At 45.6% G+C, this 71,361-nt stretch overlaps 1 protein-coding gene and 1 pseudogene across 2 annotated transcripts; both read right to left on the bottom strand.

The window, feature by feature from the left end:
- Window positions 1-20,147: 20,147 nt before the first annotated feature.
- On the bottom strand, window positions 20,148-24,278 carry LOC140531782 (nondiscriminating glutamyl-tRNA synthetase EARS2, mitochondrial pseudogene; annotated as a pseudogene).
- A 9,832-nt stretch (window positions 24,279-34,110) lies between these two features.
- Window positions 34,111-67,741, bottom strand: GHRHR (growth hormone releasing hormone receptor). 2 transcript variants are annotated; one of them, XM_072599197.1, is made up of 15 exons: window positions 66,663-67,741; window positions 53,143-53,578; window positions 51,753-51,908; window positions 45,824-45,926; window positions 45,114-45,221; window positions 44,521-44,618; window positions 43,408-43,505; window positions 42,569-42,704; window positions 41,108-41,261; window positions 40,649-40,709; window positions 40,128-40,197; window positions 39,691-39,776; window positions 37,905-38,034; window positions 36,398-36,439; window positions 34,111-35,206 (listed from the first exon to the last, which is right to left on the bottom strand). In XM_072599197.1, the coding sequence occupies exons 3-15, from the start codon at window positions 51,807-51,809 to the stop codon at window positions 35,093-35,095; spliced, it is 1,257 nt and encodes a 418-aa protein (XP_072455298.1). In that variant the 5' UTR covers window positions 51,810-51,908; window positions 53,143-53,578; window positions 66,663-67,741; the 3' UTR covers window positions 34,111-35,092. The 2 variants fall into 2 exon arrangements, with proteins under 2 accessions (XP_072455298.1, XP_072455297.1); XM_072599196.1 differs by having other exon boundaries at window positions 39,685-39,776; window positions 66,663-67,739.
- Window positions 67,742-71,361: the final 3,620 nt, after the last annotated feature.

The following is a 71,361-nucleotide window of genomic DNA, read 5'->3' as shown; positions in this document are numbered from 1 at the left end:
TAATTTAGATAGAATTATCATTTTTATTGTAACATAGTGGGATCTTAATGTTTACACGATTCACTTGACTAGGTCCTTACAAAAACACAAAGTATCCCATTTTTTACTGGGATTTCTGAAGCAAATATAGACTCCAACTGGACATCTGGGTAAAACACTTTGCTGTCCCTTACCCTAAAGTCATATCCAAATCTTCTGGGTCCCTGAAATAACATGGGGCTCCCCAAATTTCTGACACTTTCAGGATATTTCTCCAAAATTCCAGTTTGGAATTTCAAACTCACCCCTCACTAAAACCAAGTAGGTTACCTTAAAAAGGCCTATTCAACAAAGTCCCCTAGGCCACTGGGTAAACTTATCCTGTGTGCCTTTAGTCTTTTAGGACCTCATAAGACAAGCAGTCTAGGATTGCTCAAAAGCAAAAGATGAAAATTTATCAAAAGACCACCATTTTAGGAATGCAAATTCCATCCTTTTCTATTAGCTGAAGATTCATGCTGGGGACAGAAATATAATAATTGTTAACATATAAGCATTCAACAGATTAAGCTCATCTCAAAAGAACTGATCTGACTTTTAAAGAAACTCACCAGAAAAACCATGCAATTATGTCTAGAAGAGGAGAGGAAAGACAATTGCAGTTCTTCTATGGATCTTGAAACTAGGGAATCCAATAATCTTTTTGGCTGAGGAATCTACCAAGGGGTCCCCACAAATATGAAAGACCCAATATTTATTCCAGATGGAGTCCCACGTGTAGCAATGCTCTGGAGCTACTCTATCAATCCCCACTTTCACTGATGAATTGGTTCCCTAGAGTGTGGCTAAGTCACTCCCCAGGGCTCCAGGGATAACCCTGAGGAAGTGGATCTATCTTTGTCATGCTATTTAGTTCAGAAGTTCCTATTAGTATTCTTCCTCCCTTGATTATGGGTTGATTATCCCTTATTCAACTAAACTTAATTAACTTTAGAAAGGGCTGTTTGCTAAGATAATATAATTGGTACAAAAGTCCACCCCATCCCCTCAACAAAAACCCTCCATTCCACACTCTCTCACCAGTTCATATAGAGTCCAAGGGAAGGTAGGCTCAATGAGCATGTATGGCAAAACCCTAGAAGTCTCTTTTGCTTTTCCAGACCTCCAAGGTTCACTCGCTTCTCCTCTGACTGAGGGGTGGTAGTGAAAGACACTGAGACTGAGATCTGGGACTGGGCTTCAATACCCCTATTGATTCCTTCTCAGGGACTTAGCTGGAATTTGCTCTCCTCTCCATTTACTTGAATCTCTCTGGCCCTGAACTGGCTCCTACCAGCTTCCTGGCTTTATATAGATCCCACCAAATTTTACCAGGCTTCTGCAGCTAATCCTAAAACTTCTTGTGCAGCATCACCCCGGATAATGAAAGACTTTTAGGCACCTAGTCTAATGGCTACCATTGACTGAGGTGTATTCTGACCTGGGTAAGGCACTGGGTATGACATTCTATTACTTACATTAAGCGGGATAGGGTAACTCTTTGCTCACCTCTTGAAAAAACCCTTACATAAATAAATATTGAGTTCCTCATCACTGGAAATAGTCAAGCAGAGGCTGGGTGAATGCAATATCACAGAATTTGAGAGTTGGAAGCGACCTGAGTGGCATAGAGTCTGGCCCATGTACAAGCCAGAATCCCCTCTGCAATGTACTTATTGAATGACTGACCAACCTGGACTTGAAGACCTTCGGGGAGGTGCTCCCCCAGGATGTCCACTCTCTTCCTCATTTGTCTTCCTAGCCTCTTGGCTCCTTTCTCCCCCATCGCTCCTGGTTCTTTCCTTGCAGTACAACCAAACAAACCCCGACTCAGGCGAGTCCTCCAGAGGCTTGGAGATGGTTGTCATGCCCTCCTATATCATCGTATGAGAGTCTCTTATCCAGCACAAACATCTCCATTCCTTCCATGGACACTGATGCTCGTGGGGGGAACCATAGAGAGGATTCTGGGTTATTCTGGGGGTAGGCAAGGTGGTGTCTGAGGGCCCCATTGGCTCCTAGAAGCTGTAATGCTTGACTCCAAGGCTCACTTGAAGGACCCCATTCCCCTTGACTTTGTTTTTTTCTATCTCCCTCTGTCCTTAGTAATGCCCTTCCTTCCTCCCTAGCAGCCTCTGGCATCTAAATCCCCAGCTCTGTCTAGAAGACTCTCTGAAGGTTTCATGGGAGGGTGGTCTCATCTCCCCATTAGACTGAAGGTAAGGGATATGTCATCATTGTTTTATACCCCACCCCCACAAAGGGCTAAATCCAGGGTCCTATAAACAGGTTCACTCTTATGTGTAACTTTGTTAGTTCCTGGGCAATGTTAAAAATTGGTGGAATGTGTAACATGTATGAGACTTTGATTTACAGGGAAGGTCCCAGGAAGAGCAGTGGAGGGAGTGCCAGGTCTGTAATCAGGAAGATCCAAGTTCCAATCCAGCCTCAGAGACTTACTAGTCATGTGATTCTGGGCAAGTCACTGAATCTCTGCCTCCCTCAGCTTCTTCAACTGTAAAACGGGTACTATAACAGCACCTACTTTGCAGGGATGTGGTGAAAATCAAATGGGATGTTGACAAAGTGTTGAACACACTGCCTGGCACATATAAATGGTAATCCCCTTTCCCCTTATTTAAAGGAACTATCCTTCTGGAAAGTAATGGAACCTTCAGCAAAGAAAACATTGTACATTCTCCTGTTCAGCTGCTGAACTTACTTAATTCAGGTTATCCTTGTCCTAGGGATCAAAAAACCCTCCCACTGTTTGCAGATGGTCCTGGGGATGAGCGAGTGGGAGGTTCAGGTCAAAATGGGAGAGGCCCAACAAGGCTCATTCTACTAGACGGGGCTATTGCATCCTCCTCTCCTTCCCTCTCCACGTCCCACCCTCAGACCAGCCATACTGGGAGGAAAAGGGACTGGAGGGGGTCCAACATATGGCTTATGTGTTCACAGATTCAAGGAAGGGTCAAGGTTGTCTGTTCTTGGCAGGAGCCAAGCATTGCCAAGAACTACAAAGGGACTTGTCTGTCCAACCTCCCCCACCCAGGACCTCAAAGAGGACTGGGGCTGTGGAAAGCTCTGCTTGTCTCTGACCTCACTGTCTGGCTCACCTCTTCCTGGCTGCACTTCTATGGCAGCTGCTATTATTGTGGCTAGTATCTCTTCTTGTCTTTCAACTATCAATTCAACCACCATTTATTAAATGCCAATTACGTGCAACAAGTGGCTCAGTGGGTAGAGTTCTAGGCCTAGAATCAGGAAGACCTGAGATCAAATCCAGACTCAGACACTTAACTGGCTGTGTGACCCTGGACAAGTCACTTCACCCTGTCTGCCTCAGTTTCTTCATCTGTAAAATGAACTGGAGAAGGAAATTTTAAACCACTCTAGTATCTTTGCCAAAAAAACTCCAAATGGGATCACAGAGAGTCAGACATGATCGAAACAACTGGACAATATGTGGAGCACATTATGTCATGCACAAGGTGTGTGTGTGTGTGTGTGTGTGTGTGTGTGTAGGAGTGAGATATGAGACTTAAAGGAGACAAAGCCTTTGGTGCCTCCAGGAGCTCACTGCTTACTAGTGAGTTTGATGTATTAACATATCATCCAAATACGATTCTATAATTCACAGGTGTATGTGTCAGGGAAACATGAACAGAAGGCTCCATGGCATCTGAAGAGGGTCAGAAGCTTATTACCAACTTGGGGGGGGGGCTGGTAGGTTAATTCTTCCTGGTGGATGGAATATTTGAGATGGAATGACAGGCAAGGATGCCTTCGAAAAAAGATCAGGCATAAGGAAAGATTTTTGACTGGAAAGGGAGGGGAGGAGCTCAAACTTCATCTATCTGAGCCTCATAGCCCAGTGTTCCCATCCATGCAGCATTACTTCCCCTCTCCCCGCTTCTTTTCCTCTCCCTTCCCCCAGCTTTCTAACATTCTGGGACGTGGGAATCTCTTCTACCATTGCTTCTGGCCAGAGCGAGTCCCTGGACTCCCCTGTGGCTCCGCTCTCCAACCCAGTGACTTCGACACCAAACATCACACCCTGGCCACCCCTCCCCATGGGCTGTTTCCACCTATCAGAATATAGATCCTGGAAGGCAAGGACTTTCTTGATTTTACATTTGTACCAGAGTACTTGTGTGACCCAGGTAAATTCTGAAAATCCTCATCCCAACTCCTATTCCCAGGAATGTTGGATCCCCAGAGCTAGGAAACATCTCCTGTTTTGAGTTCTCAGGGTCAGGGTGGTTCCCTAATGGCTACAGACTGAGCTCCCCTTCCCAGGATGCTTCCCTCCAAATGATCAGTGGAGAATCATTGAGTCAGCCAGTCTTAAGGAAAAATTAAGAAGGTTGGTATAATAAGAGGAGCTGGCCTAAAACATTCCCCCAAAGTCTGTGATTCTCTCTCCCCTCACACAACCAGGGTCCAGGGCAAAGTGGGCTCCAGCTTAAAGCATATGTTGCCAATCATGGTTTCTGGTTGTAGAAACCCTTTTATCTCCTTAGAAAATGTGTGGTCTCTTTGCTGACTCCTTGTGAAGTCCAGTCTGTCCATAACTCTCAAGGCTATGGACTCTGACACCATCTGATCCATGAACGTCGTGTGGAACACTGATGGGAAAATGGGAAACTCCAATCTCCTTCTCCAATACGGGGAGGAGGGAGAGGATCTGGCTGAGTCCTCAGTCTACCCCCCCTCCCCAGGTAGTTTTACCTCAGGGAGGTACCAGAAAGTTGTACACTCCAGTTTCTAGAAGACCTCTGCCCTTCTCAACTTGATTGATAATTTATCAATAAATGTGATTGGTACTTTATCAATGCTTCAGTCTATACCAATTTTTGTGCAATGTCATTCTATCGTCTTAGTTCAAAGGACTTTTCACACATAATGTAAGGTCTTTTGATCCTGGTCTTTTGACTTCCACCTTCCAAAAGGAAACAGATGGTTCTGTATTCTCTTCAGGCCCTTGAAGGGAGAGAAAGATTCCAGGAAGAAGCCTACATGTAGAATAACTAGCCTCTCTACCATATCCTTCTGCCCAACTTTCTACACTGGAGACTTCAGGGAATTCCTTTTGGGTAAGATCTAGGACTCTTTCTTGGACGAACTGAAATATCTCTCTTCCAGTGATGAAACTCATTTCCCTCTGTGTATTGTCTGATACATTCCAATCTATAGAACATCTTTGATTCTATTTGCTCTTGGTTTGGATAAATCGGTTTCTGTGCTCTGTGTGTCCATTATTGTTGTTCAGCCATTTTTCAAGCATGTCCAACTCTTTGTGAACCCATCTGGTATTTTCGTGGCAGAGATACTAGAGTGGATTGCCCTTTCCTTTGGCTTGTTTTACAGATAAGGAAACTGAGGCAAACAGGACTTGCCCATAGCTAGAAAATGTCTGAGACTGGATTTGAACTCAGGTTTTCCTGACATCATGCCTGGCATTTGGTGGTAAGAGAATCATGTCTTGGATTTACTTTTGGGGCACTCCTTTCCTGTTAAAGGATAGGATCAGGAATTGAGTTTTGAACCTAAAAATTATTTTCTGTCAACTAAAAATATTTAGGGGGGTGAACAGATATAATTCTAGCAAGGGCTCTTTTTTTTTTGAGGAACGCAGAGTGGCCAGACTTTGGCCCTAAACTCCTACTTCACTCCTGGTGGGAATCTAAGTTCCTTACAGAAGGATGGACTGGGGATACTCTAGACTTATTTCTTCTTGACCTCTTGTGAGCCACAACCTCCTGTGAGTTATGTGGACACACATAACCCATATGGCAATGTACCACACATACCTCTTACACCACCAAGAGAATATTGGTGTGAAAAATAGGGGATTTTGAAAGCTGAAAATAGCTTGGGTAATTAGAATGCTTATGTTAATACCCCAAATGTAATCTAGCCTGCTGAAGCGTTTCTGTTCGCTCCTGAGTCCAGCTCATTGTCCCTCCGGAGTGTTGACCTCTGTTCTATGTAGAAGTGGACTAACTCAATGAGCTGCTCATCCAACCGTGGGTACCAGTCTGGACAATGGGTATCCTTTATCTGCTTGGTTTTTCCTCTGCAGAGCACAGACCAAACTCTTCTAGATTACTACTAATCTCATCAGGAAGGTTCAGAAGAATACCAGGTCTTGATAAAATTGACACTGGTGTTATCCTCAACAAAAGCATTTAGAGTAGGGGATGCCTTCCATCTGGAGCCTGTGCTAGCCATCCTCTGTGTCAGTGGCAAGCCCTGGGAGTGAGTGCTGCTCTCTGTTTATGCCCTTCCTTGGTTCTGATGCTGAATTACCTCTGTGACTGCCATTTCACAGTTACCTGCCTCTGCCATATCTATGACCTGTGTGATCTTCATGTGTGGGTGGGAGACAACTCCTTGGAAGATCCTGAATAACTCTATTCCCATCTGTCGGGTGCTTCTTTTACTATCAACAAAAAGAAAATCTCGCATAGTAGGTGCTTGATACAAGTTTGTTGGACCGAACAGATGCATTGTACCTTCTATGCTCTACACTTCTAGGCAATTGTGTGAAGATGTCATTCACATTAGAAGATCGTCAGTGAAAGCCTTCCTGTTCTATGTCACCTCCATGAAGGAAAATTTTAATGCATGTTTTTAATATTCTCACAAAGATTCAATAAAGATGAGAAATTAGACAAATATGTCGATAGCTGTTGATGTCTTCTGTTGGCTTTTAGTAACTGTACTGGGCATATTCTCCCTTCTTTTGAAATCTTTCCCTCTTCTAGATATCTTGACAAGTCCTGTCTCCCTTTAAGATTGTCACCTCCAGTGTAGATCCCTTCTGTCCTCTTTGGTCAATTCCAGGTATTCTCTCTTAAGTGGCATTATCACTTCTTCACATTATCACTTCTTCAGTCAGGGGTTGCATTGGGTTTGTAACCAAGACTGATAAGGACAAGCATCTGAGAAGCCCTGGTGATCTGTTCCTTTCTCATGTATTTGGCACCCTTCTCCTGCCAGTGTCCATCGAAGATGCCCTCTGGAAGAAGTCTGTGCAGGCTCATTTCCCCCTCCAAAGCCTTTTATTGTCTTGCAGGCAATACAGCTTGTGAGCTCTAATCCTCTTCCTCTGTTTTTCTAAAGATGTTTGGTTCTAAATTAGCTTTGATCTCACTGCCCCATCTCTTTACTTCACAAGAACATCAAGTATTTGCCCACTGAGGTGGTTTCTGGGACCTGGTAGTCTCCTGGTGACAAATATTTGCATAGTTTAAGCATCTCTAAGAGACATCAAAAGCCAGAGTCAACAACTTTCCTCTTTTTCAGATGACTTGATCAAGCAGGTTAGATTTGAGCTGCTATCAATGCGATCATCATTTTTCTCTCCTCTTTATTCTTTTCTTCCAGTTAGGGTTAATTTTGACCTTCATTCTAACCAGTTGATGATTAGGCTGCACCTGTACAACTGACTCCACAAGGACTTCCCATTTCATAACTGCTGTTTCCCATGTATGAAGACAAAGTCAATTTCGTTTGTGGTAATGTTGTTCAATGCTCTTATCTTGTACTTAAGTGCAGTCTCTGAATCATCCATCTGCCAGCATTTGACCTCTTTTCTCAATCCCAAATTATTTTTCCCAGCATATTTTTGGATATCCTTTCTCATGTCCATCTTGGTACAGTTATAGCATATTAAGGTGTAACAATAGCCACTGGTAGACAAAAGCCCCTAGTATTCCTCCTATTCCACTTTCTTGTTGTCTTATCCTTGTGATGGACCAAGGCCAGACATTGACTGACAAATTAGCTTTTGTAGGAAGGCAAAGAAAGGAGGAATTTATGGAAGACATAGCTTGAGCTTGGGATGAGAAAGCACATGGGGATGACTGGGGACAGAAAGAAGGAGACCCAACACTGTCACCTTGGGTACTGTTCTAGAGACCCAGAGGTGACCACAAGAGAAGCACCAGAGAGGAAACCACCCCTTCCCTTCCTGACAGGCTAAATGAGTTCATACTATGGATACATCTTGCCATGCTGACTCTTCCATAATGGAGACAAGAGAAGCAGGGCAGAGGAGAAGGAAGAGAAGTAGAAGAATGAGGAAGAGGAGAAAGGGAAGGAAGAGGAGAAGGAAAGGCAAAAGGAGGAGAAAGAGGAAGGGAAGCAAGAGAAGGAGAAGAAGGAAGAGGAGGGACAAGAAAGAAAAGTAAGAGGAGGGAAAAAAGATGACACAAGGAAGGACAAGAAAGAAAAGTAAGAGGAGGGAAAAAGAGAAGGAGGAAGAGGAGGAGGAATAGGAGGAGGAAGAGAAGGGGAGACAAAAGGAGGGAGGAGGAGCAGAAAGGGAAGTAGAAGAAGTCCTCCATGGATGTTCCATAATATCAGTCACCTCCTCCTTCTCTTCTAACTCTGTATCCTTCATGTTCTCCTCTTCCTTTCCCACTTCCACTTCAGGCTTCCTCTCTTCCCATGACCCTGAGGCGAAAGAACCCCTCTGGGGAGGGGAGAGGGCCGGCCTCCAGCTGGTCCAGTTGAGCAATAATTAGACCTTTAAAAACTCCACGTATTTGAAGGGTGTCCAGCCCCTTTCATTTCACTTTTCCTTGGCCAGATTCTAGGATCTGACTCCAGAATTCATTTTTATTTATCTCTAGAGAATGGACAAGGATGAGTGTTGAGCATCTGAAGCCCGCCTCTGGCCCCAGCTGCGTTAAGGAGCTTGAGCTCAGAGACACTCAGGATCCCACCAAGGGTCCCAGGCTTTGTTCTGCTCCATCTGTACGGCCATCTCTGCCCAGGACCTTGGTTATAATGTTCACCCAGAGTTCAGTTTGGATCATCTTCAAATCAGATGGCTTGAGAAATGTTTATTGATGAGTGACTGATGAGGTAGCTATCCATGCCTTTATTCAAATCATTAATAAAAGTATTAAATAATGTAGGGCCCAGCAGAGATCCCTGGGTCCTCCACTGGAGAGAGCTCCTGCTCCATTGACAATGAACAACCTCTCTCTGAGTCCAGCTGTCCAACCTTGGGTCAGGCCAACATTTCAGGAGAAGCCCAGGTTGCAGCTGGGTCCAGGGCTTCATGCATGGTTGGATTGAGGTTGGTCCAGGGTATGGCTTAGAGGGGGTGCCCATAGCCATGCCTGGGCATCTCTGTGTGACTAATTTCTGATTGGGATTAGATTTGAGGCTGTGTCTAGGCTCGGGCTCTGGTCAAGATGAGGGTCAGTCTATGCCTGGCCTTTGGGCTGTGTCTGGCTGGGATAGGAGTCAACACAAACCTGGGGGTGAGGCTTTGTATGGATCCAGTGCTAGCCCTCAGCCTGTGGCTAGTGTGTTACAGAAGGCCAATCAAAGAGCAGTGAGAGGGCCCAGCTCACGGTCGGGGCAGAGGCTGGTCTTTGAGAAGTCCTCTGGTAAAAATGAAGATCTAGTCCTTGCTTTCCTCTCCTGAGTCCTTGCTCAAGAGCTGACTGCTCATTTCTGTCCTCTTTCTAGGCCTCCAAGGGGCTGCGGCAATGCTATGGTGCACAAGGCTATGGTGTGAGCTGGTAACCATGGGGATGCCTTCAGCCCAGCTGCTGGAAGAGCAGAGAGAATGGGGGATGAGGCAATGTTTCCAGGTAGCTGCTCAGTCCCTTGGTACCCTAAAATTCTCTGCTCCTTTCAGGGACTGCACGTGCCCAGGGAAGCCTCTTCAGGACCGTCTCCAGGGAAAGTCTGGAACCCTGGGGAGGTATTTATCCTGTGACCTGGCAAAGCCAGGCAGCAGAAAGGGAAGGAGCCCTCAGGCCACAGAGGGAAAATCAGAATCATCTCAGGATGGGAGGAAGAGAAGGAGCAAGAAAGGAAGTGGAGTCCCACACCGGGGGCTGGGGGAGGACAGAGGAGGTGGACACGGCAGGGCATCCTGGGAGGCCTGGCCCTTGAGCCTGGGGTGAGAAAGCACATGGGGATGAGTGGGGAAAGAAAGAAGGATACCCAGCATTGTCACCTTGGCTACTGTTCTAGAGAGCCTGAGGTGACCACAAGAGGAGCACCAGAGAGGAAACCACCCCTTCCCCTACCTGACAGGCTGGCCTGGCCCATGGAATCCTGAGGAACTCTGGGGGAGCAGAGAGTTCTGGATGCCATCTCCACTGCACAACGTCCCAGCATTGGGGTCTGCACCTGCTCTCCTAACTCCCCTCTGTCACCAACACTTCTCAGGATATCCAAGTAACAGCTGAGGGAGGGTCACCTCTAAACCCCGCTCCTGCATTGACCACACCCAACCAGCCACCCATCTGCATAAACTTGATGCTCCCCCTTCTCCCTCCCCAGCTCCAGGCCAAGAGACACAAGTATCCTCCGCAGGGAAACAGACAAGGAGATGAATGATGGTCTTCAGTGTCCTCTGCCACCTAGTGGGAGAATGGGGCATCACTCAGTTCCATTTACGGAATGGAAATGAAAGTAAAGGCCCATTTAGACCTGGAGGGGACTACAAAGGTCACATAGCTCAGCCCCCTCATTTGACAAATGAGGAATCTGAGGCTCAAAGACTTAAAACAACTTGCCCAAGGCCACACAGGCAGAAGGGGGGAAGGACCTGTCTCCCCTACTTTGTCCCTCCACCTTCCACTCTCTTGGCTCAGTGGCCAAAGTGCTCTTCCTAAAGTACAGGTCTGACCATGTCACTCTCCTGCTCAAGAAGTACTAGTGGCTCCCAGGGCCTCTGTTTCGCAGTTAAAGCTCTTTACCAACTGACTGCATCTTACCTTCTCAGGCTGACTACACATCACACTCCTTCACACACTCTAAAACCCAAATATACTGATCTTCATGTCATTGCTCAAGTTTCCTTCGCCTCTTAGAGAACCCATCTTCCTTCAAAGCTTAGCTCAAACAATAACCCACATAAGACCTTCCCTGATCCAAAAATAATGTCATCATTTACTTACCTCCTCTTCTTCATCTCTCTCTGACTCTGTTTCTCTCCCTCCCTCCTTCCTTCTCTTTCCCTCTCTCTCTTTCCCTTCTTCCCTCCTTCTCTCTCTCTCTTTGCCTCTTTCTCTATCTCCCCTCTCTCTTCACTGTCCTCCTCCTCTCTTTCCCTTATGTCTACAAAGTGTTTTGTTGATATTGCTTTTCTATAACTGTTCTCAACATGTTTGCAGTTTATTTTGAATTCTTCTTTCTTTGTTACATATGATTTTATCTTTCTACATTTATTCATATCTCTATCCCTCACATTTGTCCCTTTTTTTAATAGGGCAGCAATATTCCATTGCGCTGACATACTCCAATTTGTTCAGCCATCTCCCAATCACTGGAAGTAAAGGTTGTCTTCAGCTTTTCTACTGCGGTAGCAGTGACTCTGCATGTGAAGAGAGGTCTTTCTTCTTGGTAATGATGTCCTTAGGGTGTCAGCCTCATACTGAGATATGTAGTCAATGAATATGACTAGTTTTATAGCTCAGCTTCCTTATTGCCAGATTAGCCTTTCCCAAAGCATCAATTTATAATTCCACCAGAAATATAACTCTATGTCTGTTTCCCTGCAGCATAACAGCATTGAATTCAGCAGTTTTGAGTCATTTGGCTGATTTGTTTTTGTTTAGGTCACTTCTCTGCTGTTTTATCGATTTGAGTATTTTGCATTTGGGGTAGACATTCCATCTCTTTAAGTTCTTACATTTACTAGCTTTTGGCTATTCACAGCTGATTCTAAAACTTCCTTTCCTCTTCATTCATTGGGAGCTCACTGACCACAACACTCTCTTCTAGTGTTTTGGCTCTTAAAGTTTGTTAGCTTCCATGTAGAATCACAAAGTTCCATGAGTGGACAGGATGTCAGAGTCCATCAGCTCCAATCAGCCTCAATCTTTCTCTCTGCAAATCCCAAGCCCTCTGTTTTCACCCTTGGGGGCCAAGCAGAACAAATCTCATCCTTCTCCCACAAGGTTCAGTGTCTTGGTGTTGTGTTCACCCTTTGTTTTTGAAGAGGAACGTGACATCAGAGACATGATGACGTGATTTGTATTTGACTTTGTTTTGAGCGGGGGAGGACTGTGCAGGTCACCAGCCTCACTTTCTCCTCCTGGATCCTGGTGTAGTTCAGAGGTGCTCCCTGAGTCTTCTGCAGGAGAAACATCCCCAGGTCCTCTGTTTTTCATATGGCATGATCTGGAGACCTTTACCATCCTGATCAAATTTCCTAGAGGCTCACCAGTTTGACACTGTATTTTCTAAACTGTGGTGCCCCTGAATTGAACACAATATATTCCACATTTCTAAACAGGTCCAAGCACTGTGGGATGGTCCCTAATCCTGAACATGGCTTCTCTTGAGGCAGAAGTCATCAGCTTTTTGGGCTGCCATATCACTCTATTGACTCATATGGAGCATATGATCTATCAAAACACACAGGTATTTATAGACTCATAGAATGAATCACAGGGTGGAAAGCTATCCCTTCCACATCACTACTTTTCACATCACAGTTTCAATATATTGTGGGTTGGCATAAGAAATTAAATGGAAATCTTTGGGAATTTTGCAGAAGCTGCAGACTACACACAAAAGCCAGCAGACAACACAAAAAGAGTTTAGAAACTCAGAAATGCATTATATTTAAGTACACACACATATATGTGATTATATAATATCAACATATTTTATCCTTTAATACTATATACACTCCATAAAAGAAGAAGAAAAAAATCCAGACTTCTTCCCTGGTATGAAGCGAAGGCCAAAAACTTTTACTTGGATTTCCCCAGATCTTGGGGAGGAGAGGTACCACATCCCAACCTCCATGATGTGGAAAGTATAACTGTACTCTAGCCTAATATGTCATTTTAAGATGAATTCTTACTTACTTTCATCTCTCCTATCTCAGTCTTGTGAGACTGATTGTTTGAACCCAGATGGAAGACTTTACATTTATCCCTATTACCTTGATTTGCAAAGCTTTGGCAAGTATTCGAAATGGGCACTATGGATAGAAAGAAAAATATGTGATACTGTCTATCTTCAAAGAACTTACACTATTAAGGGAAAAACATGTACACATAGAAGTAAATAGAAAGCACATTCAAGGTAAATTCAAGGTAATTTGGGGAGGGGGTCAGGAAGGTTTTCTAATTAGAAGAAGTGGTCTTTGAGTTGAGGTTTACTAGAAGTGGGGTAGGATTCTGTGGGGTGGAGTGGGAGGGACTAAAGGCACTGAGAAAGGAGTGGGAAAACTGGATCTAAACACACAGGGACCTACTTCATCTGGATTGCAGAGGGTGTAAAGCAGAGGAACATGTATATGTTCTGAAAGTTAAGCAGCATCCAGGTTGTGAGAGGCTCCAAATGACAAAAAACATGGCTATATTTTCTTTTGAGTTAGTCGGGAGCTTCTGGTGCTTTTTGAGTAGAAGGATAACATGATCAGACCCGTGCTTCAGGAAAATCACTTTAGCATCAGTGTACAAGGTAGATTGGAGGGCAGAGTTACCTGAGGCAGGGGGACCAATTTATTTTGTAATTTGATATTTTATTTTCCCCAATTATATGTAAAAACAGTTCTTAGTATTCATTTTTTAAGATCTGAGTCAAAATTCTCTCCCTCCCTTCCTCCTTCCCCCTTCCCTTCTCTGAGAAAACAAGTGATTTGATGCTATACATGCGGAGTTATGCAAAACATTGTTGTGAAAAAAAATAGATTTTTATAAAAATAAGAAAAATAAAGTAAAAACAAAGGAAGCTTCGATATGTATTAAGACTCCATCAGTTCTTTATCTGGAAATGGATAGTATTTATCATAAGAGAGACAGAATTGTCTTGGATCATCGTTCTGCTGAGAATAGCTGTCATTCACAGTTGATATCGAACAACGTTGCTGTTGCTGTTACTGTGTACAATGTTCTCCTGGTTCTGCTCATTTCACTTTGCATCTGTTCATGTAAGTCTTCCCAGGTTGTTCTGAAAGCATTTTGCTCATAATTTCTTATAGCACGATAATGTTCAGCCATTCCCAATTAACACATATTCCCTCAATTTCCAGTTCTTTGCCACCACATAAAGAGCTACTATAAATATCTTTGTACACATAAGTCTTTTTCCTTTTTGTTTTCTATCTCTTTGGGATACAGACTTAGTAGTGATATTGCTTAGTCAAAGGGTATGCATGGTTTTTATATCCCTTTGGGCATAGTTTCAAATTGCTCTACAGAATGGTTGAATTAGTATACCACTTCACCAACAGTGCATTAGTGACTCTATTTTCCCACATCCCCTCCAAAATTTGTCATTTTCATCTTCTGTTATATAAGCCAACTTTGTAGATGTGAGGTGGTAGCTCAGAGTTGTTTTAACTTGCCTTTCTCCAATCCATAATGATTTAGAGAGTTTTTGTATGACTGTAGATAGCTTTGATTTCTTTGTTTGAAAACTGCCTGTTCATATACTTTTACCATTTGTCAACTGAAAAATGGCTCTTATTTCTACAAATTTGACTCAGTTCTCTGTCTCTGTCTCTCTCTATGTGTCTCTCTGTCTCTGTCTGTCTGTCTGTCTGTCTCTCTCTCTCTGTCTCTCTCTCTCCCTCTCTCTCCTTTTACCCTTGCCCATTCTCAAAAGTGTTTTGCTTCTGACTTTTTACCTGTCTCTTCTCCCTTCTATCAGCTTCCCACCCCTCCTCCCCTTTCTCTCTTACTTTCCTGTAGGGTTAGACAAATTTCTATACCCAACAGAGTGTACATTATTTCCTCTTTGAGCCAATTACCATGAGAGTGAGGTTCAGGCCCTGCCCCTTCTTTGCACTTGTTTCATGTCAGATAATTTATCCCATTCAGTTCATTTTGTTCTTTTTTTTCCATTTGACCAGTTCTGCTTTTCAAGGCATTCATCTCTCTATTGGATTTTGGTGCTTCTTTTGCCATTTGAACTATTTTGGTTTTTAGAGTGTTATTTTCTTCAATATGACCTCCTTTACCAAGCTGGTGACTCATTTTTCATTATTTTCTTGCATCACTCTCATTCCTCTTCCCAATTTTTCCTTTACTTCTCTTACTTGACTTTTAAAATCCTCTTGAGGTCTTCCAAGACCAATTCACATTTTTCTTTGGGAGTTGGGGGGGGGGAGTGCTTTGGATGGAGCAGTTTTGACTTTATTATCTTCTCTTGAGTTTGTGTTTTGATCTTCCTTGTCCTCATAGTTACTTTCTATGGTCAGAGTCTTGTTCTCTGCTCATTTTTCCAGCCTGCTCCTAGACTTTTAGCTTTCAGTTAAAGTTGGTCTCTGCTTTTGAGATGGAATGGGCTCTGTCCCAAGCTTCAGGATATTTTTTGTGCAGTTGTTTTTAGAGAAAATTCTAGGCACCTGTAAGTTTTTTCCAAGGTAGCATGATCTAGGGGGAGGTGTGTTTGCTACTCTCCTGGCCTGTGAGTGAGTGATCACAAACATTCTTTCTGCCACAGAACTGCGACCAGGATTCCAGCTCCCCAGTGTCCACAAGCTCTACTGTGCTATTGTGCCAGTGTTCCATCTCATCCTGGGACTGCCACGCAGGGCTGTACCCCAGATCCAAGTATGGGCAAAGCAACAGAGTTCTGCCTCAATGCAAGTAAAGGGACCCCTATAATCTCATGAACAGTTGTCTGACTGTGGGCTGAGAAGTCCAGAAACCACCACTGATTCAAGCATCCACAAGGCCTGTGTTGGTCTGCTGGGGTTCACCCTGCACTGGACTGTGTTCCACTCTCACCCCAGTACAACAGGCATTTCCTGCTGACCTTCTAAATTGTCTTGGGATGGAAAATTGCTTTACTCCATCCTTTTGTGGTTTCTGCTGCTGCAGAATTTGTTTTGAGGTATTATTTAAAGTTGTTTGGAGGAGTTTTGGGAAGAACTTAGGTGAGTCCCTACCTCTTCTACACCATCTGGCTCCACTCCCCAGGGAGACCAATTTTAAAAGGCTGCAATAGCTCAGGCAATTAGTGATGAGGGTCTGAATTAGAGCACTGGCCTCATGAGCGGAGAGAAGCAGATGGATATGAGAGATGTATAAATGGGATTAAATAAATTTGACAACTGATTTACTGTGGAGGATAAGAGGGGGCATAGAGATGAGGGATGGTGAAGAGTCTCAGTGATTCCAAGGCTGCAAACCAGAGTAACTGGCAGAGTGGCAGTGCCTTAAACAAAACAGGAGTGGGTTTGGGAGAAGAGATAGTGAGTTCTGTTTTAGACGTGTTGAGTTTGGGATGCCTATGGAACCTCCAGGTACTAATATCTGATAGGCTGTTGGTGTTGTGAGATTGGAGCTCCATAAAGACCAAAGGGATAAATATATAAATGTGTGAGTCATCTGCTTAGAGATAACTCTGATAACATTTAATATCATCTTTGTACTTTAATAAGGACCAAAGCCTAAACTAATCAATCTGACTGCTTTGTTTTGTTTTTAAAATGCCCTTTTCTGTGTTGGCAATTTCAAAAACCTATTTATGACAGGATGCCTATAACCACAGTGGTGGGATTCTCTTTTATCTTGTTTCACAGAGACGTGCTATATGGGGGAAACTCAGATATCCTGGTATCATAAATTCCAACTGACTCTATTTCATTAATTGTCTTTTCTTACTGAATTTACAACTTATTCAACTAAGAAACTTCCTTACTCATGGTATAGTTAAACACATATAGAGATCATAAATCTGAGGGACACAGACATCCTCGGATTGTCCTAAAACAGATTTAAGCTTGGTCATTCTTGTATTAATCAGTCGGAAGTTTCCTTCTGACTCCATGATCATGTAACTGCTTGCTTTAAGGGAATAAACAATATGAAATTAGCTTGTTTGCCTCTTTTAACCAAACTGTCAGGTTGACAAGCCATAGGAGCTGATGAGCTTGCCAAATGGGAGGATACAGAAAAGAGGGTCCAGGACAGAACCCTGGCTTTCTGGGTGTCGTGTATTATATGATAACATAGTAAAGAAGGCTGAGGCGGAATATCAGAATAACCAAGAGGGAGCAATGTCATGAAGACTCAGAGAGCAGAGAGGATCTAGGAGAGGTGTGAGTCAACAGTATTCAATACTGAAGGGAACTAAAGAAGGACAAACACTGAGAAGGGGCGATCTGATTTAGCAGTTAAGAAATCGTTAGTAACCTTGGTGACAGACAGTTCAGCTGAATGCTGAGGGTGGAAACCAGATTGTGAAAGATTGAAAGCGAATGTTGTTATTGTTGTTGTTGAGTCATTTCAGTCGTAATCGACCCTCCCCGACCCCATTTGCAGTTTTCTTGGCAGAGATTCTGGAGTGGCTTACTTCTCTAGCTCATTTTACATATGAGGAAACTGAGGCAAACAGGGTTAAGTGACTTGTCCAGGGTCACATATCCGCTGACTGTCTGATGCTGAATTTGAACTCAGAAAGATGAGTCTTCCTGACTCCAGATCTGACACACTACCTAATGCACCACCTAGCTGTCAAAAAGTGAATGCTAGGTGAAAAAGTGGAGGCTATAAATATGGACAGTTGTTTTTTAAGGGTATGACTGTGAAAGGAAGGAGAGATGTAGTGGTGCCATTTGAGGGGATGGTAGGATCATAAAAAGTGTTTTTGCTACCAAAACACACTATATATTTGAATAAATTCAATTACAAAGTTCTTAAATTAAAAAAATCAACAGGAATATTCAGTCCTCATGGGTGGGCCATGTAATATAATAAAAAACCAAAGCTAGCAAAGTTAATTTACAGTTTTAATTCTATACCAATAAAGAATATCATCATTCTTCTGCAAAAGTAAAAAGGAAAGAGGTAGGGATAGAAGGGGAGTTGCTCTTTCAGCCCTCAAATTGTATTCTAAAGTAGCAATTATCAAAACCATCTGGTACTGCTTAAAAAAAATAGAGAGCAGACTAGACAATAGAGAAACAATGAAATTTAGTAATACATGGTTCAATAAAGTGGAAAATACAGAATTCATTAGAAAATAACTCTCTCCTCAATAAACAGTGCTGGGAAAACTAGAAAGCAGTCTGGCAGAAGTTAGGCTTAGAGGAATATAACTTTATATCTTATCCCACAATACATTTTAAATGAATATGGGAACTTAATATTAAGGATCATATAAAAATTAGAAAAGAAATAGATCACGTAGCCCTCACAACTATGGGTAGGAGATGAATTCTTTTAATTTATTTATCCGTTTTTAGTTTTCAACATTCATTTCTTTCTTTTTTTTTTAGATTTCCTCTTCACTAACTTTAATTTTTTTTTTTGGTTTATTTTCTTTTTCTAAAATTATTTTAGGGGGCAGAGCCAAGATGGAGGAGTAGAAAGATGCATATACTCTAGTGCTTCCTTCACAACCCACAAAATACCTGTAAAAAATGGCTCTCAACAAATTCTAGAGCAGCAGAAGCCTCTCTCACCTCTTAATTTTATTTTTTTAGATATCATCCCTTCCTATTCAACTCACCCTATGCCCTCTGTCTATATGTATACAATACCTCTAAATACCCAAATACTGAGAAACATCTCAAGAGTTACAAATATTATCTTTCCATGTAGGAATGTAAACAGTTCAACTTTAGTAAGTCCCTTGTGATTTCTCTTTCCCATTTACCTTTTCATATTTCTCTTGATTCTTGTGTTTGAAAGTCAAATTTTCTATTGAGTTCTGGTCTTTTCATCAAGAATGCTTGAAAGTCCTCTATTTCATTAAATGACCATCTTTTCCCCTGAAGTATTATACTCAGTTTTGCTGGGTAGGTGATTCTTGGTTTTAATCCTAGTTCCCTTGACTTCTGGAATATCATATTCCAAGCCCTTTGATCCCTTAATGTACAAGCTGCTAGATCTTGTGTTACCCTGATTGTATTTACACAATACTCAAATTGTTTCTTTCTGACTGCTTGTGATATTTTCTCCTTGACCCAGGAACTCTGGAATCTGATTACAATATTCTTAGGAGTTTTTCTTTTCAGATCTCTTTCAGGAGGTTATCAGTGGATTCTTTCAATATTTATTTTACCCTCTGGTTCCAGAATATCAGGGCAGTTTTCCTTCATAATTTCATGAAAGATGATGTCTAGACTCTTTTTTTCATCATGGCCTTCACATAGCCCTATAATTTTAAATTGTCTCTTCTGGATCTATTTTGCAAGTCAGTTGTTTTTCCAATGAGATATTTCACATTATCTTCCATTTTTTTCATTCTTTTGGTTTTGTTTTGTAATTTCTTGGTTTCTCATAAAGTCATTAGCTTCCATCTACTCAATTCTAATTTTTGAAGAACTATTTTCCTCAGTGAGCTTTTGAATCTCCTTTTCCATTTGGCCCATTCTGCTTTTTAAAGCATTTTTCTTCTCATTGGCTTTATGGGCCTCTTTTGCATTTGGATTAGTCTATTTTTAAAGGTGTTATTTTCTTCAGCATTTTTTTGGGTTTCCTTTAGCAAGCTGTTGACTAGCTTTTCATGATTTTGTTGTATCACTCTTATTTCTCTTTCCAATTTTTCTTCCACCTCTCTTACTTGATTTTCAATATCTCTTTTGAGCTCCTCCATGGCCTGAGACCATTGCATCTTTATTTTGGAGATTTTGAATGAAGAAGCCTTGACTTTGATGTCTTCCTTTAATGTTATTCTTTGTTCTTCCTCATCCACAAGGATGGAGGACAATATCTGTTCACCAAGAAAGCAACCTTGTATGATGTTAATTTTTCCCCTTTTTAGGCATTTTCTCATCCAGTTACTTGACTTTTGAGTCCTTTGTCAAGTATAGGGCTTACTCTGTTAAGTTCTCAATTCTTCCAAAGTGGCACAATCAAGGGAAGGGAGTGTACTCCTTTCCTGGCCTGTGCTCTGGTCTGGGAGCAGTCACAAGCTTTTCTGCCCAGGATCTGTGAGTAGGGTTCCCTCTCCACAAATACCTCCAGCTCCACCATGCCAGTGCTCCTCCTCACCCCAGGGCTGCCACTCAGGACTCAAATTCAGATCAGTGGTTTGATTCCCCCAGAGTCTTTAGGCCAAGGGCTCCAAAAATGAATGCTGCAGCCACCTGGGGTTGGGGCTAGGTACCCTCCTCCATTCTCACCCAGGTGAAAGAGCTTTCTCCCTGACCTTTGAAGCTGTCTTTGGGGTTTGTGGGTAGATGAATCTGGGAACCACAGCTGGTTCCCAGGATTCCACATCCTGAAGCCTGCTCCAGTCCTGTGCTGTGCTGCATGGCCAAGCCTGGGCTGCATTCTGTGAGTTGTATTCTGCTCTGAGGCTGGTTCAATAGACCTTTCATGTAAATTTTCTAGGCTGCCTTGGGTTGGAAATCTCTCACTCTGTCCTTTTTGTGACTTCTGCTGCTCTAGAATTTTTACAGGTATTTTATGGGCTTTGGGGGGAAAGCTACAGTAGGTCTGCCTTCTACTCTTCCATCTTGGCTCCACCCCCTAAGAGATATATTTTTACTTTTTTTGGGGGGGGGGGGACTTTCCAAGGGTTTTTATTGTTAGTTGTCATGGAGGAACAGAATATATAAAGTCCTTTCTTAACATTACGTAATTGTAATAACTTAGCTTGGTCTGGAAAAAAGTTGAGAAAATATACCTCTTTTTTCTTAGGGAGTAAGAAAGCAGGAATATTGATGTAAAATATTACATATATTATCAAACATGATTAGTTTTACTGAACTACTTTCTCTTTTTTCAAATCTTGTTCGAAGAGATGCTTCATGGGTTACGAGTAAAGAAAGGGATATATTCAGAAATCTATTCAGGAGTGAAAACAAAAGGTACTGATAAAAATGATAATTTTTTTAACCTCCCTATTATGCTCCTTTTTTTCCATATTAGAAGACAGGAGTCACCAGTAAGTGGCAAGGGTAATCTCTGGGTAGATAAAGGACTTTGGAAGGAATAATTCCACTCCAAGGATTTGGAAAACATTCCATCTCTGCCTGGAAAATACACGGAGTGCGCAGGCAATAAAGCAGAAAACCCTGTCCCAACAAATCCCAGGATCCTTTCAGTCCTGCCGACCCTAGCCCTGTTGGGAAATCCTTCAAGATCCCGCCCCATTAAGCCTAGGCCATTTCATTCATTTTGGGGACTTACTGTCTTATTCACCCTTTATTGTACAAAATCCAAGCCGGAGTTCAGTGAAGGGCCACAAGAACAGACGGTATCAGAGCTCAGACAATTAAATCCTGAGTCCTGTCTGTGGACCTGCAGGCCTATTAACATTTTCAGATGTTCAGATGGGAACTAGTTATGGGAACCAAGAACCAATTCCAAACCCCTGGTACATAATACCGTACACAAGGAAATGGAAAAATGGGTTCCAAGGGTAGCTCCTTTTTACAGCCAAGAAAGGAATGAGATTGTAGGGTGATATCTTCCTAGACTAGTAATTGGTCAGAGGGGTAAGCTTAGGCAAGAATTATCAACACATAGTGCCTGTCACCATGCCCACCCATGGGCAATCAGAAATGTAGTTCTCACATTAATACCACAGACTTCCTGTTGAACACTGGTTTCAGCCCTGATGTTCCAGTAGCAGTTTCCAGGAAAGTGGGCCATGAGTTGTCCTTATCCATTCATCCTAAGAATCTTCTCCCTAGCTTGACAGCACCCTCTGCATCCGTTCCCTAACTTCCTTTGGTCCCAAGGATACCATCATCTCTGCAACGGTTGGGCCTCGCTGCTGTCCACTGAGTGCCACGTGGAGAAGTTTTATCATTTTGACATACTCAACACCTTCTGTATTCTCTGACAGTCTTCTCAACTCTCGGTTCAGCACCTCCTGAGTAAGAGATATGCCAGGTGTTTCCAACAACCCCAGGACCAGTTTAGCAATCACATCCACTTCTCCTGAGATGGTCTGCAGCTGTGCCCAGACCACAGCAGGGCGAGTCCATACGTAGGAATATGCTGGTGAGACCAAGTCCTGCAGGCAACTGATGCGCCCCTGTCCCAGCAAAAGGATTCTCTCTACATAGTCCTCACTGAGGACACCCCTGTCCTCCAGCTGCTCTCCATACATCTCCTCCACCATGGCCTGAAGTTTCTTCACAAGCTGCAGCCTCTGAGCCTTGTCATTCAACAGTGGAATCAAATGCAGCCTGTTGAATTCAGGAAGTTTCTCCAGACCCAGCAGGGCTGAATGGGTGCTGCTCCCAGTTAAACCAAACTGTTCTGTCAGCTCTGGCAGTGTCCTTCCCATCTGGTTCCCTGCCAATCCTGAGCCGTAATTGGTGATGATGTCTACCAAAGCCTCCAAAAGAAAGCCAGCTGAAGCAAAGTATTCCAGAAAGATGTCCCCTTGCCGCCATCTTTGTTAGAAGCAGAGGCAGATGGGCAAAGTGGGGTGGCTCCCCACCCAGGGCCCTGTACAAAAGGAGATGTTTGGCAGTAGAGACAAGCCACTCACTGCCTCGAAGAACATGGCTAATGCCCAGATGATGGTCATCCACCACACAGGCCAGGTGATGGGTGGGAAAACCATCACTTTTCAAGATCACAGGGTCACCCTCAACACTGGCCACTTCATGCCGGTTCCAGCCATATACCAGGTCCTGGAAAGTCTCAGCTCCCTCCTCCAGACGCAAGCGGACAGTTGGCTTGGCACCTTCTGCCAATTTCCTGGCCACATGCTCAGGACTCAAGAGCTTGCACTGATTGTCATACCGGGGTGTCTGATGGTTCCTGAGGGCCTCTTTTTTCAGCAGCTCCAGGCACCATGGGGTACAGAAGCAATAGTAAGCAGCTCCAGTCCGCAATAGTGCCTCAGTGGCTTGGGCATAGAGCTCCAGGCCCTAAGACTGCTGGTAGGGCCCGACAGGGCCTCCACACCAAGGACTTTCATCAGGAGGAATGCCTGCCCACTCCAACATGTCCTCGATGTTCTCTGCAGCCCCAGGCACCAGGCGGGTTTGATCTGTATCCTCCAACCTCAGGATGAAACTCCCTTTGTATTTCTTGGCAAAGGTGTAGTTATACAAGGCAGTTCGTAGGCCTCCCAAATGCATGAAGCCTGTGGGGCTCGGGGCGAACCTGACTCTCACAGCGGAGCTCTCCTGTCCAGGCCCCCCACAGTGCCCGCGCCATCACCCTGCCCCCCAGGGCGCCCGGGCCAAGCAGAGCTGGAGCAGTCCCAACAGCAGGGCCTCCATGTGGGACTGAATGCACACGTGGCTAAACAGGTCGAGATATATTTTTAAACAAACAAGAGACTGAGGAAATGACAAAAGATAAAGTAGATAGCTTGAATTATGTGAAACTGAAAAGCTTCTGCACAGACAAAATTAATGCAGGTGGATGGTTGGCTGTTGTCCTTCATTTTCAAAGAGAATCAAAATGACATCACCATGATAAGGTGAAGTTTCAGTGTGTCTTACTGTGGCTCATCAGACCAATATGGACTTGGAATGCTCTACCACAGGTTGGGCACAAGTTGTCTGTATGAATATTTGGGGTGAATACTCCAAATTTGTGTATCCTACATTTACTTTGTGCTGTATCAATTCTGCTTTGCTCATGGAGCACAGCACCCTTTCTGATGTGGGCATGCCATGCTGAGCGGTCCTGTGCCAGTGTCTCCCATGCTGTGCAGTCAAATCCAAAGTTCTTGAGAGAGACCTTGAGAGTGTCTTTGTATCATTTCTTCTGATCACCATGTGATCACCTGCCCCATGTGAGTTCTCCATAAAATAGTCTTTTTGGCAAGTGTACATTTTGCACTCAGAAAACATGGCCAGCGCATTGAAGTTGGACTCTCTGAAGCATAATCTGAATGCTTGGCAGTTCAGATTGAGCAAGGACTTCAGCATCTAGTACCTTATCCTGCCAGGTGATCTTTAGAATCTTCCTAAGACAGTTCAAATGGAAGTGATTCAGTTTCCTGTCATGGTGCTGGTACACTGTCCATGTTTCACAGGCATACAACAATGAGGTCAGCACAGCAGCTCTGTAGACCTTCAATTTGGTAGTCAGTCTAATACCTCTTCTCTCCCAAACATTTCTTCAGAGCCTCACAAACACTGAGCTAGCTCTGGTAGTGAGTGCATCAGCCTCTGTCAATGTGTACATCCCTGGAAAGTACACTACCAAGGTAAGCGAACTTATCCACAGGATTCAAAACCTCTCCATTTGTTGTAACTGACGGTTCCACATATGGATTGTGTAGTGGTGGCTGATGGAGCACCTGTGTTTTCTTGGTGTTAATTATTAGACCAAAATTAGCACAGGCAGCAGAGAATTGATCCATACTTTGTTGCATCTCAGCTTCAGAGGCTGTATTGAATGCACAGTCATCTGCAAATAGAAAATCATTCACCAGCACTCCCTCCACTTTGGTCTTGGCTTATAGCTTTTTCAAATTGAAGAACTTACCATCAGCATGATAGTTGACCTTGATGCCATGTTCATCCTCTTTGAAAGTATTTGACAACATGGCTGAAAACATCATGCTAAAAAGCATGGGAACAAGCACAAAGCCCTGTTTCACTCCATTGGTGACTGGGAAGGCACAAGAGCATTGTCCAGTATCCAAAATCTGGGCAAACATGCCATCGTGAAATTAACATACGATATTGTTGAACTCTGGGCAGCCAAATTTTGACATAGTTTTCCATAAGCCCTCATGACTAACAGTGTCAGTTCTATAAACTTTGTGTACAGACCTCTGTTCTGCTCCTGCCATTTCTCCTGGAGCTGTTGGGCAGCAAACACCATATCAACTGCTCCTCAGACCTTTCTGAAGCCACACTGGTTCTCAGGTATATGCCCATCTTCCAGGTGAAAGATCAGCCTATTAAAGAGGACTCTAGCAAGAGTCTTGCCAGCAATGACTAAGAGACAGACTCCCCTGTGACTGTCACAAGACAATCTATTCCCTTTACCCTTATAGAGATGGACAGTGGAGGCATCCTTGAACTCCTAGGGGAATAACTTCCTCTTGCCATATAACCTGGAAAATTCTGGTCTGCTTTTGTATGAGCAATGGTCCCCTTACCTTGTAAATCTCAGCTGGAATAGAATCAGCACCAGGTGCTTTGCCACATGAAACAAGCCTAATGACCCTCAAAAGCTCTTCTTCAGTTGGAAGTTCAGCTAAGGAGGGATTGACTTCATCCTGACTTTAATGTAGGCTCAGACTACCAGACTTGGCAGGAAGTCCTAGGAAGGAATGGAGTTATAAACAGCATCAGCAATGGTCATTTATTGCTGAAGACTTGTGTATCACATGACCTTCTCATCACCAACACTGTCTTCCATTTACCTAAATGCAATAAAACTTCATGGATGCGCCCTTGCAGTAAACTTTGGCATCTAATAGACTATGTAATTGTAAGGAGAAGAGACAGACAAGATGTGAGAGTGACAAAGGCAATGTGTGGTGCAGAGTGCTGGACTGATCATAGACTTATCCTTTCCAAGCTACATATTCGCTTTCATCAAAAGTGCCGCCCCCAAGGCAAAATGACTACCAGAAGAATTAATGTCAACAAATTAGAGCTCTTCTTTGAGCCTGAACAGTTTGTTGCTAACTTGGAGGGAAAGTTGAGACAACACATAGTTGGCAACAGTAGAGCAGAAAAGGAGTGGGCAGCTTCAGAGATTTGGTGCACAGCACTGCATTTGCTCATCTGGGTCAGAACACTCTCAAACACCAAGACTGGTTTGATGAAAATGATGGGGAAATTCAGAAGCTGCTAAATGAAAAACGAGAACTCATAGGATATATCAGCAGGATAGTTCATCCATCTCTAAGAAGGTAACATTTAATTCCATCCAAAGCAAAGTACAAGCAAAGCTTAGTGAGATGCAGGATTCCTGGCTCAGTAACAAGGCAAATGAAATTCAGTTTTATGCTGATAGTAACAATCCAAAGCACTTTTATAATTCCCTGAAAGTTATTTATGGACCAAAACCCTAGGGTGCATCATAACTACTCAGTGCCGATGGAGCCACATTGATGAGTGATAAGGACATGATCCTAGAGAGACGGGCTGAACACTTCCATAGTGTTCTCAACAGATCATCATCAATGCAGGTAGGATAAGATGGAAAGTGGTAGAATGAGAAAAAAAGAAACTTTGCATCAAATTTCTCTGATAAAGTTTGATATCCAAGACATAAAAACTAGCTATATGCATATCTATTGATCCATACATATGTGTGTGTGTTTATGAATATATGTATAACCGATAAAACATCCCCAATTGATAAGTGGTCAGAGGGTACAAAGAAGCAGTTCTTGAAGGAATGATTACAAACTATGAACAGTCATGTGAAAGGATGCTCCAAGTCACTCAAAATAAGAGAGATGAAAAGCAAAAAAGAAACAAAACAAAAAAACAACCTTCAGGTTTTGCCTCACGCCCTTCAAATTGTCAAAGGTGACAAAAGATAGGAATGGTCAGTGTTGGGTGGGGTTGTGGAAAGACAGGCTCACTAGTACATTGTTGGTGGAACTGGAATCCGTGCGACCATTTTGGAAAGCAATGTGAAATCAGGCATACAAAATGACTAAGTACTCTCTGAAGCAGAATCTCTTTGTTGGGTTTATACCCCAAGGAGGCCATTGAAAAGAAACCGTCCCCATCCACTCCAAAACAATTATAACTGCACTTTCTGTGCTAGCAAGAGTTGGAAACAAAGTTGATGCCACCACTTGGGCAAAGCTAAAGTAATGATGGAACATAAAGATGATACAATGTTTCTTGGCTGTGAGAAATGATTAATATGGTGAATGACGAAGTGTGGAAAGATGTACACGGCTTGGTGCAGAAGGAAGTGAACAAAGCCAAGAAAACATTGTGTGAAATGACCGCAACAGTGTAAATGTTTCACAAAGAAATTTTTAAAAATGTTACAAAATTACAAAGAACAAGTAGAGTTCAAAAGAGCTACGAGACCTTGGTGCACTCTTGGTGCACATTTTTAGCCTTTTTCAATTATTGATCAGTTATACTTTCCCCCCTCTTTTCTTCATTTTTATCTTTTTGTCGTTAAAATTGTATTTGAAATGGGGGAGGGCTGTGAGGGGAAAAGAGGATCATGGGGAAAATTTTGTTGATAAAAAAATGACATCAATAAAAATTTATTTAAAAATTTCAAAACACTCTGCAAAAATAGAAATAGAGACGACCTCAGTAATTACAGAGATATTCATTGGTCATGATTGTACAATGTCAACATAATAAAAATAATATTATAAAAGAAAGATAATGAGTTGTCACTGGGATATATTGTTTGTCTATGGGACAAGCACTGAGCTCGGGAGAGATTAGGGATAGGTTTATAGATTTGTTATCTCCATAGAGACCATATATAAGTCCATAAGAGATGATGTCAGAGAGAGAGAGAGAGAGAGAGAGAGAGAGAGAATGAAAAAGGAGAAAGAAGAGGCAAAGTGGGCCCAGGACAGAGCCTTGGGTTACACCTGCATTTAAGAGATGGAATATGTATGATAGTCCAGTAAAAGAGACTTAGAGGGGCAGCTAGGTGGTGTAATGAACATAGAGTGCTTGACCTGGAGTCAGGAAGACCTGAGTTCAAATCCAACCTCAGACACTAACTGTGTGACTCTGGGCAAGTCACTTCACTCTGTTTGCTTTAGTTCTTTATGCCTAAAATGAGCTGGAGAAGGAAATGACAAACCACTCCAGTATCTCTGCTAAGAAAACCCCAAGTGGAGTCACAAAGAATTGGACACAATTGAAAAAATCACTGAGCAACAAAGGAGACCTAGAAGTAGTGGTTAGATAGATAGGAGGAGAATCACAAAGAGAACATTGTCCTGAAAACGCAGAGTACTGTGGAAGGAGGAGAGAGTAGTCAGCATTGTGTGCCGTGTCCAATGCAGTGTGCAGGATGAGAAAGATCATCATATTTAGGATGTACAAGATCAGTAAGTTTGAAGATATCAATTTCATCTGACTGATAAAGTTAAGAGAGAGATTACAAGGCATTGAGAATGAGTGTACCGAGAATGCAGACCATGAAAGCTGACAGCTTCTTCTAGGATTTGAACAGTGAGAAGAGATACAGAAAAATCTCCCAAAATGAGATTCTAGTTTACTGAAACCCTTGGATCTTTTTCAGAAAGACAAACTGATGCAGGTAGGCAGACAGAGAAACAGACACAGACAGGCAGACAGGGGGAGAGAGACAGACAGATAGACAGACAGAGACAGAGAGACAGATTCAGAAACAGAGAGAGAGAGAAAGAGAGAGAGAGAACTGATAAAGTGTCTATTAAGCACTTACTATGCACCAGATTGTACTAAGTGCTGGGAATACAAATAAAAGTCAACCAGACAGTCTCTGCCCTCCAGAGATTACATTATAATGGAAAATTATAACATATAAATGGGAGCAAGAGAGTGGGGATGGGAGAGTATTCACTGGAGGCAAAGCAGATGTCAGTGAAAAGTCCAGAGAGAGTGAAGGGAGCATGGATGGAGCCCCTTCTGAAGTGGAGTCTGGCCAGATAAGGAGACTGGGGACCCAGAGGAGAGGTTTCTTTCAGGTGAGAAGGTGCCTTGGGAAAAGGAAAAGTGGAAATCTACTCGCCTCTCTCCACTTCTAAGAGTAAAGTGGATTTGTTTTATTACAAGAGTAAGACTTGGGGGGTTGTGGGGGGGGGCTGGTCTGTCCATGTGCACACATTGATATAGCATTAGGAAACAAACTCCCTTTGCTGACATAGATTAAAATCAGTTCTACAGCCTCGGAGCTGCCTGCCTGGCTGGGGCACAGAGAGGTTTAAAAGCTCTCCCCAGGTCACAAAGCCCATTTGTGTTAGAGGCTGGGCTTGAACCCAAGTTTCACAGACTCAGAGACAGCTCTTTCTCCACCATGTCCCACCAAGCAGGGAGGGGGAGCTAATTCACCAAATGACAGGGTAAAGACCTAGAAAAGATCTTGAAAAACAAGTATAATTCTGAATCTTATAAGATTAAATTCACCAAGCTTGGCCCCAATCTTCTCTCTCTGCTGAGGTGGGCAACTATGTATGTGGAACGCTGAAGAGAATTCGGGGATTTATATGCTGCATTTTAAGTTTTTAGACCTTTTTCTTTCTTCTTCTGCCTTCTGACTGGAGGGGTGGTGGCAAGGGATAGGGGAGGGGCACAGGGGGAAATGGAGGCAGGACATGTTGGACCCTGCTCCAACCTTCTGCTAATGGTCAAAATTTCATTGTGAGCATTTATAGCTTAGAAATCTCAAACTGGCAAATACGACCAGCGGGGCCTGATTTACTGTTCTGTTGATTGGCCAAACTTAGGAAAATGATGGGGAAGATGTTCATAGTTCAGACTAAGCTTTAAAGCATGTCCTGTGCACGTCCCTGTATGTGTGTGACATAGAAACGACAGACACGAAAGAAAAGATCAGGAGGGATAAAGGTAGAGTCTTATATTGGGGTTCAAAAGAATTCGCTTCATCATGTGAGTCAGCAGCATGACTCCGGAGCTAACCCTCTTGTGTTTCCTGAGCTGCCTTGTGTCATGTGAACACTCTGAGTGCACCATGGGCATCTGCATCTGAGGCAAAATATCACCTGGTCAGCCACAGGTTCCTGGGGCATGGAGATCTCTTGCCAACCTGACACTAAACTTCGTGATGGACAACTCTTTGGGTCTGGCCATCTTACCACTTTCAAATTCATCCAGTTGTATTCTCATTGAGACCAACCTCCATCTTTCACAGGAGAGTAACATCATAGGGGCCTTGTTCAAACTGCCTACAGCATTTTCTGATGTACCACTAGGTGAGAGAGGAAGAGAGAGACAGAGATAGAGAGACAGAGACAGAGACAGACACAGAGACAGACAGAGAATCGACATTCAGACAGAGAGACAGACACAGAGACAGAGGAAGAAGAAGTAGAAGAAAGAGAGAAAGGGAGAAAGAAAGAGAGATCAAGTTCAGTTATGACTTGTTCTTGATGGGAAAAGGCTGGTTCTTTGCACAGTTTCCTTTGCTAGACTTTCACCAACCATCTCTTTAATAATCTGTTCTAGACGTTGCCCAGGAATAGAAGGCAGACTCCCTGAACACAGCTTGCAGGCTGTTTGGGCCCCTTTGGGCTTTAGCCAATATCCTCTTGCAATTCTACCCTCAGATTCCTTTTTGCCTTATTGATCCCCACCCTACCTTCCCTTCCCACTCAGGCCTGACTGTATAGTTGAATAATTGAATGAGGGTAATAAGGCTGGAGGCTTTATCTCACCCCTGAGTCTCTTTGAGGAAGATCAGCAGGTTGTTAAGGATTCATTCTCTCTTTGGGTCAGACTCACGGAGGGGTTGTGGGAGCTCCGCGAATTCTGAGAAGTCCTTTGAGCTCATCTTTCTCCTCCTTCCAGGAGGCTTGAGGCTCCGGGCAGATGATTCCAGAATCAAAACTCACAGGTCTAACCTGGCTAAAGGGTCCTCTAGATGGCACCAGGGCTCCTGTCCTTGCCTTGTTATTAAGATCCTGGCTGACCACCCTGGACAGCTCATCCTCTTCTTTCTGGAGGCTTGAAGGTTCTGTTTGAAGTTTGCTGCCAAACATGCCCTGAGTGAATGGGATGTTCATGTTCTGCCTGTGGGGCATTCTTTTTGTTTTCAGAGTGTTCCTTGTCTGGATAGTCACAGGCATTTTTTAAAATGTGGGGATCCAAGTCTTCTCTGATGGGTGGATTCTCTTCATAATGAATGCATTCAGGAAGACCTGGGTTTGAGCACTTCAGACACCTACTGCCTATGGAACCCTGGACAGCCACTTTGGGCCTTGGTTTCTTCATTAGTAAAATGAGTTCATTGCGGTACAAAGACACTCTCAAGGCCTCTCAAGTACTTTGGAATTGATTGTGTGAGTTGAAAGACATTGGCACAGGACTGCCCAGCATGGTATGCCTGCATCAGAGAAGGGGCTATACTCTCTGAGCAAAGCAGAATCGCAGAAGTTCAAAAGAAACATGAGATGCACCAATTTAGATAATCCACCCCAAATGTTCATATAAGGCTATTTGTGACTGATCTGAGGTGGAGCCTTCTGAGCTCATGTTAGTCTGATGAGCCACAGTCGAACACACTGCACTTTCTCTCACATAATATCATTTTGATCCTCTTTGAGAATGAAGGACAACAACCACATTGTATTCCATGGTTCTAAGGTCCCTTTCAGCTCCAGTAGACCTGGGATTGTGGAATCCTTGATTCTGAGATTCTCCCTTCTGATCTTTCCCTCACAGATGGTCATTTTCCCCCTATTTTGTTTCCAACAAATGTTTGGTCATTTTCTGGCTCTGTTCATTTGACTTTTCTTTTTTTCAGGCATTTTGTCCCATGGTCTCCTCTGGAAATGTCTTGGACATGTCACTCCCCTCTTGAATTGGACTTGTGATTTGGGGGTGTTAGTTTGATTTTCAAGGGGATTTCTTTTATTGTCCCCAATATGATCTTTTGAGACAGTATCCATGTCTGTGTTGTTTCCATTATATTGAGGTAAGGGATGGAGGGCTTGACTTGGCAGCCTGCTGGCATCCTAAACTCTAAGGCAGAGTGCCTGTTACCTCACAGGGTTGCTTCTTGGCCCAAATGAGATAATGACTAGAAAGTATTTTGCAAGCCTCAAAGGGTTCTAGAAATGTCAACTATTTAACAACACTTAAGAATTATCAGTACATCAGAGTTTGCCTCCAGTTTGGCCAGGACATTTTTCAGAAGTCTGAATGTTCTTGTAAACATTCTAGCATAAAAAAAAAAACTTGGTTTTGGGGTGGTTTGTTTTTTTGTTTTTTGTTTTTTGTTTTTTTTGGCATTTCTGCTTCTAAGTTTGAGAAGAACCTTTAACTACTAATTACTCTGTCTTCCCAGATGTCCAAGGGAAACACCATCCTCCGGAGATAGCTAAACCAATCATCAAGGTTCTCAGTGGACCCATGGTCTCAGACAGGGGTGGGGAACCTGCAGCTTCAAGGCCACCTGTGGCCTCAGGTGTAATCTTCTGACTGAGTCCAAGTTTTACAGAACAAATCCTTTTATGAAGGAGATTTGTTCTGTGAAGTTTGTATTCAGTCAAAGGGCTGCACTTAAGGACCTAGAGGGCCACATATAGTCCTGAAGCTATAGGTTCCCCACCCCTGGACTAGAACAAACTCTTACAAGATCCCATCACCTACTAATACCTGTCCTCTGAGGGGTTCACCTTTGCCACCAGCCCCAACGATTTGTCTCGGAAGGACTATTCCATTCTCACCATGAGTAACCTGTGTGCCTCAGACTCCTTCAAGAATCCTGGATAATCTCAGCATATACCCCAGGACCACTAAGATGACTGCTTTACTTGCAAGTGCCCAATAAACAGCGGATAAAGTCTGATTGAAAGAAGGGGAAAGCACAACAGAAATCTTTGAAGGAGGAACCTTTGGTAGCCCTATTGTCTATCAAATTATCATGAGGAATTGATCAAGGGCTCCTGATCACCAACTCCAGCTTCCCTTTCCAGAATAAAGGACAAACTTCTCAGCCTGACATTGAAATCCCTCCATAGTCCTATCACTCCTTTCTACCCACTCTCCATTACAACCAAACCAACCCACTAACTGATCCCTTATTCTACCTCCCATCTCCCTCCTCCAAGCCTCTGCACAAGGGATTCTGCCAAGCACTCCTCCCCAGCACTCCCCAAAATCTCTAATTACTTTGGCTCAGATGTCAACTCCCAGTGGAGACCTTTAAGGATCCACACTCTAGGTTGTAACCACTCTCCCCTCTAACATTGCTTTGTATTGATTCCATATGTTACTTTGTATCAACTCACTCATCTCTCCCCTGCAGAAAAGGAATCCTCTTGAGGATAGACCCTACTTTGCCCATTAACTCCTCCCCAGACATGCTGGCTCTTTTGGCTAAACTGTATCGAATCTGAAACTCTCCTACTCCTCTCCTTGTCACTCACTAGCTCCTCAGCTACCATTAGTTCCCTGTAGTGGGTCCCTCTCCTGCAGCCTTGGAAGAAGACAACCTGCCTGCCCCTGCCCTTCTGGTAGCTTCTGGCTTTACAGGTAAGTACCATCCTCTGCCGCCCATTCTCTGGGGCCAGCAAGTGTCTCCACGTATTGTTCTCTGTCTCCCCCAGCTGGTGAGTCCTGGCACTGCTCCTGAGGAAGTTAAGACTGACCCTTTCTCACCCACAGCAGAGATTCTACCTTTGGCTCCTTGCCTCAGTCAGGACCACCTGATAGCTGATCAGGTGACCTTCAACAAATCACTCAACCTTCTGAGTCAATCACTCAAATTAATCAACCAACTTTTAAGTGCCTTGTTGTTGTTCAGGTGTGTCCAACTCTTCTGGACCTGATTTGGAGTTTTGTTGGCAAAGATTCTAAAGTGTTTTGCCATTTCCTTCTCCAGCTAATTTTACAGATGAGGAAACTGAGGCAAACAGAGTAAGTGACTTGTCCATGGTCACAAAACTAGTAAGTATCTGAGACCAGATTTGAACTGAGGAAGATGAGTTTTCTATTAAGTTCCTGCTATGTGCCAAATCTGTGGGCAGTGAGGTGGCACAATGGATAGAGTGCCAGGAAGACTCATCTTCCAAATGGGTTCACAAAGAGTTGGATATGACCAAAACAACTCAACAATGACTCTGATTGATTGAGAAATGGGTTGTGCTTCCAATGATCCAGAGCTGGTCCCTCAAACAGACACCCTTCTTCTGGATGCCAATAACTCCTGGTGGATGTGACTCATGGAATGCCACAATCTCTGGAGAGTGAACATTGCCAGTAACTGACAATGAGAAGCAGTGGAGATTGACATGGAGGGCACCAGGAGGCTGCAGCATCTTCCCAATTATGAAATAAAGACCATTGTCAGTCATGGAGCAAGGGTAAGGGGTGAGCAATAGGCATCCTTCAATATGGGCCCATACCTAAGGAATGGCTCAAGGCCTAGACCAATGCTGTCAGCACACTCGATCCATCCTCAGTGGTGGATTTATGGGAGGACACAGATGAGAGACTGGCACGATGATGAAGCATGAATAGGTGATGGAGATAGTCCCTACATTCATGTGATCAGGGATCTATTGAAATAGCCAATTTAATTTTAACTGAAATGTTTATTAAGCATCTCCTCTGTGCTAAGCCCTGGAGATACAGAAGCCAAACCCAGGGAGGCCTGCCATGAGTGCTTACATTTTATTGGGATAATGGCAGGGAGGAGGAAGGGAATACCAAAGCTATGCAATGTTCTCTAGTCATTCCAAAGGGGGAGCTAATCAGCAGGAGCGGGGATCAGGAAAGGCCTCACAGAGGGGATGGAAGGAGAGCATGTCAGGATGGGGAGACGGGGAAAGGCTGGCAGACCAGTGAGATTGGCACGGACAAGGCAGGAGAAGGTCAGTGTGACGGGGGCCAGGCAAGGCTGGTGAAAGGAGGATTACTGTGACTCCTGTGTACGCTCCCTCCCCTCCTTGGCCTGACTCTGTGCTAGGTTGCTCGATGGAGCAGGAGCAGATAGAGACCGTGACCTCAGGGGACTTGCTGTCTACCCAAAGATTCAGGCTACCGTTCTGCATCCCAAGACAACCTAAAGGCTGGAGCTCTTCTACTGGAGGCAGTGTGTGACTTGGAGCTGGCTTAGGAGCCATGCCCTGGGGTTGGGCCCTAGAGTCCAGGGCTTGTAGTTTAGAGGGAGGAATCTGCCCTGCCTAGCATTATCAGGCAGGCTTCTTGGAGGAGGGGGCACGAGCTAGACAGGACCAGGAAAACTGGAGAGGAGAAGGAAAGAGAATTGATTCTTCATCCTGTAGCTGTCTCATTCAGGGTGGGGGGTTGGGGGGAGGTTGGGTAGTGTTGTCCTTCCACCCCCAGAAGGCACATTCCAGCCCTACCCTCCTCCTCTGAGTTCTCCTACATTATCTGAGCACAAGACTAGGCACATGGCTGGGGTGGGGGGGGGGGGGAGAAGAGAAGCAGGAAAGGATGGGGTATTAGGAAGGATGTGTTGAAGTGAGTGATGGAGCCCCTCCTGAGACTGACTTGGTGAAGCTGGGGCTGGTCAGCCCGGGGCTTTCATCTGGTCATGCAGGTCTAGCACATGGACGTTGGCACCCGCATCCCTGAGTGATAGGCCCTCCCTGGCCTCAACATCAGCCCAAGGCTTTGGTCACGACTGTGCCACCTTCTTCTCAGTTCAGCTCGGACCTCGAGGAGACCAGAAGGGGACAGTATCAGGTTCCCTGATCCCTTGGGGGAGTGGCCTCACACACACACACTCCAGGCAAGAGAGCCAGAGCTCGGTTCTGCCACCCCCAGACTGGGTCCCAGCAAACTCTCATCCCTCCCTCAGTTCCTTTGCCCTCCATGTCTTGTCTCAGGGTCCCCCTCAGCTACTCCAGCCCACACTCAGGGTCTTTCTTAAGTGGCCCCCCACTCCAGTTCCCTCTCAGGTCGCCCTGGGCCCCTGAGGGCCTCCCAGGCCTTCTTCCTGCCACATCCAGTTGACCTGGGCCATAGGGATGCTGAGGGCAGGGGACAGCAGATGCCCCTTCAACAGTGGCCTCTTTGGCCACCAGAGGGCGGCCTCCTCTAAGGAAATGACCTCTCTCCTTTGGTCTATCCCAAATTGTCTCTCACTTTTTCTCTCCCTTTTTGTTCTGTTTCTTTCTTGTTCCAATCTCTCATCCCTTCTTTAACATTCTATCTTCTTGCCCTCTCCTCCTCCCCCTCAGGATTTGGATTCAGAAGGCCTGGGTTCAAATCTCAGCTTGGCCTTTTACAGGCCCTTCACCAGCCTGGACCTCTGCTGCCTTCTCTATAAAGTAAGGATGTCAGATTCTAGACCTCTGAGGTTCCTGACGGCTACCTTAGAGGCCACACTCAGACTAGTAGGTCTGGAATCAAATCCACCCTCAGACACTTTCTAGCTGTGTGGCCCTGGACAAGTCACTACTTGACCTCTGCCTGCCTCAGTTTTCTCAACTGTAAAATGGGGGTGATAATAGCACCTACCTCCCAGAGGAAGTGGAAGATCAAAGGAGATAATAATTGTAAAGTGTTAGCTCAGTAGCCAGCACACAGTAGGCACTTAACAAATACCTCCTAGCTCTAGATCTATAAGCCCATGGTCAGGATGAAGCTCCTGGCTCTCTGCCCTGGCCCCAACCCTTGGATGGGCAGATGCCACACATGTGACACTTGGAACTGGCTCCCTCCTCCCCACCCCAGGCCCTAAACCCAAGAGACCAAATGGACTTCTTGCTCCAACTATGGACTTCACCAAGCAGGCTCAACCATGTACCTTCTAACCAGAGGGGACCTCACTAGCCCCCTCCTTGGACTTCTGTGCCCAGAACCTGGGAAGGGAGAGAAAGAAGGAGGCCAGAACCATCTCACCTCTTGGTTAAGAAAGCAGTAAAGGACAGCCACGATGAAACCCTGCAAGAACGAAAAAAGACATCAGCCTTGGCATTCAAAGCCCTGCCCATCTGGCCCTAGACCCCCACCTCTTTGTGATCTTGGCCCCTTCCAGAGTGGCTTCTCCCAGACAAATGCTTTGCTGCTCTGGCCCCAGTTGCATCCCATCTCCTGACCTGACCACTCTCCTCTGTGTCACCAAATCCTCAAGGCCCAGTCTATCACTCTACAGGGAATGACCCACCCTCCCTCTCCCTTTCCCCCCTCTCCCTTGGCCCTGTCCTCTGAACATCGAATGGATTAACAGAGCTCAGAGCCAGTAGAAGGCTCTTGTCCAGCCCACACTTGCTCAGAGACAATCTAAGACAAGTACTCATTCAGCCTCTACTTGGAGACCTCCAAGTACAGGGAGCTCACCACCCCCCAGGCAGCTCGTCCCATGAGGGGCCAGCTCTTGTGGCTAGGAAGTTCTTTCCTGACATGATTCCTAAGAAAGATCTGTTATTCTCTGTTCTGAGCATGGGAGTCTTGCTTCCCTGGATAGACTCTGAACTCCCCCAGGTTTGTTGATTCATCCATCAATTTACCGATTGTAGATAGCACAGCAAAGTTCAGAATGGTTCTGCCCCCTCTCCACGTCCCTCACTGGGGGCTAGGATGAATAAACCTGAGACTAACTTCAGTCTGCCAGGTCTAAGGACTCTGTCATGGATGTTGGGGGCAAGGGGGTGGGGGGAGGGATTCAGGAGGAGTGAAGAGGGGGGTTTGGGGACAGTAAATTACAAGATAGAAATGCCTGATCTGCTCCCATGTCCTGTCTCTAATCCGTCAATCCAGAGCTAAGAAGCAAGTGCCACATGTGCCCAAGACTATAGGAAAAAAGTAGAGGGGCTAGGGGTGGGGGAGGAACTACCTTATTGGATAGATAGATGTGGCCTCTACATCAGAGAGCCCTCCCATTCACCTTCCTAACAATGGAGCCAGACAGCCTGGATCATTTGTTCCTAGAGCCATAACTAAGGCAGGGTGGATGGGACTTTGCCTCAGGGGACTGAAATGTAGGGGGCTTTTGCAATGCCAGAATAAGTAAGTTTAGCATGAGAGCAGAAAAACTAGCCTCAGCACGAAACTATCAGAGCGTGAGCTCCCCTACCCTGGGCCTGTCCCTCCCTCCCCCAACTGCCTTAGGCATCCACATGGTTAATTCTGGCCTTATTTGTTGCCATGCTGACCAGATGCACACTCTATCAATGATCAGCAGTGACAAGGTCAGAGCATAGGTCAGGTCAGCCTTCCAGTGTTACAACCCAGTCAATGGTCTGTGCATGGTTTCCCTGAGTGACAGTCTCATCCCTGACCTTGGCCTCACCACTGTACTAACCAGCACTGACCCTGCTCCATTTCATCAGGCAGGGCCTGCCAGCCTGAACCTGAGTCCTTCTGGCAGCGGGGGCATCCCGGACCCTCTCCTCATCTGGCCCCTCACCTGGAAGGAGCCGAAGCCCAGCTCAAGGCAGAGGCGGGGGCCCATGCCAGCACTGTCTGGGAGGAAATTGAAGACGATGTAGTGTGCACCGAACAGTGGAATGAGGAGCAGAGTGGACTTGGAGAGCCGGCTGGAAGAGAGAAAGAGGGTGGGGGGAGTCTCCTAAGAAGAGTGGGGTCCAGACAGGTGAGCGGGGGCTCCGGAAGAGCTTTCTCGCTGATTTCACCAATGCCCAGCACAGAGTAGTGAGCCAGCCTCTGGGACAGGCAGAGCCAGGTTCAGGGTTTGCCCCAGAAACATCCTGGCTCTGTGATGCTGGAGAAGGGCTGGGGGAGCCAGGGCAGGCTTGTGAGGAGGCAGGGGACTGGGTTGGCAGAGCTAAGGGATCGGGCCAGGAGTAGGGAGGACATTCAGGCCAAGGGATTCATACATCAGATATCCCACAAGGTTTCGCAGGCCCAGAGTCACATCACAAAAGATCAGAGCTGGAAGGGGCCTGAGGTCATTGGGAGCAGAGGGGGAAACCAAGGCACAAAGTGGGAAAGGGAGTGGCAGGTCACTCAGAAAGTAGGTGGCAAGAGTGGTGCCCAGGGGTTCTGATGCCCATAGCAGACAAAGATGCCCAAGTGGCTAAGCTGGAAGGAGGAGTCCTCGGTCTAGTCAATGCACCCCCCATACAGCCCCTCAGCTCCTGCATGAGCACTCAGAATCATGTCCTCCAAGGGTGAAGCACTCTCAGGAGCCGGTCTCCTACACACTGCCCCCTCTGGGACAAGGGAAGGGGAACCACTACTTTTGGGGATGGTCCTCATCGGTGGAGCCAACATCTGATCCAGACTGGCCTTCCGCAGGGCTGATCTCCCCCCTTCACATGATGGTCCTTCAAATATCCAAATACAGCCTCCAGGTCTCTGGGTCTTCACCTTTGCAGCTGTCCATGTTCACAACCTTCCATGAATCCTCATGTGGTCCCTTCCCTTCTTGGCTTCCCTCCCCTTGGACATTCTCCAGCTGATCAAGGTCCTTCCTAAACCATAGGACCCAGCACTGCCCTCAAATCCACCAGGGAGCTCTGCCAAGGGCACCACCGTACTCCTGGAGCGTCTGGCCCTCCCAGTATGACCCAAGATCCCATTGGCTTCTGTGTCCCATGCCTAGCTGACGCTGGCCTTGTAGTCCACTCACATCCCCCAATCTTTTCCAGACAAATCTTGGTCCAGTTGTGGCTTCCTCCACCTTGTACTTGCAACAGTGATTTTTTAGAAGTTCCTTTCCCCACAAGTGTGAGAGTTTACATTAACACTTACTGAATTAAGTTCAGCCCAATGCTCCAGTCTTGGGAGGTTTTTTGGGACCCACACTCTGTCATCCATCATATTAACTACTCCCTGCCCCCCAGTCTTGGGCCATCCACTGGATTTGCCCAAATCTAGGCAGTTCACAAAGCTTCTAGAAGGTGCAGTGACGAAAAGTGGGGTCTGGAAGTCACTGAGGCCTACATTCAAATCCGCCCTCAGACCTGTACTAACAGAATGACCCTGGGCAAGTCACTTCACAACTACCTCCCTCAGTTTCCCTAAATGTGAAATGGGGATAATGGGACCTCCCTCCCAGCACTGTGAGGATCAAATGAGACCATATTTGTAAAGCACTCCACATGATGCCCTTTATCCCCAGCTCAGTGGAGCTGCCCCATGGCCCTCCCCATCTCCCACTGCCTGTCTCTCCTGAGCCCTCCCCACCCATGCCCCTCCCCTCCCTCAGTTCCCTGGGGTCCCACCGGTACTGGGTGTGGCTTTGGAAATTGTTCTGTCCTGGATCCAACTTCTTGAGCAAGATGCGGATGATGTAGAGGAAGAGTCCAAAGGTGATCTGGTGCAGGAAACAACAGGAGTGGGTGAGTGGGACACCCTGGGCACAGGAGGAGGGGCCTGAGGGCCTCTGCCTGTGTGGGACTAAAGATAGAGGGGCCTGAGTGGACCGGGCACAGGCAGGGAACTGAGCCAGGAAGGTCACAGCTCCCCCACTTCTATGGGACAGGGGCTCTAACCCACTCATTTTTACAGACAAGGAAACTAAGGCTCAGCATGGAGGATTTGCTTCCCCAGGATCACCCAGAAATGAATCAGAGAGAGCTAGGCCTGCAGGGGATGGGTTTGGGTGTTTTACTCTCCTGGGACTAGCCAGTGGCTTCCTCCAGGGAGGTTCTGGAAGGGGCCTCACCCCAACGGACAGGACAATGGGCCCTTTGATGATCCACCAATAGGGGGAGTCCTCATTCACATCCCAGCACCTGCAATGAGAGAAAGTTGGGGTTGGCTAGCTGAGGGCACAGCCCCAGGGCATGCCCAGAAGGGATACTGAGTGCCAGGCAATGCCTCCTTGGTGCCCCAGTTCCACCCTATGCACCCTCTGCCTGCCTCCATGCACAAAAGCCCTGACCCCACCCATACTAGGAGGGATCTTTTCTCAAAATCTTGGTCCTCAGGATCCCCAGAGGGGCTCCCTCCCCCCAGGTTCACCTCTGGAGGTGTGACCCTAGGCAAGTCATGCACCCTCTGGACCTAGGTTTCTGTATCTTGACAAGGGTCTAGACGAATCCTGAACTACGTCATTTCCCTCTAATGGGATGTAAAGTTCTGGCTGTTTCTTTTCTGGTTTTCTTACCAAGGGCTCAATTTTGTTACAAGGCTTATTCAGCCCAAAGGCATTTCAGTGGTGAGCCTGTGAGGGGGACAACTCACCCTCTGTCTTCAAATGTCAACTTGAAGAAGGTCCAGACCAGGACGAGGAACATGGGAAACCCTGGGGACGAGACCAGCCAAGTTGAGCCTGGGAGAAGCCTCCCACTGGGCTGCTACAAATGCTGTCCCTTGGGGCCAGGCAGGGGGCTGAGGCACTGGCTGGAGGCTGGCAGTGCCTGAGCCCAGCAGGGCCTGAGCCCTAGGCTGCTCTGGCCTCCCTCCTTTCCTGCTTTCATTTTCCCCACCATGGCCTCAGACTGACTCCTAATCCTGGGCAAAGATGGTCTCTGATCCTCAGCCACAGACTCACCATGGCCCTGGCCATGGACTGACCCTCTAACTCTGGTCACAGACTGACACTAACCTTGGCCAGAGACTGCTCCCAAACCCAGATGCAGATTGTTCCCTAATGCCAGTCTCAGACTAGCCCCCAGTCCCTGCTTTCCCCACACGACTTACCCCAGCCACCAAGAACAAGCCACCAGAAGTGTCGGGTTCCATTGGGGAAGGCTGTGGCCAGGAGACATGTCAGGTAGATGGCCTCCACGAGGAGCCAGGTGAAGTTGGTCATGGAAGCATAGTAGGAGAAGATCACGGAGAGCTTGCAGCCAGTCTTTTGGGCAGGAAGGAGAGAAAGGAGGGGAGGTGGAGTTGAAACCCCTCCCTTCTCCATCCTCTCTGCCCTTAGGACTGGTCTTGTCTCTCCAAAAGGTCAGCTCCTGGAGGCAGGGCCTGGCCCCAAGTGTCTTTGTGTCCACAGCCCCAGTAACACACTATTGGCACAGAGTGAGGGTGCTGAAGTGGACTGAACAAGAGATGGCTCCCAAGCCAGGCCAGGCAGGAGGCCATGGCCAGTGGAGAAGGCAGGGAGCGCATTTAAGGAAACCAGGCCTTGGCTTCAGCAGAAGGGGGCAGTGCTGGCAGGGAGCAGCATGGAGGTGGTGGGGCAGAGGCCAGCCCAGGGCACAGGCCCATGGGGCCCTCACAGCTCAGATGGGGCTTGTCAGTACAGGATTTCTGTATCCCAGACTTTGGCAGGCCCACTCTCTGCCTTCAGAGGTGAAAAGCCTCGTTGGCAAGGTCAGAGGGAGGCGTGTCTAGGGAGCCTGAGGCCAGGCTGGGCTGAGAGGCAATGGCAGAGTCAGGAGAGCAGGCTGCAGTCCATCCTGCCAACCCCCTTCCTGGCAGTGGGCTCCCCTGCGCATCTCTAGGTGCTGCCAGCCCCTTCCTGGTTCTATCTCCCTGGGGCCTGGGCTGAGCAATCCTGCTAAGGCCGACCTTGGATGTTGCCCAAAGCCTAGTGACCTTCCCTTCTCTTGCTGCTGCATCTTCCTTTCTAGGCTCTGTTGGAAGACCAGCCCCTAGTTTGCCCCACCCTCTTCCACTGAGAGCTGCTGCTCTTTCCTACCATTCAGAGGGTGTGAATGTGCCTGTGCACACCCTAACACCCACTCCCTCTGTTGCTTTGAGGCAGTCATGCTACTTCTTTAGACCTTAATTTTTCTGTCTGTAAAATGGAAGAAATCGTAATTGCCCTGTCTATATCTTCAGCCTGTCTTCAGGATCCAAGGAGAATTGCACAAAGTCTCGGTGCCATTGGGATCATTGCTTATCAATACTCAGATGTGCCTTTCCTCCTCCCTTCCATCAGGTTTTATCACCATGCTCCAGCTTTGAGGTTCTTCAAAGCTCTCTCTATTCAGTACCTCACTGAGGCCTTGTGAGGTGGACAGAAGAGGTTGGATTGGCCCCATTTCAAGGATGTAGAAACTGAGGCTCAGGGACCTAAGGTGACAGGTTCCACTCCAGGCCCATTGCTGGACTCCTTCTGTCTAGCATTATGGTAGCCTTCCTCCTCAACATAGGATGGAGGATGGAGGATGGAGGTAGGGAGGCTACCCCCAGGGCACAAGCACTCACTGTGGAGAAGGTGCAGTGGTCAACTTCGTCCTCCCCTTGGAGAATGATGGCATCCTTGAGGAAGACAGCCATGGCTTTGAGGATAAATGTGCAGAAGAGCTGGACATGGATGTAATTTCTGGGGCAGCGAAGCTTCCTGGGCACCAGGAGTGTGGCGTCAGAATCCACCATGTCATGGAGGTGGGAATGAGGACAACACATGTCAGGACAATGGGGGAACTGGGCAAGGTTAAGTGGACCCTGCATGTGGGGGGAGCAGGAAGAGCAGATTGGAGACCTGAATGAAGACCAGGCTGGTTAGATTCGAAGTCCATGGAGGGCAGGCACTGTACCAAGCACCTTGTGAATAGAAGACTTTGGATAAACAACTGTTTGCGGGATTGGATTGGGTTGGCCCTAAAGATCTGTCTGTGGCCCTTCCACTTGATCTTGTGGGTAATAGGGAGTCTCTGAAGATGCCTGATGAATGATGGGGCATGATCATACTGGTGCTTTAAGAAGCTGACTTTGGAAGTTGGAAGCTGGATTGAAAAGGAAGAGGCTAGATGCCAGTTGGGAGGTGATTACAACATTCTTGGAGTGAGGGGAAGAGTGGAGGCGGTAGGAATGTAGAGGAGAGGATGAATCTGAAAGATGTGGGACTGGATTAAGATTGGGATAGATGGTCCTACAGACTGCTCAAAGATTGGTGATAATGGTGGTGTTCACTGGTGACCATTGTAAACCACTGAGATGATCACTGGTGACCACCTATGATCACTGGTGACCATTAGTGACCACTGATGATCCCAGAGGATCTTTGGTTATGGTGACTGGTGATGCTGGAGACAGTGAGATACCTGAGCGTCATTAGGATAATGCTGGCCACAAGGAGAGAAACAAGGGAGACACTGTAGCCCACTGTGTAAATGATCTTCACTGTGGAGAAGTAGGATTTCTGGAGAGAAAAGCAGAGTTTTAGGATACAGTCAAGGGTCTTTTAGGCTAATCAGGACACACAGCAGGGTCTGATCTTAAGCAACCCCAGCACATGAACATTAAAACTTCCATATTAGGAAGATGAAGTTGTGATTATTCACACAAATTTTCCACACGTTGCTTTTCCACAAAATGAGCTCCTGCCAGCTGCCTTTAATCCCTGGCTCCAGGCACGTCAGCCAGGGCTATCTTACCTTGGCTATTTGGAAGAGGTGGAAGGGGAATGGGAGTGGGGCAAGGAGAGGGCCAGATGAAACGTCAAATGTCAAGGCCCAAATGAAGGAAGTCACTGCCCTTTGAGAGCCTTCAGAAGTGAAGAGAAAGTGTGGGGACACAGGCTTGGGGAGACACATTCCACTAAGAGAGCAGACTGGGCAACTTCTTATGCCTCCTCAAGCCACCAGGCACCCTGACCTCACTTCATCCTCCCGGGAGCCTTGGAGCCTAGGGTCCCATAACACTATCCCATTTGACAGCTAGGGAAGCTGAGGCCTGAGTCAATAAGTGGTAGACCCAGAGTTCCTCCATAAATGATTGAGACTAGCATGCTGTTATAAGGTGGAGCTGAGTCAAAATATCTGGGTTCTCATTCCAACTCTGCCACTGACTGATCATATGTTTTTAAATGAGTCAATTAATTCCGTTGGGTCTCAGTTTCCTCATTTGTAAAATAGGGTGGGTGGGATAGGCTGGGGGGTCTGGCCTTGCACAAATGTGAAGCATCAGTAGGGGCTAGAACCTCCTGCCTCCCAGTCCAGTGGGCTTTGGCAACACCACCCAGAACCCACCAAATTGTCACCATCATCCCCCCCCACACGCACTGTCTCAATCACTATTATTCTCCTTCCTTTTGATGGCAGTCCCAGGAACAGAAGGAGGGGGGTGGTTCTGCACCATGCTCTGTGGGCCTCACCCCTGGGTCCTCTGACCCTCCTCCCTTCCTCCTCCCCCTCACCATCCTGGGAATAGCCTACCTCCTCAATCAGAGATTCCAGCTCCACTGGACATGCTTCAATATATGGTGGGAAGGGGTCTGACCATCCCATGTCTGTGCAGTCTCTCCTCACTGTTCCTGGAAGGGGAAGAGATTGTAGAGGAGGGGTTTGGGAGTATCTGTCTCTAGGAGTGTCCACAGACATTGGAGGGAACCCCAGTATTTCTCTAATGACAGAAGGACATGAACCCATAGGAAAAAAGACCAGGAAGGACATGAGCACATTCCTATGTGCCAGTGCTTATAATCTTGCCTCAGTGGCAGTCTCCTGAGGTCCTGAACTTCTGACCTCTGGACTACTGAGCTAGCTGCTCATCCTTTACTGACTAAGGGAAGATCGGGGGGCAACTTGGGCAAGGGAACCATGGACCAGCTGCGTCTTGCCTACCTCTGTGCTGAGTCCTTACAGAAGCAGCTCCATCCTCCATCCTCTCCCACCAAGCAAGATCAGAAGAGGCCAGAGGATGAGCAGGAGATGCTGCCTGCCCCAGGGCTTTGGGCTCTCCTCCCTCTTTTCTCCCAAGGTTTATCATCTGCCCTCCCTCTCCCTTCCATCCTACAGAATCACCTCACCTGGCTTGGGGCTGAAGAGAGAGAAGAAGTCTGGGCAGGGCAGAGTTACTGACACCCCAGCACCCATAGCTGGCCAGCAAAGCAGACCATCCCACTCCCTCTGGCAGCCTAGACAGGAGCAAAGCAAGCAGCCTTGTTGTGGGTGTGAGGAGAGAGATGGAGATCCAGAGGATGGGGAGGGAATAAGGGAAACAGGCCAGATATACTGAGCAGTGGCTACTTCCTCTGTTGGCAGGAGCTACTCATGGTGGGAGAAGAGTGAGCCTGCCAGTGGGAATGGGTTAGGTGTTAACTGGCCTCAGAAGCACTTTCTGTCTTATTTGGTAAGGTCAGAAGTGCCTAGAAAAGGTCAGAGTGGGGAGATGGTTTGCCTACCTCTACACGCTTATACCAGAGACTGTTTGTCTTCCATTATCAGCTGGAGGGGAGGAGGTTAGGATGGGAAGGAGAGAAGGCAGATTTTTGCTGATTAATAATAGTCAGATAGATAGATAGATGGATGGATGGATGGATGGACGGACAGATGGACGGATGAATGGATGGGTAGATAGAGAGATAGATAGAAGATATTTTTAAAAAGAAAAGCAGTCAAGACATGCTTCTCCCTCAACAGGACAAGGTCCCTGATTTCCCAGATCCCATGGTAGACTGGAAGTGTAGACCACCCCAGGTTTCTTGGTGGCCCAAACAAGAGAAGGAACTCTGGATACCCGCAGTCCCATTGGAGGACTCCTCTTCTCTTGAAAGGCATGCCAACTCATCCTTTTTCAGCTCTTGGAGAAGATCACATTCTGGGTGCACAAACCCCAACACCTGTGGGTAAAGATGCTCAGAATTGTCAGAAGGATCCAGAATACCTTGCTCCATCCTAGAGAATGGGCCCAGTTTCCCTTACTTTTGGGCAAGAGGCTGCTGCCTGATTTGGAGATGGGCAGAACAGTTGCCTTCTCTCTCATGGGGAGCAAAAAGTGGTCAGACTTTTGACATTCTCCCAGAGCTGAGGAGGCAGCAGAAACAAAGACTAAGGTCTCTATCCTTAAGGAGTTTGTAGTCCAGGGGAGAAGACCTAATGGAACAGACATGAACACAAGATTGAGAAGTTGGCCCATTAGTACGTGCACACAGAGCACAGTCACTGAAAATCCTCAGAGAGAACACAGGACGCAGTCACTGAAAATCCTCAGAGTCAGGAGATGGTCAGGATCACTGAATCTCAGAGTATGTGGGTGGGGGCAGCATGGAATAATGGGATTTTTTAAAGATGGTGAAGATATGGACTTGTCCATAAACAATAGAGAAGCAGCCAATAGATGGGGGGAGGGGAATGGAAGATGAGTGAGAGAGTGGGGGGTGGGGCGGAAAAGGCAGTCTGCTGGGGAAGATTGAATGCAATGACATTGCTTGTGCTGGAGGAGGTAAGGAGAAGGGTGGCCTCTTCATGTGAGGTAGGAGTGAAGTTGGAGATGATGGCAGATGAGGGGAGAGGAGGGAATTCCCAAGAAGCATTTGTTTTTTTCAGTGTAACATAAAACAAGGTTCTCAACTGAGAGTTGGAGTGAGGGGAAGAGGAAGCCATTGAAGGTTTGTGGGTGGATGAAAGAGTATGGAAAAGTAGTTGTGGTGAGAGGGATAGTGAATCAATTGGGGAGGTACAGAAAGATTTCTTTCCAGCAGTGAAGGCCCTGTGGAGGAGGGCACCACTCCTCTCACTCTCCTCATCTCAAAATCTGTGTCATTGTCTCCCACTCTCTCCTCTTTTCCCCAAGTCTCTGAAACAGAGGTGATCCTTCTCTTTGTGAAGGCTAACCTCTCTAGATATGTCCTCGACTGAATTCCTCCTGTTTTTTTCAAAAGACTGCATTCTCAATCGTCCCCTTCCCCTTTTCTTGAATATTCATCTTCTCCACTGGTTATTTCCCTACTGTCTTCAGACATTCCCGAGTTTCCTCCATTCTTAAAAAATCTAGGACACTACGATTTCCTCAAGCTATCATCCTATATCCCTCCTCCTTTTCTAAACCAAAGTCCTTGATAGAGGTGTCTATACTACCAGCCTCCACTTCCTCTTGTCTCACTCCTCAACTCTGTGCAATCTGGCTTCTGACCTCATTACCCTACTAAAATGACTCCAAACCAATTCAATTGCCTCATCTTAGTTCTCCTCCTTCTAGACCTCTCTGCAGGCTTTGATGCTGGTGGATCACTCTGTCCTGGCTTTTGATGACTCTTTTCTCCCCTGACTGACTTCCTGCTCTCTAATCTCTTTCTTAGTTTCCTCTGTTGACTTATTCACCATCTCATACTCCCTAATTGTGGGTGTTCCCTGAAGCTCTGTCCTGGGCCCTCTCCTCTATATTCTCTCTTGGTAAACTCATTAGCTTCAATGGTAGTTCCAACTATCAACACTATTCAGATGATTCTCAGTTCTACAGAACCAGCCCAAACCTTACCCCTGAACACTAGTCTTGTACCACTAATGACCTATTGGGCATTTTGAACTCAATGTTCCTGAGACATCTCAAATTCAGCGTCTAAAACTGAACTTACTATCCTTTCCCCTAAACATTTCTGTCTTTCAAATGTCCATCTTTTTGTCCAAGGCATCCCCATCCTTCCAGTCTCTTGGCTTTATAATCAACATTATTTTGGACATTTCATCCCACATGTCCAATCAGTTGCCAGACCTAGCCATTTCTATCTTGTTGTTTCCACATGTTTATCCAATCCCTCCTCTCCACTCATACAGCAAGTTCAATTCTCATTACCTTTCCACTAGATCATTGCAGTAGCTTCCTAATTGGCCTCCCTGCCTCAAATCTCTTCCCATTCCAGTCTATTCTAAAAACTGCCTCCAGAGGAATTTTCCTTAAGCACAGATTGACCATGTGATGCCCCTACTCAAGCAACTTCAGAGCCTTCTGATAACCTATGGGCTAATATATAAGCTCCTCAGTTTAGCCTTACACAACCTTGCCCCAACCTATCTTTCCAGTCCCTTCCCACACTCCAGAATCCATGCAAAGAGGCCTTCTGTTCCACACACAACATTCCATCTCCCTTCTCTATGAATCTGTACTGGACGTTCATACCCACATGCCTGGAATGCACTATCTCCTTGCCTCCACTTAATAGAGTCTCTCTGCTCCTTTATGCTTCACCTCAGACACTGGAAGAGGGTGCTATCTGGTGATTCTTTCTTTCCTGACCCTCCAGCCACTGGTGTCTTCCCTCTCAAACTGTCTTATACTGAACTGCTTATATATTGGCACATATTCAACTTTATATGTGTTCTGTACATATTTTTACGTGTGCAAATTTCTCCTCCATTACATAGGATGTAAAATCTTTGGAAGTAGGGGTTGTTTCATTTATTAGCACCTAGCTTAGTGGCCAATATCCACCACATAGTAGGTGCTTAATAAATGTTTGGTGAGTGGTTGATTGAAACTCTGGTCCACTGAGCCCAAGGCCAATGTGCTTTCCCTATCCCTAGTTATGCCCAGGAGGTAGGGGGGTCTCCCAGTGTCAGCCTCCCTAGGCAGGATGTCATGGAAGCTACCTTGATACTGCCAATAAGACTGGTGATTAAGCAAACACTAGAGAAGGGAAAGGGCAGTCCCCACCTGAGTAAAGGGACAGGGGCTGACTAAGGAGCTAGACTGGCTCAGAACTGGGTTTTCTTCACAGCACTAATAACCAAAGGCTAAGAAAGGCAAGAAGACAGCTGCTGGGAAAGTCAGGTATGAATGCTAGCCAAGGTTCTGGAGTTGCAATTCAGGGGTGTCAAGGAAGCTGACCATTTACCTTATTCCACTCATTTACACAAAACTTCCATCTTTTCTGACTGTTGATGGTGCTTCCCCTTCACCCACCCCCACATCGCCTTTTGCCCTTTGCTGAATGTCCCCTTACTGACCCTGAGCCAGGCCCAGGGTGCTCAGGGCTCAGGCAGCAGACATGATTTGTCTCCACTTTCTCAGACCTTGAAACTTGTCCTACTCCTCCATTTTTTCCTGATACTCTAGATTCTGGCCTTGGCTTTCAGATTCAAGGTTCATGTGAGACAAACCATTCAGACTTTGGAAGAGGAAGGTCTGGGAATAGGGTACTGACCGTCAGTGGGAGAGATGCTCTGGCTGTTTTGTTAGCCCACCAACCTAATTCTTGACCCCTTCCTGGAGCTGTCCAAGTGCTGACTTAGGTCAACCTGAGAAGGCTCCCAGGAGAAGGCTCCCAGGAGAAGTCAGTGTCTGCCCTTCAGCACTTGTTTGAAATTTTCACAGGGTCACTAGGGGGTGTCATAGAGCCCAGAGCACCAGACCCAGTCAGGAAGACTCATTTTTCTGGGTTCAAACCTGGCCTCAGACACTTGCTAGTTGTGTGACTAGGCAAGTCACCAACCCTATCTGCCTCAGTTTCCTCATCTGTAAAATAAGCTGAAGAAAGAAATAACAAAGCCTTCCAGTATCTCTGCTAAGAAAACTCCAAATGGGGTCACAAAGAGTCAGAAATTATCGAACCACAATTCTCCCTCCCTACCCCTCCCCTCCTCTCCCCTCTCTTCTCCTCTAGGCCCAGATACTCACGCTTTGGCAGAGAGGGTGGGAGGACCATTAACATACTCTTTCAGTTCAGTTCTCAGACAAAGAACAAAACAAGGTAATTTCAGCCCACAGAGCAGGTGACCTTTTCTGTCCCCATGTTCCCTACCACAGTTGCCACCCAGCCTGATAGTTTCCATCTCCAAAGCATGAATAATAAAAGTCATCTTATCTGGGGATTGGGGCTATAGAGGGGGCAGCCTGCTCACTGAGCTTCATCCATGTGAAAGGCCAGGAGACATGGCTGCTGGGGAGCAGAGGAGAGGAAGGAGGGAGGATGGAACCACAGAGCCCATAGGGCATACTGGGGCACCAAAGGAAGTTGGTTCTGAATGGCCATGTAGTTCCTTGTCATTCCAACAAGTACTCTCTGCCCCAGCCAGGCTGCTTTCCTCAAACCCTTCTGCCTTTATCCATGCTTTGTTCCTAGGACACCCCCCTGAAATGCCATCCCAACTTCTCCTTCATTATCTAACCCCTAGCCACACTTTAGGGCCCTGCTCCAGGCCTGCTTCCCCCTGCTGATTACCACAGCTCCACCTTCCCCCCACCTTCCACTAAAAGGTCATAGGCTGTGAGCTGGAAAGTATCTATGGGGATATTAAGTCCAACTCCTTCATTGTACAGGTGAGGTGACTGAAACCAGGGGAGATGAAGGCACTTGCCCAAGGGCCCATACTGATTGCCTCATACTATATTGCTACCTATTGTACCCCACCATTTGGAATGGGTCTCTGAATGTTTCCCATATGTCGATCTTGTCTCTCCAGCCATCCTAGGAACTCTCCTCCCTCAGTCAGGAGCTACTTCTTGCCCTTTCCCCCCTCCTCTGTGGTGATTGGCACAAGGCAAGGCCCTGGGAGACAAGCCTTTTCCCCCTGGACATGCTAGCTCTGTCCCAGACAATCATAGGGATCTCACACTTCCATCTCCAGGCTGAACATATTCAACCCTCCCTTAAGACCACCTTTCCCCACCCAGGCCAACACAAGGACCAATTTCCTGTGGCTCTGTCCCTAGAGACACACCTGGACAACACAAACCTTTGGAGGATTCTAAATCCTTAGCCCTTAGGAATCAAAGGAGTAAGAGGCTGGAGCTAAATGAGCCTCCTGTTTGTCCATGCCCCCTCCCCCTTCTCCTAAGCTCAGGCCTCATTCCTGGGCTGCAACCTCAGAGACAGCCCCTGTCCTCCTCTTCCCCCTACCTCCAGCCCCATCCTCTGGTGCCCTGACTGGACAGAGAGCCACAGCCCAGCATCCAAAAACAAGGGCAACTTTTTTTCTCCTGACTTGAGAAGTTCTTGGCACCAACTCTCTTGGGTGTTTTCTGAAAACACCGAGTCCAGTGAGGTCCCATTGGCTCAGGAAGCTCATTCTGCCCAGAGAAGCCTTGGAGACCATTCAACTTGTTCTCTGGTCCCCACAACTTCTCTTTGATTGTTCCTACTTCTCCCCCCAAGGTAGACTCCATGTGCATAGGCCCTCATCTCCTGAGGAGTCAGGGAATCATCAGGGGGCTCTTGGCCTTGCTTCTGTCTCTCCAGGCCCCTGGAACAAACTTTCTCTCTCCCCCTCACTTCCCCCTCTTACTCTCCAAACCATGGGTATTTCTCAGTTTCTACAAAAAACAACTTTCTCTTGCTCTAATTGTGCCAACTGGCCTACCTAGAAGCTTAGGTTCCTTCTGATTAATGACTGGCTGGAGCCCAAAGCCATCTGACCCATGCTGGAGGCTGATACCTACGTCCTGTTTTTCCATTAATAATCAACTCTTTGGGATTAGACACAGTCATTTACCTGATATAAACAGAATTAAAGTGTGAGTCCTCTGCCCAGCTGGCACACCCTCAGATGGGGGTCATTGGGCTTCTGGACCCCACCCTACCCCAAGAGTTAACTGCAGAGTGATCGGTACCCAGGGGAGAGAGGGACTTCCTTCTCTCGTGATTTTCACCTCTTTTTCTAGGGTCTGAAGGCCAGCCAGAGCTAGTACTAGACATACCAGGAGGTGAGGGATATCAAGGCAGGCTACTTACACAGGCCACAAGACTGAAGGAACAAAGACTCCAGAGGGCCCAGGGGTTTGCAGGCATGGTCTTCAGCAGGGAAAGTGGGCAGTCAGCTCCAGGCTGGGATGCTTCTGTGTCCTGAACATCTGCCCTCTTGGGCTCGCTTGGCCCACAGGAAGGCACCTGCATAGTCATGGCATGCTGATTGGTCCTGAGTTGCCATTGACTAAATATGGAGCAGTGTGGGGGGATCAACTTGTTCTGTGTACCTCCTCCTCCCTCCTCCACACTCAAGCAGACCCCCTCCCTCTAGGCTCAAGGAAAGTCCAGGTGCTATCCAGCATTTTTTACAATGAACTGGAGGAAGGCACAACTGGACCAAACTCTTATCCAATTTAGAGATGCCACAGAGTAGGACCACCAGGCAACAAAGAGGTGAGGGGGCTGTGGGGAGAGAGAGGAGAGAAAGGTTGGCAAAGTCTGGATCTGCAGCAGGCAAAGCTGAGGGACCAACTCTACCAAGATGAATGTAAACAGTGATAAATGTCAAGTCTTCCAGCTGAGTTAAAAAGCAAACATACAACTCCTAAAGCTCAGCATGGAATCCTGAGGTCAGAGGACAAGTCATCTGAAGAATCTTGGGATCTGAGAGGCCTCCCAGGTTGCTCACTCCAACTCCTCTCCATTTTTGCTGAAGGTGTGGCCCGCTTCCATAACACTCCCTCTCACCCTTAGAGCCATTTTTGACTCCTCTCTTTCCACTCCCACTTCCAGTTAGCTGCCAAGTCCTACTAATTCTACTACTCCAACATCTTTTCCCTCTGTCCCATCTCTCCCGTCACATAGTTTCTCCCTAGTTTAGGTTCCTATCACCCTCTCACTGGCATTATGGCAACAGCCTTCTGCTTGGTTTCCTGGCTCCAGTCTCTGCCCACTCCAATCTACCCAAATCTATTTGACTACCATAGTGACTTGTTAAGGCACCCTTCTGCCCACATGCCTCTCTTGTTCAAAGACTCCCTGGCACCATTCTCCCCAGCTAGAGGTTCACAACCCTTCTTGATGGCCACCAATATGGCCACCACTCACTTCTGGCTCAGCAGCTAATTGAACGGTTCTTTTTCACTGCTCAGTAAGTGGGCCAGAATAGTCACAGGATCCTTGTGTCTGCTTGGGACAGATTTCCTCTGTCCAACACTTCCAAAAGCAAGAGTCCTCCCACATGGGCTGGTTGCAGGCAGAACTCTCTGCATCACCCTGAGGACCAAGCTCTGACTGGTCAATGACAAATGGAAAGCCCGGCAGCTCAAGAGGGACCTTGACTTGACTTCTGGCTGTGTGACCATGGGCCAGCCACTCCCAGAGCCCTGGTTTTCCTTCTCTATTAAATGGGAACAATCATAACTATAGTACCTACTTCTTAGAACCTTGGGGAGAAAAACCCAGAATTGTTCACCAACAATGAGAGCAGTGTGGTTATCTCTGTGCACAGTGTGAGATTCCTGAGGGCGGGGGCTGCTTTTTGCTTCATTCTCAGCATCTGGAGGCAAAAATGCTTGTTGGATTTCATATGAGTCAAGAGTGAGAAGTGACCTCTGATCTAGGTCTGCTTCCAGAAAACTTTGGCTCCAGGTCCAGGGAGGGGATTGGCTATCCTTTCCATTGGGACTGGGCCTTGGCCAACCAAGCCTGGTCTTCAGGGAACATGCAGAGAGCAAATGTCCAGCTCATTTCACCATGATGAGGAGTATACCTACACATCCAATGCCAGCTTCTTGTGGGCAGGGGCTATTCCTTTGTCTCTCTTTCTCCAGAACTGGCACCAAGCCAAGCACACAGCAAGGGCTTCATATCTGTTGAAAAGAATTGACCATTACATACCCAAAGATATTTCAACCTGAATGAATGCCCTTGGAATTCAGGGAACGTCTTCTCTTTCCATCAGCTAGCAGGAAGAGGCAATCATTAGCCCTACGGGCTGCCCCACTCTGGGACTGCCTGCTGGCCTGATGATCTTCCAGAGCCTCGCCCCATTGACTGGTTTGCTATGGGGATGCGGGCACTTGGCCCACCTAGGGCCCCAAGGTGACCATGTCACAGGTGTCCACTCCCAGCTCCTGCTCAGCCCTGGTCCCCTGTGGCTTGGCTCAGACACCAAGGGATCAAAACTCTCTGAACCCAGGGAGGTAGAGGAAACAGTGTAGGTGTTGGTGTGGGTGTGTGCCGGAGGTGACTTTGAGCAGTGCTGCTGGGTACCTGGATTACCCCTCCCTCCTTAAACTTTAAACTGGGCCTAGACTTTGCCCTCCCAGACAGTAGTAACGGCCGGACCCAGGTGCTTGTCTCCCAGGAGACCAGCAAGGTCTCTCTCATGCCCAAAGTCAAGGCTTTAGGATGTGCGTCCATGGGGGCCTGCCAGGCAAGAGCAGGGACAGGGAACAGGCCTGGCACAGGTCATCTTCCCAACTGTACAGAGGAGAAAACTGAGGCTAGGAAAGGAAAGCCACTTACCAAGACAGTGGCAGAGCTGGTCCCTTAATGAAGGAGTGTGGTGTGTTCATGTAAACTGTGTTACAAATAGCTACAGAGAGCTCCAGAAACCTTCAAAATGTGTCCCTGCTGCTTGTTCCTGTGTATAGTGAGCTGTAGGAGTTACAAGACACTTTCCACTGAGGTAATACAAATAATTCCCATTTTAGAGATGGCACACCTCTGAGCCTAAACCTGGGTTCTGATCTCTTTTGTCTGGAGGCACCAGGAGGGCAGGTAGGGGTGATGAGGAAGCGCCACAGCCCTCCTCTCACCTACTGCCTGAGGCAGCCCATTGCCCCAGGGGCCAGGATTAGGAGGTTTCTGGACTTTCAAACTTAATCACCTCTTTTAACTCTCCCTGTGCCCCGCCCCCCCCCCCCCCCCCCACACACACACACACATACACACTGCTCCTGGTACCTTTAGGTCCAAGAAGAATGCTGATTTCTCTTCCCCCAAGAATCCTTCAAATCCTTGACACAGACCCAGAGTCAGGAAGACTTGAGTTCAAATTTGGCTTTGGACACTTACTATCTGTGTGACCCTGAGTAAGTCACTTAACCTCTATTGATCTCAGTTTTCTCAACTGTAAATGTACCCATATAGTAGCATCTACCTCACAGGGTTTTTATGAATCTCAAGTGAGATAATATTTACAAGTGTTTAGAACAGGACTTACTAAACGATCTACAAACACATAGTCCTCCTCCTCCTAACTCCAGGGCCTTGGCTCTTCCTATTGAGCTTCATTCCCCCCAAATCCTGGTCGGTTCCAGCCCTGAGAGTCCTGGTGCATTTGGGGTAATGGAGGCACAGCCTCCAAATGGTGGCGGGCTGGCAGAGTAGACACTGAGGGAGGCGAAGCAGAGGGCAGCACACATCCTCCCCTTCCAGGTCACATTCCTCATGAGTAGACTGTGGACCTCTGTGAGCCTGTGGCCAAGTAAGCAGGGAGCTCCCTCATTCTCTCCTCAGGAGCTGATTTCCGAATCTGAAAGAAGCTGCAGCCTCTGGTCTCAGTGAGAACATTCCTATGAAGGGGGCAAGCCAACCACAGAGATATTTATATTCCCCCCGCCTGCTGTGACCCAGGATTCCTGGCCTGTGTCCCCACACAGGATGCCAGCTGCTAGGCTGGCCCCTTCCTCCATCCCCCTTACATTTCCTTCCTCCTGACTTCTACCTGATGTGCACAGCTCACAAGCTAATAGGAGAGAATCCCCCCCTCTCACGCCAGGCATCCCAGTCCTCCTTCTCACAGGTAAAGTGAATATTTTTATAATGGCTTCCTGGGAGTGGCTATCACCTGGCTATTTCTGACCATGGAAGACTAGAGTGGGAGGGGTCTTTGGGAGGTAATGGGCCAGTAATACCCAACAAAGCAGCCTCATCTTTCTGGGTGGAGTCAGCCCTGAGAATGAAGAGGACTTCATTTCTTCTGATTCTGCCCTGGACATTGCTTCAGTCAACAAGCATGTTTCAAAGAACAAGCAATGGACACAGACAGAAAGGAAATGTTCTCTCAGAGAAAATAGCACTGAACACAGATAAATGAAAATAAATCATATGAAAAGTAGAGTTGAGGCAGTTTTAGGATAGAGAATAAATTTAGATGGTGGGGAGGGAGGTGGGGATGCTCATGTGGAAGGGGCCCTTGGGCTGAGCTCTGAAAGAGCCAAGGGATTCTTCGAGGTTGAGCTAAGAAGGGAAAGTGCACGAGGCAAGGAACATGACCAGTACAAAGCATGATGATGAGCGTTCAGGACTTATATGTATATGAGGAACAGAAAGCAGACCAGTTAGCTGAACTGGAGAGTACATGAAGGGTGGTGAAATGGAGAAAATTTTGATTTGTACAGAGAACACCCACCTCCTTCTTGAATCCTGGTGGATCTCCACTCTGCAAATTTGGCCAGGAATGCAATTCTCTGTATGATCTCTGATTTAGACCTAATAGGCAGGTGAAACCTAGCACCCTGTCAGAAATGAGATGCAGCCAATTCTTTTATGTCACCCATTTAAGAATAGTGTGGACCCTAACGGTGCCTTCAGCCCCTTGGTTGGAACATTGAGTAAGAATGTTAGTCCCTCAACAAAGGCAGCATCCACCCCCAGAAAATAGCAAAGGGAAATGAATTTGCTGCTGCTGCTCACTGGACAAGTGGGTGAGGTTACTGGTCTCCATGGGCCTTGGTCAGCTTTCTCCCTGTTTCCTTGGAGATAAGGTGACTAATAGAATCAAGTGCAACCTTGGGTCAAATGACCTTGTTACTTATGTGAATAATTCTATGGAGGAAAGGGGGAGGAGAAGCTGGTCTTGAATCCCAGTGGACAGTGGCCATTGGTGTTCTCACTCTGGGTGCCATGATGGCTGCAAAAGGGGTGGAGCCTGAACTTGGACAATTGCATAACTAAGCTTTATGGCTCACAGAGAAGTGCACTCTCTCACTTCCAGGTCTCAGCCTTGATCTTTTTTATGAGGGAAGGATCCTTTATCAAGTTTGCAGGCTGATTTTTCATCCCAAGAAGCAGGTCAGACAGTGGCCCATTGAATGGAGCTAGGATATCTGGGTCTGCAGATGAGCGCTGTGGTCGGCATGGGACAGATCCTCTGCCCCTGCAATCCTCATTCCAGTCCAATCATGCCATCCTAAGCAGCCAATAAGGGCCATCCAAAAATACCTAGGTTCTGATAAACTTCCCTGTTCTGGGCGCGGAGGAGGCATCTCAAGCAGACTTGGTCATTCTTGATCATGGAAACTAGGTTGCAGTTGGTCATTGACATCACTGTGCCTTTTGAGGATGGATACTCCCTATTCTGACCAGTCAGAGGGCTCCAAATTGAGAGCTACCCGGCAGTGTGGCCCCAGAATGGCTACAGAGAGCTAGCAGAGGTTTTGGGAGGCTGAGAGCTGACCAACGATCGCCCAGTGGAAAGTGACATGGGAAAATCTAAGTGAGAAATGAATGGCACCGGCTTCAGTCGGTGGAACAGAACTGTATACCCTGAGCATATTGCCAGGGCAAGAAGGTCTACGGAGTAAACGTTAGTAATGATGTGGCCTGCTTTTTTATTGTCTCCACAGGGCAGAAGTATTTTTATCTTTCTTAAGCCAAGAATGTTTGCCTTTGGTAGGGTTACTATAAATACCGTTTTTATTGTTTGCTGTTCTTATATAGCCACATATATTGATTCTATTTATACATATATGGAATTAAAATCTGTGTTACCTCCCACGGTCTATTGTTACTATTTACTCAGACAAAAAAGATTCTGAGGCAAATCGTCATTCTGGGGTGTCTGTGATCAGTGTAGATGTAGCAGAGGACCCCTTTAAATATATTGGATTGTTGGGGCAGTAGAGAGTACTGGAGATAAGGGCAGCACTTGTGGATGGTGGACTGTAAGTCAGGAGAGAGAGGTAAAGGCTGGATATATAGAGCCATAGAACCCATAAAAGCCATAGAAGAGGACTTGGAACAGAGCTTTGGGGGACATCTTGCCTAGGGGATAGGCAGAGGTGATGAGCCCTCAAGGGAGCCACTCCTCCAGGAGGGGGGGAGGGGAGCCAGAGGGGAGGGTCCTGAGGTTCAAAGAGGATAGCTTACAGGGGCTATCAAACTTCAGGCGCTGTCCAGCACTATCTGAGGCTCGTGGGACCCCCGCTGTCTGCTAGGGTTGTCAGGTGTGGGGACGGCCAAGGTTGGTGGGGACGTGACCCAGCTGTTTGTGACCAAGGCTATGATCACAGGGCTGTGGGGACACACCTATGGGCTGAACGTAGCACTGGGACAAGAGTCACCTTGCTATATAGCCCCAGGCAAGTGCCTTCCCACCTCCAGACCTCAGTTTTCTCCCTCGTAAAAAAAAGTCTCTAAGGTCTTTTCCAGCTCTAAATCTCGTGTATGTGTCTGTGTGTGTCTTTGAACTCCCCCTGTGCCTCTTTCCCACTGTCTTGTTGGCTCCCTTGGAAGCAGATGGGAATCCTCTTCTCCATTGTACAGATAGGCAAGTTGAGGCTTATAGAGAGGTTTGGTGTGCTGACCATGGTTACAGTGAGGGCTGGAGGCAAGACTTGAACCCAGAAGTCCTAATAGCAGGTCCAGCTATGTCCAGCAGGTCCACAGATGCTGGTCTTGTCGCCTACTGTCCTCACAGGCACACCATCATCTTTGCCTGAGGTGAGGCTGCTCTATGAGATAGGGCAGAGCTTCAAGAACCCACAACCCTAATTCCTGCCCATGACTTTACCTGCTTCCTCCCCAGCTGGCTCATCCTCTCACCTTCCCCCCATTCCCTCTGGGAGCATTAAAGCTCCCTCTGAACCTCAGACCTGAGAGGGCATGTAGCAGAGAGAGAACATGGGATGTCAGGTCCAACAGATCCTAATCCTGAGACTCTGCTCCCTAAAGTCATGGACCAGAAGCATCAATGTCCTCTCCCAACTCAGCTGAATTTGTCTCCAGATTCTCAACCTGTGCATCCTTCAGGATTCTTGTGTGGAAACTGCCTCCACCCTCAGAGACAGGAGGTGCCTGGGGGGCCTGGGGAACTTCACCCAGGGTCACCCCTCTCCCCCAGCAGTTGTCAGATGTGCCCAGAGCAGGCCTCTCTACTAGGCCCAATCCTCTCCTGCCTTCATTACTGCTTGTGGTCCTTTCACGTGGAGGGACAACACCAAGGTGAGGTGAGAGGTCAAGGACTTTGTTCCTGGAATGCCAAGAAAAGCAAGGGGTGGAGAGCAGGACCTTTGTCCTCTTTTCACTCCAAATTTCCTCTTGCTGGGAGGATCTTGGGAGTAGACAGGGCTTAGCCAGCCTCCACTCAGGCTGTGAAATTGTCTCTTTCTTTCTCCCTCTCTCCTTCCCTCCTATCGTTCTTCCTTTCTCTCTTTTTCTTTCCTGCTTTGTCTCCTCTCCCTCCCTTCTTTCCTTGCTTCCTTTCTTTTTTTCTTTTTCCTTTCTCCCCTCTCCTTCCCTCCTTCCTTTCTTCTTCTTTTCCTCTCTTTCTTTCTCTCTTTCTCCCCTCTCTACCTCCTTTCCTTCTTTTCTCAGAATCCACATCATAAGTTTTTTTAGGAGAGGATCCCAGAGATTAAGTGGGTGTTACAAGGAATTTCCTAACTCCAAATCAGCTGGTTATCTGGACCCATGGACTTTTAATCAGCACCAGCCACCCCCACCTCCAAAATAGACCTAAAGTTAACTTGAGGTACTCTGGCTAGATTGAGGAGGGCTTGTAGCCCCCCTGTGACTATGCTCCCACAGACCTCAACCTGCCTTGTCAGGGCAAGGCTCTTGACTTTCATAGATGGGAAGAAGGTATCCTGGACTACCTGAAGCCAGCCCTGGGGACCTACATTGGCAGCTTGGTTTCCAGAGACTCTGAGGAGAAATGACATCACCAGAAGAACTGATGGCTACTCAGTGTTGGAGGTGACAGTGTCCCCTTCATGTGTCCTCTCTATGTATGTGCACTGACCACCTGTATAACCTCCATGCATGTTCCCTGGGCACATGTGTTCTCAGGCACTCCCCTGTGTGGGAGAGCATTGCTTATTTTGCGTGGCGTGTTACTGGCCATGTTGATGAATGCTTGGCCCTGGCCAGCTATGACTTCCAGTGTGTGCTGTCCACAGGGCACCATGAACCAGGCAGGGATTTCTGGGGACCTGTGTTGGAGGGATTGTACCACATGCTGCCTGAAGCTGACCCCTGGTTGGTGCACAGAGATGCATCGCCAGTTACAGTGTGCATCGTCAGCTCCCCTCTAAATGTCAAGCTTCCCTCTTTCCAGGGCTAGTCTCTCTACCTCCCCCAGGCCATTCCCTGATGCCTCCGGTCTGCTTATGAAGCACAAAGGCAAAAATGAAGCAGGCCTGGCCTCTGAGACCTTTAAATTCCATTGGAAGGAGAAACCTGCCCAGAGTTAAGTATGAGATTGAGGTGGAGGAAGTGTTAACAAGAGAGAATCAGGAAGGATATCCTGGAGGAGGAGATACTCAAACTGAGCTTGGAAAAGACCAGAGGGGTTCTAAGGAGGGGAGGTGGAGAAGGAGCATTCCAGGCACTGGGGACAGCCAAGGCCCTGAGGGGACTTCAAGAATGGGGAACTTGGGGAACAACAAACAGGCCAATTTGGCCAGAAGAGAGAGTGTGTCCGAGGGAGCACATGTGAATGTCTAGAAAGCCTTGGCTGGAGTTGGATCCTGCAGGGGCGCCAAGGAGGTGCTGGTCTTGGGTCCTGGAAGCCCTGGGGCACTCCTGGCACTAGGAGCGAAGGACTACACTATCAGGGCTGCTCTCCAGGAAGATGGGGGCCACATCAGCTTTTGGGAGAAGGGATTGGAGAGGGAAAAGACTGGAGGCAGAGACCACAGTTAGAAAGCTAATGGGAGCCGAGAGTGAGGGACAGATAAGACATTATTGTGTTCAGTGAAGCGCCAGCCTCATTATTCCTTTGCTAAGTCAGTTGGTTTAGCTGGTGATATCAGGACAGTTCACCATTGGCTGGCCAAAGATCAGCTATGCCCCTGGGGAATTTAAAAAATGCTTAGCTTGCCAGCGCAGAAGACAATCTGCTCAGTCAAGGTAAGGAAGAGAGATCGATACCAAAAGATTTTTAAAAAGAGAATCGTCCCCCTAGCCATCATAATGAAACTATTCATCTTCTTTTAGTTTGGTGTGGTTGGGGTTTGGTGGGAAGAGGGAGGGGATTGTTGGACCTTTTCTATATGGGCAATAAACCTGCTCCCTGACCTTACCTCTGGTCATTATACACATACAAGCTTGGTGGGTGAACCAAGGTGTGCAGGAATTCTGAGAGGGCTTGGACAGGACTTGCCCAGGATCAGCTGTGATCTGTTTCACTAGGGAGAAGATGAGTTATGGAACCACAAAAGCATGGAGGCCACACCCAGGCACAAACTTTTAGAGATCTGAGCTCAGTCACACATAAAGGGTGGGGAGGGGGAGGGGGAGGGAGGCAGTGTAGCCAAAGGGTCAGTTTAAATGGTATTTTATTTTCACCAATTACATGAAAAGGAAATTTTTAATAAAATTTTGAGTTCCAAATTTCTTCCCTTTCTCTCTTCCTTCTGTCACATCTCCCTAAGTCATTTGATATAGGTTATATATGTGCAATCATCTGAAACATATTACTATATTAGGCATTTTTTGAAAGTTTCTTTTTTATTTATTTTTATGGGGCAAACGCTGTATTTATTTTTTAAAATTTATTTGTTTTCAGTTTTCTACAATCACTTCCATAAGGCTTAGATTTTCTCTCCCTTTCTCCCCACTCACTCCTCGAGATAGCATGCAATCTCATATGGGTTCTACACATACATACTTATTAAATACATTTTCACATTAGTCATGTTGCATGGAAAAATTAAAATGAATGGGAGAAACCATAAGAAACACCCCTCAAGAGAAAACATAACATGAGAAAATATTCTGCTTCATTCTGCTTTCCAGTTCTATAGTTCTTTCTCTGGGATGCAGGTGGCATTTTGCTATGAGTCTTTTGTGAATGTTTTAGGTTGCATTGCTGTGAAGTGCTGAGTCTATCAGAAACAGTCCTCACATCTTTTAGGTGTTCTGGTGTACAATGTTCTCCTGGTTCTGCTCATTTCACTCAATATCAGTTCATAGAAGTCCTTCCAGACCTGTCTGAAGGCTTCCTGTTCATCATTTCTTATGGCACAATAGTATTCCACTACATTCATAGACCATAGCTTGTTCAGTCACTCCCCAATGGATGAGAATCCCTTCAATTTTCAGTTCTTGGCTACCACAAAAAGAGCTGCTATAAATATTTTTGTACATATGGATCCTTTTCCCATTTTTATGATCTCTTTGGGATATAGCACTAGAAGTAGTTGTGCTGGGTCAAAAAGTATGCACATTTTTATATCCCTTTGGGCATAGTTCCAAATTGCTCTCCAGAAGGGTCAGCTCACAGCTCCACCAACAATAAATTAGTCTTCCAACTCTCCCACATCTTCTCCAGCATCTATCATCTTTCTGTTTGTCATGTTAGTCAATCTGATAGGTGTGATGTGGTACCTCAGAGTTGTTTTGATTTGCATCTCTCTAATCAATAGTGATTTAGAGCATTTTTTCATATGACTATAGATAGCTTTAATTTCTTCCTTTGAAAATTCCCTCTTCATATCCTTTGACCATTTATCAATTGGGGAATGACTTGGATTCTTGTACATTTGACTCAGTTCTCTATATATTTTAGAAATGAGGCCTTTATCACAGACACTAGTTGCAAAAATTCTTTCCCAGTTTTCTGCTTCCCTCCTAATCTTGGTTGCATTGGGTTTGTTTGTGCAAAAACTTTTCAATTTCATGTAATCAAAATTATCCATTTTGCACTTCATAATGTTCTCTTGTTTGGTCAAAAATTTCTCCATTCTCCATAAATCTGACAAATACACTACTCCTTGCTCCCCTAATTTATTTATAGTATCACTTTTTACACCTAGATCATGTATCCATTTGAACTTTATTCTTGTGTACAGTGGGCATTGGTCTATGCCCAGTTTCTGCCACACTGTTATTCAGTTTTCCCAGTACTTTTTGTCAAACAGTGAATTCTTATTCCAGAAGCTGGGGTCCTTGGGTTTATCAAACAGTAGATTGCTATGTTCATTGCCTAATGTATCTTGAGCACCTAGCATATTCCACTTGTCTACCCTTCTGTTTCTTAGCCAGTACCGAGTGGTTTTCATAATTGCTGTTTTATAATACAATTTGAGATCTGGTAGCGCTAGGTCACGTTACCTAGCATTTATTTTCATAAAATCCCTTGATATTCTGGAGCTTTTGCTCTTCCAGATGAATTTTGATATTATTTTTTCTAGCTCTAGAAAATATTTTTCTGGTAGTTTGATTGCTATGGCACTGAATAAGTAAATTAATTTAGGTAGAATTGTCATTTTTATTATATTATCTTGGCCTTTCCACGAGCAACTGATGTTTTTCCACTTACTTAGATTTGTCTTCATTTGTGTGAAAAGTATTTTGTAATTGTGTTCATATGGTCCCTGGGTTTGTTTTGCCAGGTAGACTACCAAATATTTACAGTGTCTACTGTAGCTTTAAATGGGATTTTCTCTTTCTATTTCTTGCTTTTGGACTTTGTTAGTAATGTATAGAAATGCAGATAATTTGAGTGGGTTTATTTTGTAACCTGCAACTTTGTCAAACTTGTTTATTAGTTCAAATAGTTTTTTACTTGATTCTCTGGGATTTTCTAAGTATATCATCATATCATCTGCAAAAAGTGATAACTTAGTTTCTTCTTTGCCTATTCTAACTCCTTCAATTCCTTTTTCTTCTCTTATTGCTAAAGCTAACATTTCTAGCACCGTATTGAATAATAGTGGTGATAATGGACATTCTTGTTTCACCCCTGATCTTATTGGAAATGTGTCTAGCTTATCCTCATTACATATAATGCTTACTGATGGTTTTAGATAGATATTGCTTATTACTTTATGGAAAGTTTCATTTATTCCTATGCTCTCCAATGTTTGGGTGTTGTACTTTGTTGTAAGCTTTTTCTGCATCTCTTGAGATAATCATATGTTTTCTGCTAGTTTTGTTTTAGATATGATCAATAATGCTGATAGTTTTCCTAAAATTGAACCAGCCCAGCATTACTGGTATAAAATCTACTTGGTCATAATGTATTATTCTCACGATAAGATGCTGTATTCTTTTTGCTAATATCTTCTTTAAAATTTTTACATCTATATTCATTAGAGAAACTGGTCTATAATTTTCTTCCTCTGCTTTGGCTCTTCCTAGTTTAGGTATCAGAACCATATTTGTATCATAAAAAGAATTTGTGGGGGGCAGGATAGGATGGAGGGAAATATAGTTAGTCTTACACAACATGACTATTATGGAAGTCATTTGCAAAACTACACAGATATGGCCTATATTGAATTGCTTCCCTTCCAAAGGGAATGGGTGGGGAGGGTGGCATGAAGAGAAGTTGGAACTCAAAGTTTTAGGAACAACTGTCGAGTTCTGTTTTTGCTACTAGGAAATAAGAAATACAGGTAAAGGGGTATAGAAAGTTATCTAGCCCTACAGGACAAAAGAGAAGATGGGAACAAGGGAAGGGATGGATGATAGAAGAGAGGGCAGATTGGTGATAGGGGCAATTTGTTTTGGGGTGGGGGGAGGGGACAAATGGGGAGAAAATTTGGAACCCAAAATTTTGTGAAAATGAATGTTAGAAGTTAAATAAATAAATTAAAAAAGAAAAAGAAAAAAGAAGAAGAATTTGATAGGACTCCTTTTCCCCCAATTTTCCCAAATAGTCTATGTCGTATTAGAATGAAATGTTTTTAAATGTTTGATATAATTCACCTGTAAATCCACTGGGCCCTAGAGATTTTTTCCTAGGGAGTTCATTGATGGCTTGTTCAATTTCTTTTTCTGAGATGAGGTTATTTAAGTACTCAACTTCCTCTTCTGTTAATCTGGGAAATTTATGTTTTTTTAAAATATTCATCAATCTCACTTAGACTGTCAAATTTGTGGGTATACAGTTGGGCAAAGTAATTTCTAATTTTTGTTTTGATTTCATCCTTATTGAAGGTGACTTCACCCTCTTCATTTTTTATATTGGTAATTTGGTTTTCTTCTCTTTTTTAAACCAAATTGAACAAAGGCTTATCAATTTTATTGTTTTTTTCATAAAACCAACTCTCTTTTATTTATTAGTTCAATAGTTTTCTTAATTTCAATTTTATTAATCTCTCTTTTGATTTTCAGTATTTCTAATTTGGTATTTACTTGGAGGCTTTCAATTTGTTCTTTTTCTACTTTTTCAGCTACATTCCCAATTCATTGGTCTCCTCTTTCTCTATTTTATTCATGTCAGAGTTCAATGATATAAAACTTCCACTTAGAACTGCTTTTGCAGCATCCCATAAGTTTTGGTAGGTTGTCTCATTATTGTCATTCTCTTGAATGAAGTTGTTGATTGTTTCTATGATTTGTTGTTTAACCCACTCATTCTTTAGGGTTAGATTATTTAGTTTCCAATTAATTTTTGGTCTATCTTTCCATGGCCTTTTATTACATCTAATTTTTATTGCATTATGATCTGAGGAGGATGTATTGACTATCTCTACCTTTCTGCACTGGATTGTGAGGTTTTTATGCCCTAGTATATGGTCAATTTTTGTATATGTGTCATCTACCACTGAGAAAAAGATATATTCCTTTCTATCCCCATTCAGTTTTCTCCAGACATCTATCATATCTACCTTATCCAGAGTTTTATTCACCTCGTTAACTTCTTTCTTGTTTATTTTGAGGTTAGATTTATCAGGTTCAGACATGTGGAGTTTAAGGTCCCCTACTGGTATATTTTTGCTGTTTATTTCTTCCTGTAACTCCCTTAACTTCTCCTCTAAGAATCTGAATACTATACCACTTGGAGCATACATGTTTAGTAATGATATTGCTTCATTGTCTATGGTGCCTTTTATCAGGATATAGTTTCCTTCCTTATCTCTTTTGATTAGATCTATTTCTGCTTTTGTTTTGTCTGAGATTAGGATTGCTACCCCTGCTTTTTTTACATCAATTGAAGCATAATATATTCTGCTCCAATTTTTTACCTTTATCCTGTGTGTATTCTCCTGTTTCAAATGTGTTTCTTGTAAATAAAAATTGTTGGATTATGGTATTTAATCCATTCTGCTACCTACATCCATTTTATGGGAGAGTTCATCCCATTCACAGTCACAGTTATGATTATTATCTGTGTCTTTCCCTCCATCCTATTTTCCCACGTTTGTGCTTTTAGTTCTCCCTTCTCCCTTCCCTTCTATAATAGAGTTTTTGTTTTTGACCATCACCTCCCTCAGTCTTCCCTCCTTTCCATCAACTCCCTCCTTTTATTTCTCCTTTTCCCTTACTACTTCTTCCTTCCCTTTTAGCCTCTCCTCCCTTTTGTATCCCTTTCCCCTCCTACTGCCTATTGGGCTAGTTAGAATTCTATACTAAACTGATTTTGTTGTTCCCTCCTTGAACCAGATCAGATGAGAGTAAATCTCACACAATGCTCATCTCCCTCTCCTCTTTCCCTCTAATGTAATATGTTTTTGGGCTCTTCCTGTGATATAATTTACCTTTTTATGCCTCTTCCTTTTCACATCTCCCATTACAATTCCTTTGCACCTTTGAATCACATTTCTTATCATCACATCGTTGGATTTATACCCACTCCCTCTATCTATGTATATCCGTTTTAAACATCATAATAAATATATAATTCTCAAGGTTAACAAGTATCATCTTCCCTAATAGGGACACAAACAGTTGGCACATATTGAATAACAAGCTGAGTTTTTTTTCTCTGTTTACCTTTTTATGCCTCTCTTGATACTGGCATTTGAAGATCAAATTTTCTATTGAGTTCTGGCCTTTTCATCAGGAAGGTCTGGAAATCCTTTATTTCATTGAATATCCATGTCCTTGCCTGAAATATTATGCTCAGTTTTTCTGGTTAATTGATCCTTGGTTGCAGTTCAAACTTCTTTGTCTTACAAAATATCACATTCCAGTCCCTCTGATCTTTTAATATAGAAACTGCAAGGTCCTGTGTAATCCTGACTGTAGTGCCTCAGTTTCTGAATTGTTTCTTTCTTGCTGCTTGCAGTATTTTCTCCCTTACTTGATAGTTTTGGAATTTGACAACAATATTCCTTAGTGTTTTCAGTTTGAGATGTCTTTCAGGAAGTGATGGTGGATTCTTTTGATGACTATTTTGCCCTCTGGATCTAGGACCTCTGGGCAGTTTTTCTTGATGAATTCTTGGAAGATATTGTCCAGGCTCTAGTTTTCATCATGGCCCTCTGGTAGACCAATAGTTCTTAGATTTTCTCTCCTGGATCTATTTTCCAGGTCAGTTGTTTATCCAATGAGATACTTTATATTTTCTGCTTTTTTTCATTCCTTAGATTCTGTTCTACTGATTCTTGGTGTCTTAAAGAGTCATTAGCTTCTACTTGCACAATTCTAATTTTCAATAGATTGTTTTCTTCAGTTAACTTTTGCATCTCCATTTCCATTTGTCCAGTTGCTCCAGTTAGGCTTTGTATCTTTTTATCCCTTTTTTCTAATTTTGTTTTGAAATTCTTCTGTGAATTCTTTTTTCATATTTTTAAAGCCATTAGCCAATTTTTCTTCAGGTTCTCTAATTTGGCTTTTAAAATCATTCTTGAGCTCTTCCAAAATGCTCTTTGGCCTTGAGAACAGTTTCTATTCCCTTCTGAAGTTTCAGATGGGAGTACAGTCTCAATCCTGCCCTGTTCTGTATTTGTGTTTTGATTCTTGTCCCCATAGTAAGCTTCTATGGTCTTTTCTTTTCTGGCTTGCATCTTGCTCATAGTGATCACCCTTTTCCTGGCTTTTAGAGTGGCTCTCTGCTTCTAGGGCACAGGGGACTCTGTACCATGGTTCTTGTACTTAGAACTTGAGGCTTTGTGTATTGTGACCTCTGGTTCTTTCAGCTAGAAACTAGAATGCTTCAGGTTACCTAGTGATGAGCTCACTGGTGTGCCAAAGCAGAGGCCATGTGCAGTCTTTCTGAGTTTCCCTAGATTTACCCTGGAGCTTGTTGCATGTGGTGTGGGAGAGTTGTCATCTGGTCACAGGAGGTCTCCTCACCTGAGCTAGAGTATAGGCAGGCTCAGTGGTTGGTGAACTCTGTCTGTGCTAATGTCTTCCCAATTCCCCTGGCTGCACTAAGGCATGCCTAGGGTCCTGGTATTGGTGCTTACAGGCTTCACCCCACCTGGGGCTCAGGATCTCCTCTAAGTTTGCTGATGTGTGACTGTCTGGGACATTTCCAGTCCTGCACTGGTCCCCTTCAGTCACAGTAAGAGGGACCCCCCCTTTGCAATTTTCCTAGCCTCTCTGGCTAAGAGACTGTTTAACCCTTTGGCTGATTCCACTATTCCAGGATTTTTCCTAGGGAAATATTCTCTGGGTTTTTCATGGTCAACAAGGGAAGGGGTAGAGCACTTACAAATCACTCTGCCATCTTGGCTCTCCCATATTAGACATTTTTTGAAAGAAGAAAGAGATCAAAAGGAAAAATACTAAAAATATATGTGAAGAAAGTGAAAATAGGAAGCTTCAATCTGCATTCAAAGTCCATCAATTCTATTTCTGTGGATAGCATTTTGTTATGTGGGTAGCATTTTTGCAACATGAATCCTTTGGAATTGTCTTGGATTATTGTATTTCTGAGAAGAGCGAAGTCAATCATAGTTGATCATCTCACAATGTTGTTGTTACTGCTTACAATGTTCTGGCTGTGCTCACTTCACTTTGTATCAATTCATGTAAGTATTTCCAGGTTTTTATGAAATTTGTGTGCTCATCATTTCTTATAGCATAAGAGTATTTCATTAGATATATACCACAGCTTGTTTAGCCATTTGCCAACTGATGGGCATCCCCTCAATTTTCCATTTTTTGCCACCACAAAAATATTGTGTGCATATATGTATGTGTGTATGTATACAATGTTGCATTACATATTTTAAGATACATAAATAAATTTTTAAGAACTTTTAATATTTGTATTTGAAGTTTGGAGTTCCAGATTCTATCCCTGCCTTCCTCCTTTAACCCCTCCCTGAGATGGTAAACAATCAGATATAGGTTATATATATGCAATTATGTAAAATATTTCCCTATTAGTCATTTTGTTCAAGAAGACTTAAGAAAAAAATGAAAGAAAGAAAGAAAGTGCAGGATAGTATACTCCAGGCTGTATTCAGACAACATCTGTTATTTCTCTGGAGGCATATAGTTTGCTTAATTATTAGTCCTTTGGGATTGTCTTGGATCATTGTATTTTGGAGAATAGTTAAATCATTGCTGTAACAATGTTGCTGTTACTGTGTTCTGCTGGTTCTGCTCACTTCAGTCTGCATCAGTTTGCATAAGTCTTTCCAGGTTTTTCTGAGAATATCCTGCTTGTCATTTCTTTTGGCATGATAATATTCATTACAATCATATGCCACAGCTTATTTAGCCATTTCCCAATGGATGGGCATCCCTGCCATTTCCAATTCTTAGCCACCACAAAAAGAGCTGCTATAAGTATTTTTGCATATGTGGGGCTTTTCCCTTTTTTATGATCTCTTTGGGATATAGACCTAGAAGTGGTATTTCTGGGTTAAAGGGTATGCACAGTTTTATAGTCCTTTGGACAGAGTTCCAAATTGCTTTCCAGAATGTTTTGATCTGTTTACAACTCCACCAACAATGCATTAATGTCCCAAATGAGCCAGTTTATAGCTGGCTTTTCTTCCCAGTGATTGGTGTTCCAAGATCAGGGCAAAGACAATTAGAATCCAGATTTCACATCCCAGCACCAGGATCTCTTCCCTGGCATCCAAAACTCATTCTCCTCCTCCCCACCCCACTACACACACACACACACACACACACACACACACACACACACACACACAGCATTCTGGAGTCTCCATTTAGGATCTATGTAAAAGTCCAGTTCATGTTTGAAAAGATACCCACAGTTCCACAGCTCCAGAGAGATCCTCCTCCTCCTTTCCTCCCCCTCCTACTTCCCTCCCTCTCCTCCTTCCCCTTCCCTTCCTCTTTCTCTCCCTACCCCTCCTCCTTCTCATTCTCCTCCTCCTTTTCCTCCTCCTCATCCATCACTCACCTTTCCCCACCATCTCCTCTTTCAACTCTGCCTTCCATCAAGAGATGGCCCTTCTACCTGTACCTGCACCCATGATCATCTCTTCTCATCTTCTCCATCAGACCACCTCCTCTAACTGAGAAAATACTGTACAGCATTTAGCACAGCTCCTAGCACACAGTAGGTGCTTACTACATGCTCATTCTCTTCCTCTTCCTGCCCTCTGTCACCCTCACCCTCTCACGCATCTCTATCCTCTCCCTAGCTATCTGTCTTTGGACCTTCATGACTTTTGCCTCAGAGACTTCTGCACAGCTGCCTTCTCTATTGTGTGAAGGTTAGAAAAATCCTTTCAACTCACCATCAGGTACCTGGCAGCAGGCATCAAGCCATGCCAATTACCCAAAGGCTCCACTTTAGCCTGCTGGGTGGAGCTGGTGACCCTTGTCCTTATTCTTTAAGTTCAGTGGTTCTCAAAGTGTGCTCCAGAGACTCCTGGGGGTCCCTAACATCCTCTCACGGGGTCTAGATGGTGAAAATTGTTTTCACAATAAAAGGAAGATATTTTCATTCAATTGCTGTAAGTATTGATAGCTGTAACCCATATGAACTAAAGGTTGTGGGGTCCTAACTATTTTACAAGAATGTATAGAGGTCCTGAGACCAAAGAGCTTGAGACTCCCTGCTTTGGCTGCCTCTAGTGTTTCTGGGGATCACCTGGTCCATCACAACAGCAGCACATCCTGCAGGCAGGCTGGCCTTCCCAAGGGGGACATTAAATTCAAAAAGGGAATGTGAGACTTTGCTGGGGGCAGGAGAGTTGCTGCTACATCCACGTGGAGGAATGAGCATTAGAAATGATTTTCCCGTGTGATCCCATTAATCCTCAGGGAGCTGGGCCTCTCATGCTGGGAGCTTTTCAAAGAGGCATTTGTAATCCCTGGAGATCTATAGAATGAGGTTCGGGTTCACTGAGCTGCCTCCCTCCTCAGTCCCACTCAGGGGTGGGAGTGGGGGATGGATGGGAGGGGGAAGGCTGCTCATTTGACTGCCCAGGCACAGTGAGAAGTGGGGAAATTCCAGGGCTGTCCACAAGATTTTTGTCCTTCCTTCTCTCCTCCCCCCACCTCCCCGCCATGCTTCCCCACCCTTCCCATGCCCGTGATCACACGTGAGCACAGGGCTCTCAGGATGCCCCCAGAATGGAGCCCTGATTGTCTCAGAAGGGACCCCAGAGGCCCCCAGTCACCTGTACCAAGCCATGACTGCCCTTCACATCATTCCTGCCAAAGGACCAGTCAACTCTACTTGAGGTCCCCCAAGAAGAGAGACCCCTCCCCCAGGCCTCAACTCAGTCTGCCTCTGGGCAGATCACTGCTC

This window comes from Notamacropus eugenii, chromosome 3 (assembly GCF_028372415.1).
Source record: "Notamacropus eugenii isolate mMacEug1 chromosome 3, mMacEug1.pri_v2, whole genome shotgun sequence".
In the NCBI taxonomy this organism is placed as follows: Eukaryota; Metazoa; Chordata; class Mammalia; order Diprotodontia; family Macropodidae; genus Notamacropus; species Notamacropus eugenii.
Note: the sequence above shows the minus strand (reverse complement) of the source record. Positions and strands in the feature narration are given on the sequence as shown.

What these genes read in the sequence shown, in the direction of transcription:
- GHRHR (XM_072599196.1), bottom strand. Translation starts at nt 51,809, where the DNA reads ATGCCTGCAAACCCCTGGGCCCTCTGGAGTCTTTGTTCCTTCAGTCTT. An exon ending in ATTATCCTAATGACGCTCAG is followed by an intron (nt 42,705 to 43,407) that starts GTATCTCACTGT and finishes CCTGGTGCCCAG; the next exon opens with GAAGCTTCGCTGCCCCAGAA. An exon ending in ACTGCTTTCTTAACCAAGAG is followed by an intron (nt 35,207 to 36,397) that starts GTGAGATGGTTC and finishes GGTCTCCTCGAG; the next exon opens with GTCCGAGCTGAACTGAGAAG.